The following is a 72,089-nucleotide window of genomic DNA, read 5'->3' as shown; positions in this document are numbered from 1 at the left end:
GGCCAAATGAAATTGGAGGGGATGTTTTCTGGGAGCTCTAAGAGAAGGATATGTGCATATGGGGTAACATTGCACACTTGGAGCTTATAAATGCTTAAAAACACACCTAACGCTTGAGAGGTATGTCCTGCTAATGCCACGGCAGCTAGGCTCTGCAGACAGGGCGGGTACACCTTACTGTCCTGGTGAGATGCTTTTAATGACCTCTGCCAACAAAGGTCCGTCTAGTCAAGGCTATGGTTTTTCCAGTGGTCATGTATGGATGTGAGAGTTGGACTATAAAGAAAGCTGAGCACAGAAGAATTGATGCTTTGAACTGTGGTGTTGGAGAAGACTCTTGAGAGTCCCTTGGACTGCAAGGAGATCCAACCAGTCCATTCTAAAGGAGATCAGTCCTGGGTATTCATTGGAAGGACTGATGCTGAGGCTGAAACTCCCCAATACTTTGGCCACCTGATGAACTGACTCATTTGAAAAGACCCTGATGCTGGGAAAGATTGAAGGCAGGAGGAGAAGGGAATGACAGAGGATGAGATGGTTGCATGGCATCACCAACTCAATGGGCACCAGTTTGAGTGAACTCCAGGAGTTGGTGATGGACAGGGAGGCCAGGGCGTGCTGCAGTCCCTGGGGTCGCAAAGAGTCGGACACGACTGAGCAACTGAACTGAACCTGAACTGAATGACCTCTCTGAACTGCTCCAGTTAGTTTGGCAGCTTGTCTGTCTTTGCCTATAGAGAGCAATCTTGGAACTTCCTTGGCAGTCCAGTGGTTAAGACTCTTCCTTCCAATGCAAGGGGTGCAGGTTTGATCCCTGGTCTAAGATCCAGCATCTGTGGAGGTGCAGCCAGAAGTAAACAGTTTTGTTTGTGTGGTTTTTTTTTGAAATGTACATGAATGGAACAACTTTGAACTAGAAGTTGTTAATCGCTGCAAGGGGCCAGGCTGCTCTGATCTGTATAATTAGTGAGATTAATTTGTCAGTTCAAACATAGTTGTTTTCCTGATCACAATTTCTTACCTGTGAAAGCGTAACTCAGTGACTGAACTTTAAAAAAAAAAACTGTGTGTGTGATGTCCTCATTGTCTGTCGTTTATTTTCACCAGCATCCTTTTCAAATATTTTCTTGTCAGGTTCCCCCTCTACTATGAGCTTAAGATTGCTTTTGTCATATGGCTACTCTCTCCTTATACCAGAGGAGCAAGTTTAATATACAGAAAATTCCTTCATCCACTACTTTCTTCAAAGGAAAGGGTAAGATGTATAAATTATTTCCACAAATCATTTGTTAGAAATGTGTTTCATCATCACCTGTTGCATGCTATAAAATGAGCGAAACTGTTAATATTTTGGGGGAAAGTCCTAGTTTTCAGCTTCTTGACATTCTTTTTAAATAAAATTAATATCTACGAACTTGATTTTTTTTTCCTCCAGGAAATTGATGATTATATTGTCCAAGCAAAAGAACGAGGCTATGAAACTATGGTAAACTTTGGGCGGCAAGGTTTAAATTTAGCAGCTACTGCTGCCGTCACTGCAGCAGTGAAGGTAATTTTTTATTTACCTTTTTTTTTAATCTAGTGTCACATTGCCAGTGAACAAAGCAGGGTGGCTTTTTATTTCAGGTCATTATAAATTTTGGCACAAATTTACCTTCTGTTTATTTTTGTAATATTAGAAAACAACAAGTAGACGATTTTAAAGATATTTTAACATGTCTTCTATAATTGTTGGATATTTTGAACTCTTAATTGATGACAGAATGAGAGATAGTAAATAAAACATACTGGAAAAATGTCATTTTGTCATAATCTTCCTACTTTATAACCTTAAAATAGTTTTGAGTAAATAACCTTTAGTAAAGATGACCATTCTTTCTTTCTCTGTCTTTGCTGTTTTTTTCCCTCTCTCTCTCCATGGCAATATCTTGGTAGGATTTCTGGCTTACTTCTGCACCCATACTTCAACCAATTTGAGGTAACTGATTATTCAAAATAAGGCATGAAAAATTTCTGTTCGTAAAACTTAAGATTTTACTTAGCCAATTACTAATGTCATGTGTTGTGTTTTGCAAGCCAAATTATCAAAGGAATGCCTTATGTGAAAATTCGCATTATGGCTTTTGGATTTCTTTGCATGTAGTAATTAGTGTGGTTGATTTTAAATCCCATGGCATTATTGGTTTTGGTGTGTAGTATGTGGAAAGAAAATAGGTTTCAGCTTCAGAAAGTTCTGAGTATGACTTTCCAAATAACCATCAGCCTTTACATAACTTCTGCTTGGGGAGGATGGCAGGGAGGAGAAAATGAGGCAGAGCAGAACTCAAGTCCTGGTCTGGTCTGCTGCATAAGAAAGTAGAGGTTTTAAAGCGGTTGCCTGCAGGGGGATGGAGAGAGAGGATCAAAGGTTTCTTGCTTTCTTTGTTATAAAATTTAGCATTATTTAGCATCACAAATCAAGTACATGTTATTTATTTACACCCCCAAGAAGATGCTTTCTGAATTTTCTGTACTTAAAAGCAACATTCAACTTGACTCTGTGGCGAAAAACTAAAAACTAAATTTCAACACAATTTTTGATGTTGAAATTTAGTTTTTAGACATTTTAGAGCACTGTTTTTAGGAAACATAGACGCACATAAATCTCATTTGCCCTCTTCACTTTAACACTTAAATATGGCTTATAATCCTACCTACTCTGTGAGACTCATAACTGTTTTGTGGGATATTTATCTTATTTTGACTTACTACTTCCAACCTCTACATGAGGAACCAGAGACCCCAACTGGCTTATCTTTCTTCATTCCTTCATTTATTTTTATTTTATACATACTTTGCTGCCATTGATATTTAACATCCTATATGTTTATTTAATAGATATTTAATGTATTGACCACCTAGGTTTGTATTTAATGCCTACTGTATGGTAGGTGCTTGGGATGTAGCAATGAACAAAACAGATACAGTCCCTACCCTTTCAGGCCACTACTGTCAAGCTGAATATCTGTATCCACTGACTGAAAATTTTATCTCATATTTGGTTGCTTAGAGCCTACCCTTTGCCCTCCACTATTAAAAAAAAAAGCATTATCTAGTAATTCCCTGGTGGTCCAGTGGTGAGGATTTCGTGCTTTCACTGCAAGGGCCAGAGTTCAATCCCTGGTCAGGAACCTAATATCCCAAAGCCTCAGGGTGCAGACAAAATAAATAAATAAAAAGTAAAATAAGCATTATCTTACTGAAACACCTTTTCGTAGAAAGACTATAAAAGTGATCCCATACCTATATTTCTCTAGCTTCTTTGTGATCTATTGCTTGTCTTTATTTATACATTTAACAAATTAAAAACACCTCCCCACTTCAAAGGCAGGAAACAGCATAAAAATTATCTAAGTTACCACTGCAAAACAAACCCACTGTAACTTGAATTCACTTTGGAACTCTCTCTTTTTGCTTGTGATCTTGTGATCCTTTTGTTATCGAGTTCACTGTGTATAGTGAACTTGATATGATGAGGCAACCCTCATCATTCTCCCGATGAGCAGAGGAATGTTGGCATCAACCATACTGGATTTTCTTCATTAGAAATGGTCATTAAATATGCTGAACACAGCATAATGTTAACACTATTTGCCTCAAGTTTTACTGTGCCTGCTTTAAGGTAGGGGAAATTAGTTTCATCTCTAGAGATGTCAAGGAAAGGCACTGACTGTGATGGAAGATTCACTGAACCAGACACTTCCTGCTGAAGAATAAATTGAAACCGAAATAGGAAATAGGTCAAGTTTAAGGAGAAACTGCAGGAAAGCTAATAGTAAGACTTGAGAATTATTAAACTTTTTTTTTTTTTTTTTTTTTACAATATATGGTTTGTTAAAAATATCTTTCAGACTAAAAATACTGAACTCTCAGTGTGACCTTTAAAGACTGGCAATACCCCTGGCTAGGTTTCCCAAGTTGAACCGCCTGAGCATGTTAAAGATGAAACCAGGAATCTAATCAGAACATTTATTACACCGTAAAGCAATTTTCTGAAAATGTTAGTTCTGTGACCTCATTACCCGGCATCTGTTCACAAGGTCAGTGTACAAGTTTATTTTGGCTGAGCAAAGCACAAACATATGAAGGAGCTTCAAGGATTTTGCTGAGGATGTTCAATGTCCCATAGCTTTCACATGAGAATTGCCGACGGCTTTTGTACAGACGAGCAACGCTCCTGCTGAATGAAGGGCAGATGAAGAAGAGAACTGTTAGTCGTATTAAGCACCTCTTAGGATTTTCTCTAGCAGCCTTTTCTTGGTGAATTCTTTAGCAGATATTATTTTTTAAAGAAATCAATTATCACAGAAATGAGAGCCTTACAGTTAAAATTTCTGAAATCTTATTGACTGTAAATAATGACGGTTAGGTCAGAAATCCTGACATCTTGCTGTCTGTTTTAACGGCTTTCTGTTTGTGAAAGAATTTGAGAAGATTCAGCTGCTTAGTATCATCTGTATAAAAAAAGAGAGCCCTTCTTCAGACAATGGAGAAGAAATATCTTTTTTTTTTCTCTGCAATCTAGGCAAGCACAATGTTATAATGAAAGTTGAATTCTGTAGCAGTTGAGTTGTCAGCATTTTTTAGCCCTGATTCTGTCACTAATTAGCCATGAGATTTAGGGCAGTCATCTGCACTGATCTCTCCAAGTATCCATGTTCTTACATGTAAAATGAAGGGGTAAAAACTGACTTAGAAAAACTCCTACTCGAAAATGATGGTTCTCAGCCGGGGGCAATTTTGGTAATGTCTGGAGAGGTTTTGGGTTGTCCCAACTGAGGCAGAGGTGCTGCTACCGGCATCTTAGGGAAAGGACAAGTATGCTGCTTACAGAATGGCTTCCCAACACACAAAAAAATTATCTAGACCAAAATCACACTAATGCTGAGGTCGAGAAACCCTGCTGTGAAAGTATGGTAAGTCAGAAAAGGCTTAAAGGATATGTAAATATGTACATGTAATTTGGGTGATGGGTTATAGATCATCTTTCTCTTTTACATTTTTCTCTGTTACAAACATTCTTCAATAAATATATATTGCTTTAATCTTAAAACCATGAAAATAGAGTACTCACTTAATGCAAATGCCGTCCATTCTTGGCTTGATCAGATTGTGTTAAATATCTATAAAGACAAGACATTTCCCTAAAAACTGCAGACTATCCTTATTCTCAGTTATAATGTAGTATGTCAAGGATCAATAAGAAATAAAGCTTAATGACTACTCATTATTGAACAGTGTCCTGAAAATTATTCCATAAAGAATTGCTGGTATGCTTATAAGATTACAAAGCACTGCTGATTATATTTTTTAATTCTTAATTTAAAAATTCTGAGGATAGGTTGAAGATTTTATACAAAGGTGATGATAAGCGCAGTAAATTCCTCCATGAGGCTTCCCTGGTGGCTCAGCGGTAAAGAATCCACCTGCAGTACTGGGGAGGCAGGTTCAATCCCTGGGTCAGGAAGATCCCCTGGAGTAGGAAATGGCAACCTACTCTAGTATACTTGCTTGGGAAATCCCATGGACAGAGGGGCCTAGCAGCCTATAGTCCATAGGGTTGCAAAAGTCCATGGACACAACTGAGTGGCTAAACAACAACATAGTAATTTTAATATAATGTTTAACCAGGAAACAAAATATTTAAACAAAGCAGATGGTTGGGTATAAAGAGGTTCGAATGAGTCATACATCATGGTCCGTTTTTACAGATGCCATCCATAGGCTTGGATACTTGAGTAGACATGCACATTTTCAGGTATCAGTGAGCTTCTGTGTGGGGCCAGCTGGGGAAGCTGCTTCTGGGCCAAAGCATTCTTTGCAGAGCTTGAACCCAGCCCTCCCACCCAGCCAACCTCACCACATTCTTAGTTTCTTAAATAGATGTTCTGGGCTCATCTAAATTCAAACCCTGAGACCTCTGAGCTCCCTGAAGACAGGAACGCTTCGTCTAATGATGTAAAATGTTACACAGAATACTTTTTAATTACTTTGACTTTTGTTTTCTCATCATAACCTTTCTGTTATTTTCTCTTTGATTTTTAGGACTAAATTTAACATACACTGTGTTTATACAATTCTGTAGAGAATAGGATCTAAATGCAGGATATAGAATTACCTTGTGGTTAGTAACTCCCTTCCAACTTACTAAGACTGCTGTTTCCACACATATTTTCCTCCACAGACTAGAACCTGTCTTCATTTTTCTTATACTTTTTAGCTTAAGAGTGTATAAACCAAATGCAAGAAAATAAATCAACCATTATTAATTTAAACAAAGTATAAGTATCTTTCAGTATTGTTTTTGATAAGTGGCTATAATTTCCTGCTTGTGCCCTCAAAATGTAGAAACAGATTTTCTTTTAATGATGGGAGTAAGGGATTTAGATACTGGAAAGATGATCAAGAAATAGGTCAGAAATTCTTATATTATGTTAACAATTAAAACTTCATTATACCCTCTGTGATGGCTTCTGGGATGGCGGGGTGGTAGAAGGGAGATTCAAGTTGGAGGGGATATATGTATACTTATAGCTGATTCACATTGTTGTACAGCAGAAATCAACACACCGTAAAGCAATTATCCTTCAATTAAGAAAATTTCACTATACCATCTATGACAAATTTTGTAATATAAAGAAATTTTTGAGAAAAATAGAAATCACTCATCTGCCTAGACGTTATACTGTTTTTTTTTTTAATATTTATCCCTGTCTGACTATAACCATACTGCACACTTGCACCCATATTTTGCATGATTTAGAATTCTGAGGTGGAGGGGAGGCATTTTCTCCTAACATTTTATTGCAAACATAATTCCCTTATTAATGGACTTTTTGTGCAGAATATATTAGAGGGAATAGCTCTGCCTTTAAATGCAATTATTTTATAGGGACACCTCTCCTTTAAAGTGGTCACATTGGATACTTATAATTTATGTAGTATTTTTGAAGTTCACAGTTGTATAATAGTTTCCTCCCATGTTATTTCTATTCTGGGGTCATTAGAAAACATACAGTGAAAAGAAATGATTTGAAATGATTTTTCAAAGTGATAATGGCTGTTGAAGTGCTGTGAGTCCTCAAGGAAGGTACACAGTCTCTTTTTACCTTTCCCTGTATGGTAGCTGGCCTTTTTTTTTTTTTTTGAGGATTGATAATACCAGGGCTAGAGGGCTGATTACTCAAGAGCTGCATTAAAATCTTGACTGTATATAGATCACACACATCTCAGTGTTGGTCCTGGCCCACCTTTCATGTAACCCTGAAGCAACATCCTAGTGAATGGTGTAATCTACCCCAGTAGATACCCATGACCATACTTGTGGTTTGGTACTGAACCTCTCTATATAAACTCCAGTGTTCATATTCAAACATGCTGCTATCTATAGAGAACTCTGTAACAGTCATGAGTAATGAAAAAAAAAAAGGCAAAAAAGAATAGTTTACTTATTACATATTCAGTATCAGCCCCGTACCAGGTATACTCAGAGAACAGAAGAAGCCTAAGATTTGTCCCACTCTTCTATTTTCTTAAAATCTTACCCCGAAGGCAAAATATATAAAGCACAGCCACAGAACTAACATTAATGTGAGTTCATTTGTGAGATACACCCTAAGTAATTAGTTGATGATAATCATTAAAGATACTGAAGTCTGTGGGTGATGTAAAGCTAGACTGATTCAACAGCACTTTGACTTATTTGCATGCTGAGATGTACTTTCTTGAGTGGGAGGGTTTGGGGGTTAAGAATATAGGATATTATGGATGTGTATTACCATCTGTTTGGCGATGGCAAAAAAAAGTCAAGAATTGCTGAGAGGACACAGAACTACAATGACTGGAACAGAGAAAATGACAGTTCTGCGAAAACGAGGCATGTGTTTCAGACGAGCACTGGTCACTTCCTTTCAGTGTGTGTCTGAAGTCCTTTGTCATCCTCTATTTAATAAATAAATGATGTCTGATAAAAAGAGAGTATAATAACTTAAACCTTGTCAAGAATGTTTAAAGATATGTGGAATCCAACTACTTTTATTGAGAATATAGATCCTTTCGGTGGCTCAGACAGTAAAGAATCCATCTGCAGTCAGGAGACCCTGGTTCAATCCCTGGGTCGGGAAGATCCCCTGGAGAAAGGAATGGCAGCCCTCTCCAGTATTCCAGTATTCGTGCCTGGAGAATTCCATGGACAGAGAAGCCTGGTGGGCTACAGTCCATGGTCGCAAAGAGTCACACATGACTGAGCGACTAACACTTTCACTTTTCACTAGACCCTTTAATTATGCTTTTTCATAATTCAAAGACTATGGTAGAAATTACAAAGCTTAAGTGGGGTATGGAAATGGTGTTCAGGTTTGACATAAGAGGATATCACTAAGAGAGCTAATCTAAGACTCATGAATCAAGACATTTTTCTTCAATGTAAAATACACATTAGCAGTAACATTAAGATGTTTGTAATGCCTTAGGCTTCGAAATTTAAAGATGAACCATTATGGATGAGTTTCTACAGTACCATTATAAGTAGAGGCAATCATAAATTCATATGTGTGGGAAGAAGAAATAATAAGTGTAAAAAAACCTTTAGAAGAATATTTTTAATCCATCTATAAATAAGAAATGAGTCATCTGTATGCTATGCAAATTTTCAAAGTGGGTAAATTTAGAAATTATTTTTTTCTCTTTACAAAGCTTTATACTTTGGGAGGAAATGTAGTTATGTCTGAAAAGTTCAGAAATGTTCCTTTCAAAGCTGTGCAATGATGAAAAGCATTGAGCATTCTGCAGTGATGGAGATGCTCTCTACCTGCGCCGTCACTAGCCACATGTGGCTGGTGAGCATTTGAAATGTAGCTCGTGCAATTAAGGAGCTAAATTTCTTCTTTCTCTCAATTTTAGTTAACTTTAAATACCCACTTGTGCCTAGTGTTAAGTGCCATATTGTTAAGGCTTTAAGTCAAATTTTGTAGTAGTAGATATGCTTTGCCAGATGGTGAATTAATTAACTGAATATCGTTTCATACTCAAGATTCTTTGGCTCTTAAATTTTTTGTGTGTGGTGTTCTAGGTAAAGCCATTACCATTCCTAACTTGACTTAGCTTTGAAACAGCATCTCTTTTACTTTAAAAAAGTTCTTATGAATCATAAATATAAGCCTCAAAGGAGAGAGCAATATTATGGATGATGTTTATAGTCAGGATAAGCTCATGCTATATATATATATATTTTTTTACATTTTCAAGTTAAATTTAAAGCAGAAATGTTTGGGAGTGAAATGTACTGATGTCTACAACTTGCTTTGAAATGCATTAGAAATTGATTGATGGTTGGATAGATGGTAAATTAGTGATAAACCAGATCCAGCAAAATATAAATGATATATGGGTATCCACTGTAGAAGTCTTTCAACTTCTCTGAAAGTTTCATTATGAAATGAATCAGCTTCATGATAAAATGTTGGGGGAAAGTTAAAATGCAAAAATATTAAGTATTTTAAAATGTACCTTTTTTCTTGGATCTATCGCTTCTCTGTTAAACAGAGCCAAGGAGCAATAACTGAACGTTTGCGAAGTTTCAGTATGCATGACCTAACAGCCATTCAAGGTGATGAGCCTGTGGGACAAAGACCGTACCAACCTCTCCCAGAAACAAAAAAGAAAAGTAAACCAGGCTCCGGTGAAGCAGCAGGTGTGCTGGTTTTGTTTTCACGTATTCTGTCATAATTGGGATCTTGAGTCAAGATGGGTACCAGCTGTCTGAATTTGGGTAAACTAAATTTATCTTTAGTTTGGCATCACCGACTCGATGGAAATGAGTTTGATTAAGCTCCGGGAGTCGGTGATGGACAGGGAAGCCTGGCGTGCTGCAGTCCATGGGGTTACAAAGAGTAAGACACGACTGAGCAACTGAACTGAACTAAAATTTATCTTTAAGCTTCTGTTATTGTTCTCTAAATAAGGCTAGTGCTTGCCTTTTGTTGACTCTGGAGAGAATCCCACTAAGAAAGTAGCAATAGCCCCACGTGCTGCCGTGGATTTCTAGACGCAGTGAATGTGGTCATCTACCACCATCAGCACTAGTCCTGACCTGTGCTCTCCACTCCTGTTACTCAAACTGTGTATCAACATCTGAAGAGTTTAAACCCTCTTTACTGTAAGTGCTGTGAACAAAGAAGGATATTGAACCATAAGATGAAAAGTTTTAAGCAGTGACAAAAGAGCAGTTTGAAAATAAGATTACTCCAATGGAAAAATGTCTTGAAATTATGAATTATAGACCAAAAACCCACTTTTTCTAATATAAATTAAAGCATGTCATGGTTGATATGTTCTAAAACTTTAATAAATTGTGATCTTAGAAACATGCACACAAACAAAAAGACATGGTTCTTGTAGTCTTTTTTTTTTTTTTCACATGTAAGAAAATTATAGTTCAAGGCTCCACTGAGAACTAAGATCTTCAGGACATTTCTTATTAGTGTCTTATTAGGTCCATAAAGTACAGGGCTACAGGATCTTTTTATTTTTTTCAAAGTAGAAGTTTTCTTTTGAAGTACACGAAAATCATTCTTTATAATTAAAACCAACTTGAAAAGAATAGTTCCTTCTTATAAAGAAAAACTAATGAAATTTCTTCTAAGTTCTCCCTACAATAACTTAAAAAAAATTGGTGGCTATTATCTAAAAAGTAATAATTAAGTACTGGCCATTGAGTAAGGTACTAATGCCTTTAAGAATGAGTAAACTTTGAACCTTGAATCATCATCCTTAATACTTTAATAATGTAAAAGTGGCTCCTAATATAAGGCATTTTCTTAATAGGCATTTAAAAAAATTAGGTATACTGACTTTGAATATGGGATCTGCTATATGTATTTTGCTGATTTGGACCAGTAATTAAGTCCTTTATCAGTAGTTGATTCATAATTATACCTTAAAATTGGTTAAGAATTATATTCCAATTATTTAAATGAAAACAGGATTATAAATTTGAAAATCTATGACACCATTTTTGTGGGATCCATCTATTAAATTTAAAATGCTGCGACTAAAATATTTTAAGATAACAAGGTGCTAATTAGTTCTTCTGTTAAATTTTAAACTGTGAATTAAAATAACAAGAAAGTTGGGAAACAAACACTCATACACTTTTTATGAATGTTTAATGTATAACAATCTTTTTGGATGACAGTCTAGTAACAGTTATCAAAATGTATTCTCTAACTCAGCAAGAAATTTCTAGGAATAGTCATAAAGAAATAATCAGGCAAGTGTTCAAAGACATAGGTACAAAGATATATGAATGTTCATTTTATTGATGTTTATAGTAACAAAATATTGGAACAAACCAAACTCCTAAGAGAATGGTTAAGCAAAGGCTATTAGCAGTGAAAAATAATAACTGTCAGTTTATATTGATACTTACTGACATGAAAACATCCAGATTGAGAGGGAAAAACAACAATAATGAAACTGTGTGTTTGTTATGATCCTGTACCATAGAGGCACAATAGACAGATGGATGAAATGGATTAATATATGTAAATTTATTTTTAAGATTTATGTATGTAAAAGACAGTCTGAAAAGGTATTATGAAAATGCTAACAGCATTTAGCTCTGAGTTGTGGGATTCTAGTGATTTTTAAAAAATTAACCCATTACTCTTAAAATCGGAAATAAAACAACTCTTCTTCTCCTTTAATTAAGGTATTCATTTTCTTATATCTTGAATTTTTTTCTATTTTATTTACTTCTAAAATTCCTCAAGAAAGAAGGCAAGTTGGTAAGTTTTTCAATGTGGGAATTACATTCACAATTATATTTACATAAGTCTGTTTACTAGTTCATGTAATCAATACATTTATCTCAGAACACAAGCAAATTCAGCTATTTGAAAAAGTAGTTCCCTCTTAAAAGCTAAATGGCTTGCTCTGAGCAGTTTGAGGTTGGCTGATCAAGAGAAGTCTCGCTTTGATGAAGTTATTCTAGTTCACATGTTGTCACTATGGGGAAAAGAGCTAACTCCAAATGCTTTTTTGTAAGAAAATAGACACCTTGAAAATGATGCTCCCTTCCTTAGAAAGAACACCACATTCTCATAAGTGGAAATATTTTTTCTGCAAAGAAGCTGCTGCTCTCATGTTAGTTAAAAGTGCTTCAGTATTCATTTTCAATATACCAGCACATAAAGGGAGTTGTTTTGTCTTGTTTTCAATGCTTTATATATTTGTTTAACCCTGAAGATGACTATGCAGGTTAAATATTTTTATCCTTATTTTGTAGATGAATAAACTGAGACCTAAGGAGATTAAATTACTTGTCAAAGACCACATACTCAATGACAGAAATGAAGTATCCAAGGTTTTTCATCTAAGCCTCTCTCTTTTTACTTTATAAAGAGACTACACTTAGTGAGACACTTGGGCTGGAACAAGGACTTCAAACAATCTAGCAGGAGGGGACCTTAGAAATGCTTTAGTCAAAGAAGGCCAGTAGATGACATCCCTTCGTGCCCATGGCAGACGTTGCTAACGGATTGCAGTACTTCCCATACTGGCTCAGAATCGCAGTCAACATAGCACCCCAGACAGCTCTAGTGGCTCAGGGTTGACATTCATGTATTAATAGTAACCTATTCATCTCCTGCCTGCCTCAACACCTCACCGCATAAGAAAACTGAGGCCCAGAGAGGCAAGACTCACTCAAGTTCTTACAGTAATAGGTAGCAAGGTGCTCACTCATTTCTCTTCTCGTGGATCCAGGGCTTCTTCCAGCACGATAGCTAAGGCTTCCTTCTCCCAAGTCAGACCTTCCATGCTTCTGCACTTACATTAATACGTGGAAACTGCTTCAAACATGCCTGGTCTTTGCTAAGTGCTGGATCAGTATTGGCTATTATTATTATAAAGGGGTGGGAGGGAGGAGAGACTTTAAATATACCAATTCTAAGATGTGCAAGCTATGAATAAAACCTGGTCAGTCTGCATAAGCATTTGCTCGTTTCCTAAAATGGTAACAGAGCACTGGGTTGAAGCTGGCCAAACAGCTGCAGCCTCAGGCCTCAGGGCCCCTGGCAACACAGACTTCTCATTCTTAGGTTCTTAGTCACTGCCCCTCAGGAATGTGCAAGGACAGCACCATTCTGAGGACCTGTCCAGTCTAGATTGATGATGGAAAACGGCTGACCTTAGCATCACCTTTGTTTGCCAGCAGCACCCCACCAGCTTCACCTTGCCTGGGCTTGGCAGACCTGCTCAGCCAGCTCGCTGGGTTCCTGTTCAGATAGGGCATCTAGATTTGAGCTTTCCTCATAATCTCGGGTCTTCTCCTCTCCCAAAGACTTTAAAATTCTTGGACAACTCTGATTAATACTATTTCCACCATGCACGTCAGAATTTTCATAATGCTTATTTTCAGGCTTTTAAGTGAAATAGAAAATGCATGTTTTTAGTGAAGATATTTGACTCCTTTTTTGGAGGATGCAGTTTAGTCTTAATAACTTGCTAAGTTAAGCTGGTCAACTTCAGTTCAGTTCAGTTCAGTTCATTTCAGTCGATCAGTCGTGTCCGACTGTTTGCGACCCCATGAATCGCAGCAAGCCAGGCCTCCCTGTCCATCACCAACTCCCGGAGTTCACTCAGAGTCGCGTCCATCGAGTCTGTGATGCCATCCAGTCATCTCATCCTCTGTTGTCCCCTTCTTCTCCTGCCCCCAATCCCTCCCAGCATCAGTCTTCTCCAATGAGTCAACTCGTTGCATGAGGTGGCCGAAGTACTGGAGTTTCAGGTTTAGCATCATTCCTTCCCAAGAAATCCCAGGGTTGATCTCCTTCAGAATGGACTGGTTGGATCTCCTTGCAGTCCAAGGGACTCCCAAGAGTCTTCTCCAACACCACCGTTCAAAAGCATCAATTCTTCGGTGCTCAGCCTTCTTCACAGTCCAACTCTCACATCCATACATGACCACAGGAAAAACCATAGCCTTGACTAGACGGACCTTAGTCGGCAAAGTAATGTCTCTGCTTTTGAATATACTGTCTAGGTTGGTCATAACTTTTCTTCCAAGGAGTAAGCGTCTTTTAATTTCATGGCTGCAATCACTATCTGCAGTGATTTTGGAGCCCCCCAAAATAGAGTCTGACACTGTTTCCACTGTTTCCCCATCTATTTCCCATGGAGTGTTGGGACTGGATGCCATGATCTTCATTTTCTGAATGTTGAGCTTTAAGCCAACTTTTTCACTCTCCTCTTTCACTTTCATCAAGAGGCTTTTTAGTTCCTCTTCACTTTCTGCCATAAGGGTGGTGTCATCTGCATATCTGAGGTTATCAATATTTCTCCCAGAAATCTTGATTCTAGCTTGTGTTTCTTCCAGTCCAGTGTTTCTCATGATGTACTCTGCATATAAGTTAAATAAGCAGGGTGACAATATACAGCCTTGATGTACTCCTTTTCCTATTTGGAACCAGTCTGTTGTTCCATGTCCAGTTCTAACTGTTGCTTCCTGGCCTACATACAGATTCCTCAAGAGGTAGGTTAGGTGGTCTGGTATTCCCATCTCTTTCAGGATTTCCCACAGTTTATTGTGATCCACACAGTCAAAGGCTTTGGCATAGTCAATAAAGCAGAAATAGATGTTTTTCTGGAACTCTCTTGCTTTTTCCATGATCCAGTGGATCTTGGCAATTTGATCTCTGGTTCCTCTGCCTTTTCTAAAACCAGCTTGAACATCAGGAAGTTCATGGTTCACATCTTGCTGAAGCCTGGCTTGGAGAATTTTGAGCATTACTTTACTAGTATGTGAGATGCGTGCAATTGTGCAGTAGTTTGAGCATTCTTTGGCATTGCCTTTCTTTGGGATTGGAATGAAAACTGACCTTTTCCAGTCCTGTGGCCACTGCTGAGTTTTCCAAATTTGTTCACCTCCTAACAAATCCCAAGCTTGGCTACTTCCTGCTCAATCCTTGGACTCCATCATTTCTGACTTTTTGTACTGCTTCCAGTCTTACCCACTTATGATTCATTCTCTAAAGTACAAGAAGACTCTTACAAAGAACCAAAACATAATCGTGTCACCCTCCTGCTTAGACTGCTTCAGTGCCCTCTCCCCTTTGTTCTCTGATGAAGTCCTAACTCAGCAGCACGTGATTATCAGCTCCCCAGCCTTGGCATCCCACTGCTTCCTGTGCTGGGTGTATAGAATCACGAGCCTTTCAGAATTCGGCTTGGCCACCACCTCCTACAAGCAGTCTTCTCTCACAACCCACTTCCGTCTGCTGTGTGCTCTTGGAGCACCTTGTCCTTGTCTTCTGTTTATAGCAGTCATTACAGTCAACTCTGTCTCCTCTACTGGACTGTGTATTTCTCAGGAGAGAAAAGGACAGTTACGTCTTTTTAACATTGTATCCCCCATAACTTAGTATACTGCCTCACACATAGTAGTATTTAAAAAATACTTGTGGGGACTTCCCTGGTGGTCTGTTGGCTAAGAATCTGCCTGCCAGTGCAGGGGACATGGGTTTGATCCTTGCTGTGGGAAGATTCCACAAGCCATGGGTCAACCAAGCTCATGTGCCACAGGAAGAGAAGCCACTGCAATGAGAAGCGCGTGCACCGCAACTAGAGATGAGCCCCCGCTCTGCTGCAGCCAGAGAAAGCAGTGAAGACCCAGCACAGCCAGAAATAAACAAGTTTAAATATAAAAATTATTTTTAAAACTTGTGCAATAATGAATCAATCTATCACTTTTCCTGAAACAATAATTAGAAAACTAAGATATTTTTAGTTGAAATTAGGAAACAATAAGATGTGTGTGTATGTATGTGTGTATATATATATATATATATATATAAAATTGTCATTTTGAGTGAAATTCCAATTCCTAATCATATAAAATGAGAGGTAATTAAAATCGCAAGGGCCATGTTTGCCTCATCTTTTACCTTAGAGAACTTTTTGATCACAGTCGTTTCCTTTCTGATTCTTTCCTTGATTCCTTATTCTGTGTTTTACCTTAGTTTTATTATATTGGGATTGGGAATATTATATAAGCAACAGCAATAGAGAAAAATCTAGAAATGGCAATCTAAAACAATTTTCTTCTGGTTTATATAGAAGTAATAAAATTTTTTAAATAAAAATTTGGCAATTTTTTTAAGAAAGAAAAAGTGAAATTTAAAATCGCTTAAAAGCTCACTTTCAACAGATATTATGGTTTCATTTTTGTTTTTCCTTCATTTCTACATTTACACTTTTTCCATTTAATACTGCAGCAGGGAGTTTTTCCCAGGACTACTGACCTACTTCCTCTCCTGGCCACACTGGCCTCCTCACAGCTCTTCCACAGAGTTATGCTTCCCCATGACCCAGGGCCTTTGCGTGCGCTACCGCTTGTGCCTAGCACACACTTCCTCCAGCTGCTGCAGGAAAGCAAAGGATCTTGGCCTGTGTAATGACTGATTCTGCTTTCAAATCCTTCCTGATTTCTAGACTAGAAGTCTGGCAGCATGAAATTGGACTTCCTTAATATATAATTATGGAGAAAGAAATGGCAACCCACCCCAGTATTCTTGCCTGGAGAATCCCAGGGACAGAGGAGCCTGGTGGGCTGCTCTTAATATATAATTAAAGATGTTTATCTTATTATGAGACCCAGAAGCTTAATCACAACTCTTCATAGTTTGCTTAGTGATGCTCAAGTTATTCATGTCCTGTGAGAGCAGATGCAAGAAGTCCATCTTTGCCCCCTCCTGAGCCTGATACCATCCAAAGAAGGTAGCTATGCTCCTTACCTTTCTTAAAGTAGAATTTGAAACATAATGGGGCCTTGTAAACTCAGTCCTGTCTTTTTTTCTTGTCTTTTGACTTCATCCAGTGGCTTATGGGATCTTAGTTCTCTGACCAGGGATGGAACCTGGGCCCTTGGCAGTGAAAGCCCAGAATCCTAACCATTGGACCACTAAGGAATTTCCTCACCCCAGTCTTTGTAATCTACTTACTATTCCCCAGTTGCCTTAGATTTAGGCCCCTCTCTTGCTCCATCCAAGCAGTGGTTCTCAAAGTGTAGGCCCCAAACTAGCACCGTAAGCATCACCCAGGAACTTGTTAGAAACGTCATTTCTCATCCCAACCCCAGGCCCAGCAATGTGTGTATCAGTGCTCTAATATGTGCTGGTAAGTTTGTGCATTAGCATAAGTTTATTGAAATTCTAATAAGCTTTGAGAACCACTGCTTCAGGAATGGGAGGGAGTATTCTTGTCCCTGCATCCCATTCTCAGGGTGCTCTCAGAATTCCTGACAATAACCAGCTTGGCTGCCTGGTTATTTGCCTGCTGGTCAATGTTAAGTCCTCTTCGCTACACATAGCATCCTGTTAGCACACCCACATGATCTCTTACTGACCTTCCTGGTGCTGACTGTTTTCTTTGAACTAACATCAGTCATCATAGCCTGTGGTGTTTCTAATTACTGTAGCCTGACTGGCTGGATTTTATCTTAGCAGCTGCAACTGTGTTAGTTTAACTTCTCTATCACCTGCCCCCAGTGAGTTTATCTTGCCCAAAGTTCTATTCCCTTTGGGTCTTATATGACTCCTTAAGTGCACTCTACCATGTCTGGTCTTGACAAAAGGACCCTACGTTCCTAATTAAAGTCAAAGGTACAAATGACAGACCAAAATACATTATTGCTTAGGTAGTTTAGAATTCACAAAAAGGAGAAAGGGCAGGAAGAGACTTTTCACTATGTATCTATTTATAGTCTTTGATTTTTGAGCAAGATAACTGTTAACCTATTCAAAAATATTGTTAATTATTCTGAAAAATGCATAGTAAGAATAGGAATTGCCAGGGGAAACTTCCTGGAAGAAATGAGCCTCATCTAGACTAGTGCAAGGGGGTGAAGATCAACGGCAAAGGGCAGGGAACTCATTCCAGATGAAAAAAAGGAAAGGAGTAAGCCGACAAACGCAGACTGCAGAGAACTGTGGACAGACAGGGTGAAGAGGCGGTGCTGACTGGTATCCTTTTACCAAAACATGCTGATTTTCACAACTCATCTAGGTTACGGAATTCCACTGAGAGACGGGGATGAGAAAACAGATGAAGAAGCAGAAGGGCCATATTCAGATGACGAGATGTTAACCCACAAAGGGCTACGAAGATCACAAAGCATGAAATCTGTGAAAACCGTGAAAGGCCGAAAAGAGGTGAGTCAAGGGCAGAGCTGTTTTCCTAGTGATTAGTGTTAAGAGAGTTCCCTGCTGCATGCTCATTTAGGATATTAATGATCCCTAAATGAAGGATTGGAATGATACAGCATGGGTTATATTTAAAAATATTTATTCCGGTCAGATGGGTTAAGATCCCTGGCAATTTAGAAAATGATAATAAATTCCTAGTCTTCCACTATAAATGGAAAATAGTATTCTCACGTAGCAAAATCAGACAATTAGTGGGAGTACCCAGTACCAGCCTTCACATATATACAAAGAAAGCAGCTGACAGTATCAAGTACATAGTTTTGTTTTAAACCGAATCTGTGTAGCATTTAAATAGTAAAAGTTTATTCATAATAATATATTGTCTTTGTGCCCAGAAAGCAGTGGAGGATTTCAATGAAGGCCTCAGATCACTGTGGGCAGTGTGCATGGACATGTACCAAATAAAGTATAAATAATAACAGTTTATGTTTTTATTTATCACTAGTGTTAATAGTCTGTGCATATATGTAACACAATACCAACTACATTTTGGAATATATAGATAGTGCTGTCTTTTGAGTGCACACTTAGAGGACAGTTGATTATGTCAGAAAAGTTTAAAAATTATTACTATGATGATGATTATGAAGTCCTATCTAGTTTCAAAATCTGATTCATAATGATAACACATTTCTCTTTTCAGGTGCGGTATGGGTCACTAAAATACAAAGTAAAGAAGAGACCACAAGTGTATTTTTAGCCATGTGTACGTCAAGTATCCCACGTCAAATTATGCTAATACATCAACTTGTTTTTCTAACATCATATATTCAGGATTTATCCATTAAAACCATTATTTAAATTATGGTGGTGATAGGGTTTACTTTCGTCAATTAAATAGTTTTTCTTTAACAACTACTTCCAAATCTTGACTACTAAAGGTAGTTATGCAAAAGTAGATAGATAGATAGATATATCAGAAATAAAAGAAAATTGTGTTATCTGTTGTCAGATTCTTCAAAACATTAAGTGCCTGGGATATAAGGTGAAACACAGATTCACAGTATACTTGAAAGATGGTTCAAGCGACATCAGCCTTTGTGATCTTGTATTGTGTTTACCTCCATTTCTGTTGTAACTATCACATGAGGATAGGATTTAATAGGCCTCTGATCCATCAGTGATAAACAAGGGTATAATATAAAATATGTTTTATATACTCCTCAAATTTTTACTTTGTTAATACTTCTAGTTTTTCCACCATCAACTGAAAGTTTTCAAGACAACTATTTGAAAACCAGGTATCTATATAGCACTTTCATTCCTGACTAGTTTTGCACACTTGAAAATTGTTTACTCATTTTACAACTATACATTTAAGTTTTATTAACACTGTCTTGACTGTCTTGACTGTCTTGTCTTTATTAACACTGTCTTGACTGTCTTGACTGTCATTTGTCATATTCTGACTTGTCAAATTTATGCCTTGAATTATATCATCTCTTTTCCTGTGGGTTTCATTAGTTATATTCATTTAATTTTAATAATAAAAAATAGAGCTCGGTGTTCATTTTCAACTATTTCTACATATCTTTCATACAGATAAGTTCTTTAAAATTTACCAGCTTCCCATATTTAGTTCTACATTGTAGCTGAACTTAGCATGTTTTTGTTAACAGTGGTTTCATTTTCAGCTTTTAAAAATGGGTAACTTTTGTGAAATGGAATCAGAGACCAGTATAGCAGGTAGATATCTTCTAATTCATGAAATTAACCAACAGCCAATCTATTCACAAGCTTGGCACTAACACAGGCTGCTGACTTATAAATCTGGCATTGACTCTACCCATTTGGATCATTTCAGTTCTGGCTGAGATAATTTCCTGAAGATCCATGCCAATGCAAAATACAAATGTGGTTAATCTTACATATTAGAAGTTATTAGAATAGATTTTAGAAAAATACCATGTTTTTAATCCAAGAGATTTTGAGTTACCAAACTTTGAAGCTTTTTAGGCATAGATAACTATGCATTATGAACCCCAAGTCAGTATATTTCTGATGATGGTTTTAGTAACCAGTAATCAAAATTGTATCATTATACAATTCTGTATGATTATACTCTTTCATATAATTTACTTGATTATTCTGTTTACCCAAAAGAAAAAAAACAGTGAGAGAGATTTGTGAGATCTTTGACCTTTCTGCCTTTCAAGAAATGAAGCCAGCTGGAAATGTATATTCAGGACCCACTCTGAGTGTTGGTAAAGAACAAAATGTTTACTCAGGAGTACCTTACTATAATTCATACATTTCTATTCATGCAAGTCTTAAAATGTCTTCCAGATTATCTCACATTCTCAATAAGTAATACCATGTAAAAACGTCATTAAATTTATTTTCCCCCAAAGTTTAATTCTATGAGTATCTTCATCTATTTTAACCTTGACTAATTCAAAATGCCTATGAATTCTGGTTGTAAACTCTGGAAGGGAGTTTAACATAGATTGCCTAGGAACACTTGACTTCCCAATATAAATGCTTCATGTGCCATGCTTGCCTTTCCTACACAAGGGCAGTGTCATCGCAAATTGCCCAACAAAGTCATGTAAGTGACTTTGTATCAGAAACATTACTTTTGGGGGCTGATTTGCACCACTTTATTTTATTTAAGTCTAATTTCAGTCTGTCTGCAATGCAGGAGACCCGGGTTCGATTCCTGGGTTGGGAAGATCCCCTGGAGAAGGGAATGGCAACCCACTTCAGTACTCTTGCCTGGAAAATCCCATGGACTGAGGAGCCTGGTGGAATATAGTCCACAGGGTCGCAAAGAGTCGGAAAGGACTAAGCGACTTCCCTTTCACTTTCACTTTTCAGTATTACGCCAATGCTTTAATTATCGTAAACTCACAAATACTGTCCTAAATTGGAGGAATTATTTATCCCTCTACGCTTCTAGAGTCAAAACGTTTAACCAAGAGCAACACTAGTTTCAAAGAGTGCAAATCTTTCTATTTAATCATATCTCAAGGCTTCTTCCTCTGATACATTTGTTATAACCTTATATACAGTCAATGTCATTTCACTGTTCTATCATTTCCTTTCTGTCCTTTCATTTCTTACATTTTGCTTCTTTTCTCTTCTGTGTGTTTTAGCATGCTTTCATTTGAATTTTGTATAATAAACTTGTACGTTTTTGTTTCTTTTAAGGTGGAACAGGTCATTTTTTTGTTTCTCTGCTTTTAAGTCTAATGCTTATAAAAGAGGTGTGTTTATCCCTAGACCACAGTGCCTTGCTCCCACCACCACCATTTGGTGTATGGGCATTAGATGCTGCACAAGCCTTTAGGGCACTATTTTGGTAGCTATTAAAGTTTATCCAGAAACTGTACCTGGTGTCTCAGTTTATTGTCATTCAACTTGTTCATGAATATTAACTATTTCCAGGGTTTGTTTAGAAGGAAGAATTGATCTGTTCTTTAGTTTACTACATTTTTTTTTTTCTGGTGTAAAAATGAGCCAGAAATAAGCCTTATTGCAAAGTAATTATTTAAACCCACATAATCCCTGCATAAGATTCCCTCCACACACTTCACTATATGTGTGTGGATTTGGATAGAAAATGATGTTGCCAGCATTACCAGTTTTAAATACTTGACTATACAGATTGATGGAATAAAATTATTAAAGTGTTTTCAGGGAACTTAATCCATATGTCACCACCAAAGATTTCTACAGTGTTATAAGGTATGTAAATATTCCAAATTTCTGTAAACATTGGTTAGATAAGAGTTTTTCTTTTTTTTTTTGGAATAACACAGTTTGTACTCTGGAATGCTTGAACTTTTGTGTTATTAAAAATAATACAACACTATCTTAAATATTAGTAATTTGTATTTTTAATTGGAATGGGCTAAATTTTTTATTTTCTTTTATCAGGAAAATAAATTAATATGTACTGAAAAGAAAGCAATTTCCTATGTTTTCTTCTGTGTAAGTTGATTCATTTACAAAGCAATTTGGTAAATTTTGAAAAGGTTATTGTGGTATGTAGTGTGTGTTTCTTAATAGACATCACTTAAGAATAAAGCTTTCTAAAAGGAAAGGACAACTTTTACTCTTTTAATGTTTTTAAGATTATTCTTTTGGTAGTTTCCTACAGATTTAATGTATATTAACCCTTTAAACATTGACCATGAATTAACATTTTCTCTTATAACACCTTTTAAATCTATGTATTTTAATAGTTAAGAGAAAGCAGTTTAGCAAGTTTTAATCTCTTTGTAAAAGCTATCTTTAGGCCCAGTATGAGGATAATTTTACAAATGTGTTTTTTGAAAACTTTTAATATAAATAAACTCATTTTACTAGTGATAGTGATAACTTGTATTTTTTTTCTGTGTCAAGTGTGTATGTTAGGTTCCATGAAATAATATTATTTATTACTCAGTGTGTCTTGATTAAATAATAGACAATATATGCACACACTTAAGATTACAAATCATAGAGCAAATTATACAAATCATATACATGCTTTGAAATATTGCCATTTGCAACAATATGGATGGATCTAGAGGAAAAGGGAAAAAGCTTTCAGGGAAAGCTGAGTAGTGTATGATATCACTCATAGGTGGAATCCAAAAAATAATACAAATAAGTCTATATTCAAAACAGAAGCAGACTCACAGACATAGAAAACAACTTTATGGTTCCCAAAGGGGAAAGGGGGGACATAAATTAGGAATATGGGATTAACAGATACAAACTACTATGCATAAAAGAGATAAGCAGAAGAACTTACTGTATGGTACAGAGAGCTATATTCAATATCTTGTAATAACTTACAGTAGAAAATCTAAAACTATATATGTGTGTCTAACTGAAAAAAAGCATACATTCTAGAATGTTCATCCATAGAATTACAAAAGAAATAACTAAAATTTGGATGTTAGAAAAAGAAGATGGGAAAAAACAACTAGTTCAGAAACCCTAGTCATGGATTTATATTGTTAGCTGTCTCAGACACAAAATATAACACAAAATTCAATTTTATGTATCCTGGAAATGTTCTGGGGTTCCATCTGTTTTAAAATCAGATGTCTGTCTGCCTCACATTTAAGCTTTAGAGAGAAAGCCTGTGTTTAAGAAAGTTTCTTTGTGTTACTTCATTATGATATATGATGTGTTCAAGTATTTCCAAATGGAGTTACATTTTCATTTTTATTAGAATATATATCCTTGTGATGATCCAAAGAAGTCAGAAATTTAAATAAAAATTCAAAGAACACAATGACTATATAAATTACAGCATTTTTGTCAGTGTTTTATTCTTTTTAGTAGTAGTTCACTGTTCTTGAGAAAGAGATTCATGGAACAAAATTCATGTCAGACTGATTCATTGTCCTCTGAAAAACATTCTGCCCTTTTACCTACCCATCAATATTTTATCCTTGAAACACTCTCCTTATGGTCTCTTTTTGGTAGTGCTTTTTAAATTGCTTTTTATAAGAAGATGCTTTGAATTGAAAATTTAAAGCACAAGATTGATAACTGTCCATAAGTGTAGGATAGATATTGTGTTCAAAAAAGCAGGAAAAGTATCCTATTTACTCTTACTTTACCTGGCAATCCCAGTTAAGGACAAGGGGAAAGAATAAAAATATATATGTGGTATTTTGGCACTTTGAGCAAATCAAATTTTAGCATAGTTTTTTTCATTCATAAATATTCTTTGAGTGTCTGTTGTGAATGGTAGCTCTGTTATGTTTCTGCACAATGCCTCATAACAGTTAATTTAAGGACAATAATTCTTGCTTTAAAAATAACAAATTCACTGTTACCAAATGTTTGGATTGAGTATTATTTATGATTTAATTTATCTTAGGCTATTGAGTACTTTGGTTTCTCTCGAAGCAGGTTTTGGTGTTTAGTTTTTGTTTTTTAAATTCTTGGTTCTCTTCTTTCCCATACCTCTTACATCTGACACATTAGTAAGTTATTTTGAGTCTCTCCAAAATACATATTGAATGTGACCATTAAACTCACCTCCCCTTCATTTTCCCTAGTTTAAGTCGTCATCATCTCTCACCTGGAGTACTCAGGGCATAACTTTTATTTAACGCAGCATTTCTTGAAACTTCACTACATTTTTTTGTAGCCTTGCGAATTTTTCAAGGTGACTTTTAACCTTGAGTTCCATAAACTGTCACAGTTCCGTATCTTTTCAACTGTATCTTTGAGAATTACAGAGAAGTCTGTGAAGAGAGAAGGAAGGTAAAGAGCAGGAACAGATAGTTTTGCACGTCAACCTTGGAAGAGAAGTTTTTCTCTTCTAAGCATTGTTTAATGCTGAAATTTAGAAAAGGTGAGTGAGAAAAGTCAGTGAAGTCAGGTTAGAGTATCTGACTGATTTATTATGTGTTTGACAGTGCTATCTCAATGTATTGTGAAAGAGTTTGAAATAAATGTGGAGATTTTTTTCTTTCTCAAAAATGTTAGACTTGTTACTTTAAATTTGAGTGCTGTAACAGATCATGGTGGTGCCAGGAGTCAACAGTTGGTATCTATTGATCAGAGTTCTCCAGAGAAATGAAACCAGTAGTGAACCGGAGCAGGAGGCTATGGTCCTTGCACCCCCCACCACATCCTCTGCCTGCCTTTTGTCTGTGGACAACTTTAATCAAAGAATAAGTTTAATCAGAGAAGTGAGAAATGTGGAAACAAAGGAAAACAGTCAAAGGAGACTAAATAGTAAGAATGTAGTCACTAAGCATGGCCAAGGACCTTTAGTTCTTTCTCAAGCGCTATAGATAATATTCTGAGCCATATCCTGTGAGCTGTCTTAGAGACACTGAAACCCCAGGTGGGAGAAGTTACCTACATGATGACTAGATTGTACCCAGGACATGAGCTGCCACAATTCCAAGAACTGGCCACAAAGAAATGGGAACAAGCAGACCCTGGAACTGAAGATTAACTACCTAAAACAAGCAAGACGATGCTGGTCAGACCAGCGATGACCAATCTGAAGATGACTGTTAGAGAAGACTGTGCTGTTTCTGCATGTAGCCTCCCCACCCCACCCACCCCACTCTATAAAAGCTCTCATCCCCTGCTTGTCAGGGAGAGATTGGGGGCAAAAGTGGGCCTCTGGACAAATGTCCACCACCCACCCCATTGCCCACATCTGAAATAAAGCGAACTTTCCTTTCCACCAGCCTGGCCTGTTTCCTGGCTTTCAGGCAGCAAGCAACGAGACCCCACAAACTCTTTCAGTAACAGTAATATGTGTGTGCATATCTATATGCATTGGGCTGGCCAAAAAGTTCCTTTGGGTTTTCCTGAACGATCTTACGGAAAAACCCAAATTAAAAAAAAATAATAAAAATAAAAAAAAAAAACAAATTAATTTGTTGGACAACCCCCCCAAAAAAAAGATTTTAAGGGATTGGCTCATGTAATTGCGGAGGTTGGCAAGCTCAAAATCTACAGGGCCAGATGGCTGACTAGAAACCAAAGAAAGAGTTGATGTTGCAGCTCCAGTCCAAAGGCATTCTGCAGGTAGAATTCTGTCTGAAGGCCTTCAGCTAGCTGGATGAGTGCCACCCACACTATGAAGGATTACATGCTTTACTTGAGGTCTACTGATTTAAGTGTTAATCTCATCTAAAAAATACCTTTGTTATGCCCAAATCGCGAAATCCCCCAAGGACCACCAGAGAGCCAATATCCGATGCAAAAGCAAGAGAGTTTTTGTTACCAAGCTCGAGCTGGGGCTCCTACCGCTACCGACACAGCGGCTATAAAGAGGAGCCCCAGGTTTTGGATTATATTGCTTATATAGGGAGTGTTCATGAAAAAAAGAATTTCTAGGTAGGGGGACGTCTGATTGTTCACTTTCTTTCGAAGAGTTGTGTGTTGGTTTCTGATTGGTCCCTATTACCTAGGTAGACCACAAGTTCCTGAACGTTAAGTCAGGAGATTCTGATCTGGGATCCGATTGGCTCGTGGGTGGTGGGGTGAGGTCAGGGGATTTCCAAAGGCTCTTTTCCCGGAACCTTACAAAATGGAGTTTTTCTTTTAACAAAATGGAGTAGCTTAGGTTCTTCAACCTTCACAGGAACATCTAGACCAATGCTTGAGCAAATGTCCAAGTGCAGTGATGTATCCATTGACACATAAAATTAACCATCATAGTATCCTTAAGTTCCAAAGGAAACTATTTACCCTAAAATATAAAGTTGTTTGTCAGAGTCAACATATAAAATTCCCAAGTCTTGCACTTTGTTAGTTTATCTTACAAAGAAAGGGAATGTTGCAGCACATGCTTATTTGAAAGAGGGAAATTATGTCTCATGAGGCTTGTGATGCCCTGTGTGTTAGATTGTGATAAATAAGATTTATATATCATTTGTTTCCATACTTCGACACAGAAGTATGTCTGTTTTACAGATAGGAAAACCAAGACTCAACAGTGATCAAACCCAAGCACAATAATTGTAGCTTCAGATTCTTGTGTTGTTAATTCCATTATACTTGGTTATCCTGGCTACCACAGAATACTTAAACAGCTAAGGTAGAAATGGTTCTTACCATTTCTGCATTAGATAAAAATTTCAGATTATCAGAAGATTAAAATGGATTGAAGTTTTTGAGTAACGTAGTTAATAGTAGATTTGGCTCTTAGGGTAACTTCGGCAAGGAGAGAAAAGACGCTTTTGAATTGAATAGGAAAAAGACCACATTTACTATCAATTATTGACTGAGACAAACAGGAAGAGATCTGAAGAGAGGATGTCGCTCAGCCTGGAGGAGTATCCACTCCGGAAGTGCCTTCCTTCCTCACCTTCCCACCAGCATTTGTTCTGCCACTTTCTCTCTTCAAGCCACACCTTGTAAAGCCTTTTATGTGCTCTGTTCACAACAAGAATTTTCGTGTTTTAACTAATAAACCTAGGTTTTCACTAATAAAACAGAAAAGGGCCAAATGACTTTTTACACAGGAGATGAACTTCATTCAGTCTTTTCAGTAGAAAGCAAGTACAGTGGGATATATAGCAGGCAACAGTTTCCCTATGTTCTAGGAAAGTGGAACTGAATTATTTTTAGTTTACAACACCTCCTATAAAATTAAAGCTTGCAGGGGGCCCCCAGGGAGGGAAATTAGACAAAGAAAGGAAGATTTGGGGAACTCTTCATTTTGCTATATTCTGAGAAGGGGTCACAAAGAGTCGAAGAGTCGGGCACGACTGAGCTGAACTGAGAAGATAACCCATTTAAAAAGCCAAAGTTTTTAAAGTGTAATTTAACATTAAGCAACGTACAGAAGAGGCTGTGGTTGTTTACCTTAGAATAACAAATCCTAAAATTAGAAAAGACTATTGAAGAGGGGGGGACCTTAATTTTGTAAACTTATTAGAATAAAATGGGTGATTCAGAAAAGCAAGCATACATAATCGTCTTTAAAAGGATATATATCTTCCCAAGTGCAAAGTAAAGTTATATGAGATCTGGTTGATATTTGACCTGACAGTCTCAAAGCACATTAGACTGCAGCAAGTAATAATTGCTTCCTCATTTAGGTTAGACAATGAGTTCTCTCTGCAAGCTGCTCTCCTCTAAATAGATTGTCGAGAGTAATTGAAACAAGTTATACTGGGAAGCGGAGTGACTGATTCCTCAAAGTGTGAGAGCAGAGCTATGGTAACCTCTTAAGCCTGGCCATCATCCTGTTCCTATTTAGGGAATCCGCAGGGCAGCCCGCGAGAGAGTGCAGTCTGCAGTTCGCCAGCTTTATTGTTTAGACTTGAAGGGAAGGTCATATGCCCTCTTTGACAGAGAGGTTTATGGTCTCTAATTAGCAGCACCCTCCACCAGACAGACTGTTGGCCATATTCCAAGAGCGGGGTTTGGTAGCTGCCACTGATGAAGGAGAAAACAAGGTTATTTACCCTGTGACTGTAATTCTTGGCACAAGTCCTCTCTTTAAACTCAGACACGTTTTCCTTTTGTTCCAACTTGCCTTTGGAATTCTGAGTAGGACCTGAAGGGAGGAAAATGCGACTCTATATCAATATTTGGTAGTGTAAGCAACCCGTATGTTGGCCTCGAATACTTTTTACTATTCTAGGGCTGCACGGTTCAATAACATCAATTACCACCACCACCACCCCCAAAAAGGCCACCCATTCAGAGCGTTGCTAGTAAACGTAAATGCTTGAGCACAGGCCCACACATAACCTCAGAAAAGGAAGTTTAATTTGCAACATCTATAAAATAACGACAGTTTTACATTAGGACACTTAAGAAATCCCAGAGGTAAAATGTGATTGGGTTTAGCTCTCACTGGAGTGTTAAAAAGAGTCCCGGGATTATATCTGGCTCGTTCTGTTCTGCCGGTTCCGACGGACGGTGGGTTAAGCTGATAGAAATGCTTTTTGGTTGATTTAAACCAGATACTCCGACTATTTTTGTCCGGTTTGCAGGCGTTGCAGCACTGCAGAAGGCAACACTGCCCCCCTCGGCCGTCCGCCAACTGAGGGCGCAGGAGCCTGGTCTCCACCAGCTTTACCCGCGGCCATAAAAACCTTTCAAGTCCCCCTTATTATTCCAGGCACATTCCAAGGGAGTTGAGTCACAGGGTTCACTTGGCTTTTCTTCTGCTCTGAACTGCTCGTACCAGGTGGAATACGACATTCAACTTCGGAAGTGGAATCCATAATCGGTCAAAGGGCGCTTTAGGGCAAACCCCAAATGCAAGCCTACTGTTAACTTCTTCCGCACCTGGAGTTCGCTGGCTGTGCACCTGGCGTCCCATGGCCAGACCAGGATCGCGTGGTCAATACATCAGGGGTTTTCTTTGGGGAATCCCATGCTGCTGCTGTTGCTAAGTCGCTTCAGTCGTGTCCGACTCTGTGCGACCCCGTAGACGGCAGCCCACCAGGCTCCTCTCTCCACGGGGGTAATCCCACAGAACTGCTCTATTTTCCTTGCCGGTTTGAGAAGCTCCGAAGGCTGCACGGCCGAGGGGCAGGGGCGGGGTTGGAAACTTTTCCTTTTGGCAGTACTTTTCGGGAGAGTTTGGAGGCCTAGGCGGGGAGCCCAGGGGGCTGAGGTTCCGACGGCTTTTAAGTCAGCTCCGAGGGAAAATTCCCAGGCCCTCCCACGCGTCCGCCCAGACTCGCCGGCCGCCAGGCCCGAGCGGCCCGCGGTGGGCGAGTGCGCACATCTGGCCGCCCGGAAGCCGCATCTGGAACATTAACTCCAGCACCCAGATGTTCAAGGAGCTGGGGTAGTCCAAAAGCCCAAAAGGCGGGGCTACCGCGGCTGCAGCTCCTCCCTGTAGCCCAGACAACTGGGGTCCAGACTCGGAAGACGCCCCCGGCGGGGGAGAGCAGGGCGCGCGGCGGAGGCTGGAGTTTGGGGGGGTGGCCAAGGCCGCAGGCTGGTCTCACGGTGCTGGAGCCGCGCTGAGGCGTTGGGGGAGGGGTGTTGGTGTGATGGAGGCAGGCTGGAGTTGGGACGCGGAGAGCGGCCAGTGCGCGGAGAGGTGGGGGGAGGAACTGCTGGGGCCGCGCCAGTGCCGCGCCCCGCCCCGTCACCGAGTCGGCCCCACTGCGTGGGATTTTACAACCCGAGTCCCCGGGAGGTGGCGGAGGAGGGCGGGGCCGGCGGGCGCGCTTCCGGGGGGGAGGGGCGCGCTGACCGTGCTGGGGACTGAGGGCGGCCTTCCCCCTCCTTCCCGCCTCACGTCCAACACTAAGACTGGCGTTTTCTCCTGCGGAGCGACTAGTCTCTACCTCGCCTGCACCCTCCCGGCACGGAGAGAGGCGTCATCACCGGAGAGGTTAGCCAGGAAGGTTGCTCCTCTTCCCCTCTCCCCTCACCCACCCCTAACCAGGAGAGGGAGGAGCTACACGTCCCTCTATAGCGTTTTTCCGAAACCAGAGCTTGCGACTAGTCCGCTGCATGCCGGCGGCTGAGCCCCTCTTGCGTTTGTTTGCACGCGGGAGTTTTGACGTCTCGCTAAGCAACGGTGTTTGCCAAGGAGTCCGGGCTGTTTCAGAGAGCTTGCGTCTGTTGGATGCTCCAGTTTGAACAAATCGTTTCCATTGATTTATTTAACCAAGGCGAGGGCAGGCCATGTTCTTTTTTAAAAATTGTCCTTCATCCAGGTTGTCCTTACATTTTGACCTAAGGGTGTCATAACACCCCAGGTCGTTGCGTAAATGTTTTGTGACAATTTTTAAAACCAGAGGAGGAAATATCCTAAAGGAAAAAAAAAAAAAATCACGACCTACAGGAAAATGATTTTTAAAAATGTTGGTCCTTTTCCACCTGTCATCCTCAGTCATTAAGTACTCGCTACCAAAATAATATGTCCATTCGCAGCCTTCAACCTGAGGCAAATCTCCCTCCCCCTATTTCGAGCAAAGTACGAAAACAGGTCTTCTGGTCCCACCTTAGTCACCAGCTGAAACTGAGTCAGCTCTAGCGTTTCCTCTCCCAAGAATTGCTGACTGAGAATAAACAAAAACATACAAAATATTAAGTGTTCAGGGTACAGTGCTCTTCCATTGCTTTGTGGCAAGTTCCTCTCCCTCACGGGCTTCCCTGATGGCTGAGCCGGTGAAGAATCCTGTAATACAGGAGACAGGGGTTCAGTCCCTGTGTGGGGAAGATAGCCGAGAGGAGGAAATGGCAACCCACTCCAATATTCCTACTTGAACAAGCCGGGCTACAGTCCATACGGTAGCAAAGAGTCGGACACAACAAAGTAATTTAATTACCCACGCACACTATCTCTTGGTGCCTGATGCCTCAGTTTCTCCATTCCTAAAATGTCACCTGTACCTATAGTATAGAGGTGGTGTAAAGATTTAGGGTTAATGAGTGCAAATCAAGTGCTTAACACAAAGCGCAACGCATAGGAAAAACTCCATGGTGACTGATATTAGTGTTAATAGGCTCTGTTTATCATAAAATAAGAGTTAGGCAATGGCAGTTGGATCGCTCCTTCAGTTAGTTTTTCCACAACCTGCAAAAAAGGCGGATTTTTCTTTCTCTGACCGTGACTGACCTGACTTCAACAGCCGACGGAACTGGCACAGAAGGGGCCCATGATTCTGACTGGATGAGAGAAGTGTGCCCTCTTGTGGGCCTCCTGTTATGTTAGCAGGGACGTCCCCCAAGAGAGGAGGAGGATGGTGGGCCTTGTGGTCAGGGCGCTAAACCCACTTTCCCTCAAAATGTCTCCCATGCAGTTTTCTGTCATCAACTTCCTTGAGAAATATTTTCCGAATAATAATGCAGCTCTCCTCCCCTCTCGTCGCCCTAGATTTCCTCTCCCTCACACTCTACATCCATCTCTCAGCCACTCCTGTCAGCCCTAATTTATAGATGTGGATACATCACAAACCCCATACCTTCTTACTACCTGCTATACTAGCAACAGTCCAGATATTATTTCTTAGCAAACCTACTGCAGTAAGCGCCTAACTCCTCTCCCCACTTCCACTGCTTTACCCTACATTTCATTTTTCACACAGGAACCAATCCTTTTAAAGTAAAAATGAAATATGCTCACTCTCCTCCTGCTCAAAATCTTCTAATTGTTTCCCATCACTCTTGGAATAAAAACAAACACCTAGCAATGGCCCACGTGATTGGGCTCTTGTCTGATTCTCTTACCTCATCCTCTGTCACTTTCTTTTTGTTCATTCCTTCTCCAATCACATCAGTCTTCTCACTGGTCCTCTGAAAATGTCAAACCTGCTTCTGCTTCAAGATCTTTGCATTTACTGTTTCCATTGTCTTCAACCCCAAATCTTAGCATGGCTTTTCTCCTTACCTCATTCAGGTGTCTGCTCAAATGTCACCTAAGAAAAGACCTCTTGATTATCCCATCTAGTATAGATGCAACACAGTCATAATTTTTCTCTAACCAATTACCCTAGTTTATTTTCCTTCATATCTCTTACCAAATCTCATAAATGATTGCCTGTTTACTTATTGTTTGTGTTATCTCTAGAGTGTATGATGCATGCAGATAGGGACTTGGTTGATGCTGTTCATAATACACTCAGATAATCTCCAATCTGAAAGAGTATGTCTTATAAAAGGCACCTAATAAAACACTTGTTAAATGGTTAGATAAAAAGAGTCTCATACCTGGAACAGCAGGGAGGCAATCAAGTGTCCCTCAGTTAGTATAAGCCTAAAAAAGTTTCATGCCTCCCTAACTTCATGACTTTATTCCTCAGTGGCTCCTGCTCCAGGATGAAACCTAACCAAGTGGACGTTAAACCTATATGCATATAAGTATGTGAATCAGACTATACTCACCCGGTGGAGGAGGGATGGAGAAAGAGAAAAAAAAAAAACAATGTAAATAGTGTGGTTAATTCTGTTTACTATTTAACTCAGCAAGTGCATGTACTGAAATAAACATGAGATGGAAGACATGAATCGTACTCTCAGTTCCTCTGTGCTCTTCATCATATGATCAATATGCTGTGCTAGATATTTAAGGGCTTCCCTGATAGTTCAGTTGGTAAAGAATCCACCAGCAATGCAGGAGACCCCTATTCAATTCCTGGATCCGGAAGATCCGCTGGAGAAGGGATAGGCTACCCACTCCAGTATTCTCGGGCTTCCCTTGTGGCTCAGCTGGTAAAGAACCCGCCTGTAATGCAGGAGACCTGGGTTCAATCCCTGAGTTGGGAAGATCCCCTGGAGAAGGGAAAGGCTACTCACTCCAGTATTCTGGTCTGGAGAATTCCATGAACTGTACAATCCATGTCACAAAGAGTTTGACGCTACTGAGCCACTTTCACTTTTTAGATATTTAAAGATAAGCTGATTGTATGAACTGCATGGCCCTCAAATGCAAGGCAGTTGGGAAAAGAGTTTGAATCCACCACAGTAGTGTGTGGCCTTGGGCAAATCACTCACCCTTTGGTGCCTCAGTTTCCCCGTCTGTGAAAGGAGCCAGTGATACTGCCTCCTGAATAGGATTGTTATAGGAATTAAATAATATTTGTAAATTCGTAGAGCAGTGCTTGGAATCTAGTTAGCTATATATGAATATTTTTTAAGAAAACGTCAAATGTTCGTACTTGATTTTCTTATTTCTCAATAACTTTATAATATAAGGTATTGCTCTACTCTGATTAGTACTGGAATTTTCATTATGGTTTTAGGCCAGTAATTTTCATTTTAGCACCAAGCACAGTAATTATTTTACAGCCATTTCTACTCTAGCATTTATGCTTAGCTATAAATTCCAATTAGGTCTAAATATCCCAAACTTTGCAAAAAAGAAATTGTACCTTCAGGGGTCACTCATTCTATTATAGTTGAATAAAAGATTTTCCTTACGTATTAGTTTTTTAAGCTTTTCTTGGCCATCTTTTCTATTTTTCTATAATATAATATTGTTATTTGGGAATTGAGTGTCAGTCAACTCTACAGAGAAACAAATACCAGTGCTTTTCCTAAATGTGTGTGCCAAGTCATCCCTGAACCAGGGAAACTGGGCCAGATAATCTCTAGAAGGCTTTTTAGCTCTTTTTTTCTGTGGTTTTCATGAAAATAGCTCAGAAATGAGAGGTTCAGGACTTAGCACTATGTTAACTGTGCCTGGTTGCTTTGTGAATCATGGACAACAGAGATGGTTTAAACTCTACTGTATTATTTGGAACAGGCTAGATTCATATTCAGATTCAACAAGAACAAAATCTGTTTGAATTGAAGACAGTATGTCAATACCTTTTCAGGCTCAACATTTTACCACTCTTTCCAAGGCCTCATTCACATATATCTGCATCAAGCCCTCTTAAGAAAGAACTGGGACTTCCCTGGTGGTCCAGTGGCTAAGACTCAACACTCCCAATGCAGGGGGCCCAGATTTCATCCCTCATCAGGAAACTTTATCCCACATGCTGCAGCTAAAGTTCAAATGCTACAACTAAAATATATATATATATATAAAATATCATATAATTATATATATTATTTATATAATTACATACATATATATTATCCTGCATGTTACAAGGAAGACTGAAGATCATGAGTGTCATAACTAAGACCAGGAACAGCCAAACAAATAAGTAAAGTATTATTTTTGAAAAAGATGGATTGGAAACCCCTCCTGCCAATGTTTGTTAAAATCTCCTTGAGATTACATATGATACATTACATAAGATATTACATACATATTACATTACATATGATTACATATGATATTACACACATATTACATTACATATGATACATGCCTTCTGTTGTCTATACCTTAGTAATAGTACCATCATTCATATATTCATTCCTTCAATAAATAGTGACTGAAGGCTTAATATATACTAGGAATTGTGCTAGGGCTGGCCACTTGATTATCCAAATTAGAAATCTAGGCGTTAACTTAAATACACTCCTGACCCTTGCTCCCAACATGTTAGATCAGCCACCAAACTTGTGTCAATACTACCCTCTAAATATCTCTTGAATTTTTGTTCACCTCTCTATTCACTCCCCCTGTGATGATGTTGGTAAAGCCCGGCTAAGCCCAGCTACTGTAGAAAGCAGAGCATAAGGTATTCTATCGAGGAGGGACTAGCCCTGCATGGTGGAGTGAGGGGGAAGAAGGGCTGAGGCTAGGGAAGTTGTAGTTTGATGAGATGCACGGTATTACCACACTGGTTACTGCTGTAACCACCAAAAATAACTCAGCAGGCACGGGACTTCTCCACAAGAGAAAGAGGAGGGGATTGTACCTGCTGCCATGTCTCCTGGCTCCACTTGCCATTAGTGAATGTTTACTTCTCAGAGAGCTAACTGCCCCCAGTTTCTAGGCTGTATCATCTGACCACATGGTGGCTTGTAGGAGGGCAGATCCCACGCTCAAGGTGTGATACTTCATCCAGTTTCAAAAGTAGAACAGCAACTTGGCACAGATGAGGCTCTTATCAGATAGAAGAGACAAAGGATTTGAGAAGGAACACAAGGTTTGTGTCTTAATATAAGCGAAGACTTCAGCATTTTTACTTCAAATTCTTGTAACTGCCCACTGAGTAGACTTTGCACCTACCTGTCACTTCTTCCCTTCTAATTCATTCTTCATGCGCTACCTAGACTCATCTTCCAGATCCAAATCTTTCATCAGCTCTCCCCAGTTTATACCACGGCATGTCAGGTTCCACTGTATCCCCTGGCCTGTTTACCAGTCTTCTTATTAAAGACAATTTTACCAAAAGAATCAGTCAGTCCTCTCAAGCTTTCGTTAGCATTTATTGGGTTTTTTTTTCTGACTCAAAAATTAAAACACTGATTTTGGAAAATAATAAAAGTCTAAAAAAAGAAATAAAAATCAATTACTTTTAAGGAGAAAACTTCTGTTAACATTTTGGAGTACTGTCTGGCCATGTTTTATCTTTGCATACATGTGCATTTTTTAAATTCTCAGGCATATATTAAATAAAGTTATACTTCATTAATTACTACGTTGAAGTTTATATTCAACCAAAAATATATGTCAAAACCACTCAAATTGTTCAACTTTACGGCAATTTTTCATTTCTTTGTTTTATTGTCCTGTTACTTAAGTATGCTTTGAAAATGTATGTTTACATTTCAGAAATAAAGCACATTAAAAAAGCCCTCTGGGGGAAAAAAACTCTTTGTAAACATACCTTCTTTCCACTATATTTTCCTGCTTTGTTTTGAATAAAATAGCTTAATAATAAATAATAAATAGATTAATCTAAAAATCATAATGTAACTAACTCTTAACATTTGTTCTGCTACGCTGAGAAAGATAATTTAAGGCAATTATAATATGCTGCTTTCCACATCATGGCCTAAAACTTTATACAAAATTTGCCCTATATTAAGGACTTAACAAAAAATTATTTTATGATTCTGTTGTGTGTGCTCATTCTCTCAATCGTGTCCGATGCTTTGCGACCCCATGGACTGTAGCCCACCAGGCTCCTCTGTCCATGGGATTTTTCAGACAAGAATATGGGAGCAGGTTGTCATTCCCTCCTCCAGGGGATCTTCACGACCCAGGGATCAAACCTCTGTTTCCTCCTTGGCAGGTGGATTCTTTACCACTGAGCCACCTGTGAAGCCCTTTATGATTCTATAAATACCAATAAAACACTTTTAACTTCTTTAATCAATAAATTGGTATATTAGCATCACAGATGACTGTTTTTTCCTAACCTGTCAAGTATGGACTGTCCATAGCAGTTGATGAAAGTGCGTGTGTTTTTTTTAAAAAATCACTGTCAAGCCTAGATCTTGAAAGCAATAGCAGAGAAAGTTAATCTTTAAAAATCATTAAGCTTCATTAAAACTGCATCAGCATATCCACACACACAAAAAGCTACTAAATAGTGAATGCTTGTATAATTTATTTAAATTTTAAAAGCCTAAAATTTAAGAAACTATCAAATCAAATTGAATCCGTGTTAGTAAGAAAACCCTTATATGAGGTTTATTAGAGCAACAGAAACAACACCATCCTAACTTTTCTAAAACTTATTTTAAACCGTCACTTCAACTGAATAATGCTTTTAGAATGCAAATAACATCACACAAAAATGATCTTAGAAAAGTGTAGTTATAATTTTGAATATTGGAACAGTTAACTATTTAGTCTTTATTTAATGACTGAAGTCTTTATTCCTTGAGAACATATTAATATATTTCTAAATGAAAGACATTTCTTGTCTAATGACTTGTTAGAGAACCATTCATGGTTCGTTAGATAAGTATTAGATTATTTTACTTCATTCAATTAGAAAAAAAAATCTGTGTGTTGGCCATGTTTCATTTCACACATGATATTATTTTCTTAACCCTTCAATTTAAGATAAATTATAATAAATTATAGAAAGCAAAGCATAACGTTCTCAACTAACGTTCCAATTATATTCAAATGACTCAAACTGTAAGTAATCATTTTTAAAATCTAAGTTTTCAAAAGTATATTAAAACAAAACATAATCTGATTCACATTAACTACCAGCTCATTTATACTAAAGAATCAAGTTTTTTTAGTTACAAAAGCAGATTAAAATTTTTCCCTGCTCTTAGAAACAGAGTTCTGATGTACATAATGAATCTAAGTCAGCATTCACAAAGGCTACCTGAAATTCTATCATCTTTCAGCCCAATGTCAGGTTAACCATAATTATGCAGAAACAATTCAAAATTAGAGTTTAAATGGAAGTGTCAGCAAGTCATAACAGATATCACCAAAGTCATAACTTTAGATATAATATCACAGATATTATACTGTTTCCCATCAAATACAACAGATGGCAATATACAACAGAGTTTCCAGAAAACTAAAGCTATCACAGCTATAAATAAGCAATGCATTATATACTGGAACACAGCAAGGCCAAAGCATTAATGCTATTAAAAAGAGAATAGGATGTGAAACAAATGTCTCTAAAATATAAAACATAAGAGATCACAAACCAAAACATGTCACTTTGCATTTATTTATAAATCTATGTTTTGATAATTATTTTTATAAAGAAAACATTTATTTCTACACTGTCTCAGGCAGTGATATTTTTTTTCTGCCTCCCTGAATACGATGTACTCTTCAAACCCTTTTCCTGACTGGCATTGTCACATCAAAATTTCTCCTTGCTGCCACCTCCATCTTGCTCCTGGCCCAGCTTTGGCGCTGGTTCCCTGCAGACCTGGTGCCGCCTTTGTGAAGCGGCTGCTGAGAAGACTCCAGCGCTAGCCGTGGCGGACGGAAAGGAAGGAGTCAAGACTGAGAACAACGATCTATTAATTTGAAGGTGGCGGGGCAGGATGGTTCTGTGGTGCAGTTTAAGATTAAGAGGCATACACCTCTCAGTAAACTAATGAAGGCCTATTGTGAAAGACAGGGTTTGTCAATGAGGCAGATCAGATTCCGATTTGACCGGCAGCCAATCAACGAAAAAGACACACCTGCACAGTTAGAGAAGGAAGATGAAGATACAGTTGATTCCAGCAGCAGACAGGCGGTGTCTACTAAAAAGGGAACCTGCTACTTTACTCCAGAACTCTGTTCCTCCAGACCAAGAAGACATTCTCAAATAGAAAACTACAATTTGGTTCCACCACGTACTGACTACTACAGTATAGTTTCTCTATTCTTTCATTTTCCCCTTCCCCATTCCTTTATTGTACATAAAGTAACTGGTGTATATGCACAAACATATTGCTTTTTTAAAAAAACTAAATTGCCAGTGGCATGTTTTGATTGACATCAAATGGAGATGGGTTGGGGAAATTACCGATTCTGTGAAAATACCCTCTTTTTTCCATTAGTGGCATGCTCATCAGCTCTTAATTTTTTTTCCAGTAAGTTATTTTACTCTCACTGTTTAACAAAAAAAGAACAACATAAAAATTCTTGCATACGTTGTTTGATTGGCGAATTTTAATTTTTAATTTATCATTGTAAAACCAAGGACAATTGTATAACTTTTTTGTATTTAGCTGTTACTTTTTGTAGTTTTTGTACGTAGCTGTTACATGTAGGCTGATCTATCTTTAAGTAGGGATAAATGGCTTCCTTTGTGACTAGGCTGGTAAAGAATCCACCTGCTATGCGGGAGACCTGGAATAGATTCCTGCGTTGGGAAGATTTCCCTGGAGAAGGGAAAGGCTACCTTCTCCAGTATTTTGGCCTGGAGAATTCCATCGACTGTATAGTCCCTGGGGTTGCAAAGAGTTGGACACGGCTGAGCAACTTTCACTTAAATTACTCTAAAAGAAATGAATCCTAGATAGTTTTCCTTTCAAGTCAATCGTCTTGTTGTTTAAATAAGCTTCTTGTTTAAAATGAAGAAAACAAACAAAAAAGATTTCTCCTTAAGAAACATTTAGCAGGCTCTTGAGTTCCTTCTTCCTCTGCCCAACTCAGGGCTTCTGCTAGCCTGTTTCTATCCTCAGGGGCCTGTGCTCGTAGGGATGAAGCGGTGGGGGAGTGCGGGGACTTGAGCTTCTGTGTTGCCTGTTTGCCACCAGCCACAGGCAGGCCTTGAGGTATGGGGCTGTTTCTGCTAATGCTTCTAAGCCATACAAAACTAATGGCATTCCACCTTAGTTTTCTCTTAGTGTAGGAGAAGTCCTACACTTCTTGCTGCCTATTCCCAGAGGAGGCAACCACAAACCCCCACTGTTCTCAGTCTAGCCTGAATCTATCTGGATGTTTCTATCACCTCCTCACACAGACTCCACCCCAAAAGGGGTAGAGTATGGGCACCTGCATCCAACTTCCTTCTCCTAATCCCTCCTTTCATCTCCCCTCCCTAAACTGAAGCTTTCCCTAAACTTCCCTTTTGGACTGGAAGGCTCTGCTCTTACATCACTTCTTACTTCTGTGCAAGGTGACCTTTGCCCTTTCTCTTCCCTAGGGCCACAATGGTGGATTGGCTGCAAAGGAACACAATTTATGGGAGGAATAAAAAAAAAAATACACATCAGTTCAGCATGTTCTAGATAATCCTCATTATGCTATGGTAAATGTTATCCAACATTGCTGATAACTACACAGTTTTCAAAGCACTTTCTTATCTGTTATCTCATTACCGTCATGTTACAACAGGATGGTTGGGTTCCCAGAAAACAGACTCTGAGACAGAAATTTACATGCAGGAAGTTTCTGGGGGCGAGGGCTCTCAGCAACAGCATCACAGGGGATTAAAGGAAACAAAACTAGGCAGATAAAGAGGTTGGACTGTGATGCGTGGAACAGAGGGCTTGGCCACTCTCACACAGAGCTCTGGAGTTGGGATAGCACTTCATATTTTTACCAAATTGAGGCAAGAAGGCTTGTCCTTTACAGTCCTGAAATTACAGTCATTGCATATGAGCTGCTTCCTGGGAAGAGGATGTGACCTTGGGTAGGGCAGCTGCTTTTAGCTACAAGCAATCCTCTAGAGGGACTAAGATGAGAACTGTTAGCCCACAAGCCCCAGGCGGCTGGAGCATGAGTGCTGCAGCGCTGAAGCGGGGCTTGGGGAATCATCAGGGCATCCACTATATTTTACCAAAAGTGAACCTGCTTCTTGCCCCTTCTCCATATTTTATGCATGGGAACCTGGGACACTGGGAGCATAACAAGATCAAGTTCTCAGAGCCAGTAACTTGCTGTGCTAGTGGCTCAGTCATGTCCAACTTTTTGTGACACCATGGACTGCAGCCCACCAGGCTCCGCTGTCCATGGAATTCTCCATGGATACTGAGTGAGTTGAATTCCAGTATCTTGCTGGTTGAGTTCCAGCAAGAATACTGGAGTGGGCTGCCATTTCCTTCTCCAGGGGATCTTCCTGACTCAGAAATTGAACCCCCGTCTCCTGCATTATAGGCAGATTCTTTACCATCTGAGCCACAAAGAAAGCCCAGCAAGTAACTGATATATTTTATTTGGCCTGCAAAATAATTCTATCAGGTGTATCTTGTTAACCTCCCTTTTGCTGGCTCTCTGTGCACCAATGTCAAACAAAAATATGGAGACAGAGTTATGGAGAAGAAGGAAAGACTGACTTTATTTCTTTGCCAGGTAAAGGGGGAACACAGTAGGCTAGAGCCTCAGGAACTATGCCCCCTGCCCCACTCCTGGGGAGTGTGTGTGTGTGTGCGCACGTGCATACCCACGCACACACTCAGTTGCATCTGACTCTTTGCGACCCCATGGACTCGAGCTCATGAGGCTCCTCTGTCCATGGGATTCTCCAGGCAAGAATACTGGAGTGGGTTGCCATTCTCTTCTCCAGGGGATCTTCCCGACCCGGGGATCAAGTATGTGTCTCCTGCACTGCAGGTGATGTCTTTACTACTGGGCCACCTGGGAAGCCCACCCCTGGGGAATAGTCTCCCTATGTAGTCAAGCCTTCTTATACCGTTCATAAGTTTCCAGATGAACCAAGAACTTCCAGATGTACAAGCTGGATTTAGAAAAGGCAGAGGAACCAGAGATCAAGTTACCAATATTCACTGGATCATAGAGAAAGCAAGGGCATTCCAGAAAAACATCTACTTCTGCTCCACTGACTATGCTAAAGCCTTTGACTCTACGGATCACAAAAACTGGAAAATTCTTAAAGTGATGGGAATACCAAACCACCTTACCTGCCTCCTGAGAAATCTATATGCAGGTCAAGAAGCAACAGTTAGAACCGGACATGGAGCAAAGGACTAGTTCCAAATTGGGAAAGGAGCGCAACAAGGCTGTATACTGTCACTATGTTTATTTAACTTCTGGGAAGAGTACATTATGTGAAATGCTGGGCCGGATGAAGCAGAAGCTGGAATCAAGATTGCTGGGAGAAATATCAACAACCTCAGATATGCAAATGATACCACTCTAATGGCAGGAAGTGAAGAAGAACTAAAGAGCTTCTTGATGAGGGTGATAGAGGAGAATGAAAAAGCTGGCTTAAAACTCAACATTCAAAAAACTAAAATCATGACATACGGTTCCATCACTTCATGGCAAATAAAAGGGATAAAGTGGAAGCAGTGACAGATTTTATTTTCTTGGGCTCCAAAATTTGTGTAGACAGTAACTGCACCCAGGAAATTAAAAGATGCTTGCTCCTTGGAAGAAAAGCTATGATCTACCTAGACAGCCTATTAAAAAGCAGAGATATTACTTTCCCAACAAGATCTATGGAGTCAAAGCTATGGTTTTTCCACTAGTCATGTATGGATATGAGAGTTGGACCATAAAGAAGGCTGAACACTGAAAAATTGATGCTTTCAACCTGCAGGTTAGAGAAGACTTTTGAGAGTCCCTTGGACTGCAAGGAGATCAAACCAGTCAATCCTAAAGGAAATCAGTCCTAAATATTCTTTGGAAGGACTGATGCTGAAGCTGAAACTCCAATATTTTGGCCACCAGATTGAAGGACTGACTCATTGGAAAAGACCCTGATGCTGGGAAAGATTGAAGGCAGGAGGAGAAGGAGACGACAGAGGATGAGATGGTTGGATGGCATCACCGACTCAATAGACATGAGTTTGAGCAAACTCTGGGAGATGCTGGACAAGGAAGCCTGGTGTGCTGCACTCCATGGGTTACAGAGTTGGACACCACTCAGTGGAGAAGGCAATGGCACCCCACTCCAGTTCTCTTGCCTGGAAGATCCCATGAACGGGGGAGCCTGGTAGGCTTCAGTCCATGGGGTCACTGAGAGTCGGGCACTACTGAGCTATTTCACTTTCACTTTTTACTTTCAGGCGTTGGAGAAGGAAATGGCAACCCACTCCAGTGTTCTTGCCTGGAGAATCCCAGGGACGGGGGAGCCTGGTGGGCTGCCGTCTATGGGGTCACACAGAATTGGACATGACTGAAGCGACTTAGCAGCAGCAGCAGCAGCAGTGACTCAGTTCAGTCCGACTCTTTGCGACCCCATGAATCACAGCATGCCAGGCCTCCCTGTCCATCACCATCTCCCGGAGTTCATTCAGACTCACGTCCATCGAGTCCATGATGCCATCCAGCCATCTCATCCTTGGTCGTCCCCTTCTCCTCCTGCCCCCAATCTCTCCCAGCATCAGAGTCTTTTCCAATGAGTCGACTCCTTGCATGAGGTGTCCAAAGTACTGGAGCTTCAGCTTTAGCATCATTCCTTCCAAAGAAATCCCAGGGCTGATCTCTTTCAGAATGGACTGGTTGGATCTCCTTGAAGTCCAAGGGACCCTCAAGAGTCTTCTCCAACACCACAGTTCAAAAGCATCAATTCTTCGGCGCTCAGCCTTCTTCACAGTCCAACTCTCACATCCATACATGACCACTGGAAAAACCATAGCCTTGACTAGACGGACCCTAGTCAGCAAAGTAATGTCTCTGCTTTTGAATATACCATCTAGGTTGGTCATAACTTTTCTTCCAAGGAGTAAGTGTCTTTTAATTGGACTTCCCTGGTGGCTCAGACGGTAAAGTGTCTGTCTACACTGTGGGAGACCTGGGTTCGATCCCTGGGTCGGGAAGATCTGCTGGAGAAGGAAATGGCAATCCACTCCAGTACTATTGTGACTGAACAACAGCAATGTGTAGTCAGGCAGGCTATGTGATAAGGATCAAGGCAGTAACAGTCCTACATTCTTCTTTCTTGGCAATTTCAAAAGGGTGGGGTTGCTGACAAGATTAGTGTGTTCAGAGTCTCAGGCGGTGTGTCTCCTAATCTTTTTTCTTTTTTATTATTTATTTATTTGGCTGCATCAGGTCTTAGTTGTGGGCATATGGGATATTTAGTTGTGCAATGTGGGATCTACTTCCCTGACCAGGGATCAAACCTGGCCCCCCCATGAATTGAAAGCAGAGTCTTAGCTGCCGGATCACCAGGAAGTCACCAGTCTCCTACTTTTGACCAGCTTCTCTGGTCCCTTTAATCTTCTCTCAGGCTGTTCTAACCTTGATTAGCAACTGTTCCAATCTGCTCTTTGGAACTCAGGGAAGATCATGGAGGCCAGAGTCTTGCCTACAAGAAATGGCAGGCAAAAGATGCTACCATGCCTGGGGGCCCCACAAGGCCCCACTCAGCATCATGCTTATGTACAAGGCCACTGAGATTCAGAAGTTTAAATGATTCCTTCAAGTATTCAAGGCCAGCAAATCATAGCACAAAAATCCAGATCATCTAACTCCATGTTTGTGCTTTCTGTATCTCACATACTGACTTGTTCATGCCAAAGTTGCTGCGGATAAAGTAATTTTAGAACTGGAGGATACTTTAGAAAGCAGTCTGACCCACTCATTTCTCAGAGAAGTAATTTGGTAAATAGTTCAAGGAAATGAGCTAGTAAATAACCTCAGTTTTCTTATCTGTTAAATGCGATAAGCTGCCCACTTAAAACTGAGTGATTTAAAGATTCAGATAAGATAATGGATGAAAAAGAAACTAGAAACTGATTAAAATGGTACAGGAGTGTCAGTGTTTAGCCATTTAAACACTATGTTGGGGGTAAGAAGGGACACCGAGCTATTAACAGCAGAGCCAGGGCAGTACAACAGAGTGTAACATTTTAAGTTTGGAGTATGTTTGCACAGAAAATGAGTTTATGATTTAATAAATTCTGCTAGTTCAGATTCCTGTTAAAGCTGGACAAGTCTCCAAAAAAAAAAAAAAAAAAAACCACTTTCTGGCAGGTTTTAATTAGAAGGGACATCCTAGGACGTATTTGCTGTGAATAATTCTGATTGATATTCAGAATTCAAAATTGCGAAACTTCCTATTCTCAGATAAATAAAATAGCACAGCTTAGTTTGCTTTGGTGTAAAGGAAACACCAAAGTTCCTTCCTCTTAACTTTGGAACTGTTTGTGACATAAAAACAAAAGATCCAAAATATTTTTGTGCTTTGTTGTGTTACGCAGGCTAGGTTCCTAAAACATCACAATTAAACAAATTTAGGTTATTTATCCACGAACAATCACAACTTCTGTTGTATTGGTTCTTAGCATGGAGCTTGGAATTTAAGAGTTTGTGAGTTGATTGTTTTTTTCTCTTCTGGAAAACTTACAGGTGAATTAATTTTCCATGTTTTTAACATCACAAAATAGGAAGTTCTAGTCATAAGGGTGCTCAAAACAACAATAAGAACTCTATCTTTTTAAAGGACAAAACGGATATTATCTATTACTGCATAACAAGTCACTCCGAAACTTAAAACAATAGTTGTGTGTTATCTTTCACAATTTCTCTAGGTCAGGGAATCTTAAACGGTTTGGACGTGTGGTTCTGGCCTGCCGTATCTCTCAAGAGGTTGTACTGGGATGTCAGCCGAAGTCTTGAGAAGGCTTGTCTGAGGATGCGGGACCCACCTCCAAATGGCTGGTAAGGTGGTGCTTGTTGTTGGTGGGAGACCTCATTTCCTTTCCCAGTAAACTCTCCAGGGTCACTTAAGTGTTCTCAGAGTATGACAACTGGCTCCCCCAGAGTGAGAAACCCAAGAGAACAAGGTGGAAGCTTCAATGCCATCATGACCTAGCTCTAGAAATCACTCATCTTTGCCTACTGGTAACGTGGATCAGCCTGCATTCAGCGTGGGAGGAAACTACCCAAAGATGTAAATTCAAGGAGGTGAGGCTCATTAGAGACGATCTTGGAGAAGTTGATGGCTGATGTGTGAATTCCAGTCATTTACATTGTCATAAATCAAACATGGGCTGTGAGAGAGGTTTGACAGCTCTCTTCACCTTTCTCCAGAGGAAGAGAAATGCCATGATAGTTCAGAGAGATCTGACATGGAAAATCCAAATCCTCCTAGGCTGTTTACACTGAGAGTTCCAGTCAGAGAGAGCTGAATGACCCATTCAGGGGCTTCCCAGATGGTCAATGTAGGAGACGCAAGAGACAAGAGTTCGATCCCTGAGTAGGAAACGGCAACCCACTCCAGTATTCTAGCCTGAAAAATTCCATGGACAGAGGAGCCTGGTGGGCTATAGTCCAGGGGTTCACAACAGAGTTTGAGTGACTGATCACGCACCCCAGACACACGCGAATGATTCGTCCGGTTGCCGTCTCCACCCTCTGAAATGGAGCTGATCCACCCTCAGAATTCCAAGCCAAGTGTTAAAATGGTTGTATGATTTAAAGGCATGTAGGCTCAGCAGGCAAAGGGAAATATCAACTGTGGTGTCTATACTCAAGCACTCATGTAAGAGAAAAGGTTCTCTCCTATCTGAGAGCTCAGCTCTGCTAGGGCCGTCTTACCATTGGTACCTCTTATGTCAAAAGCATTGAGTGGGTGCTGAGAGGACTACATGCTCAGAATATCTGACTCCCCAGACCCAAATTCCAACTCTAATCTCCAATTGGAAGGCAAATAGGTATCTTGATTATGTCATGTCTGAAACCGAGCTCATAATATCCACCCCTCTAATACTCAAATCCTATTACTCTCCTCTTAATGCTACCCCACCATCACCATCCATTCGGCAGGTCAGGCAAATAACCTGAAGAATGTCCTTGAATCCTCCCTTTCCTCAATCCCTAAATCCAATTTTTCAGTACATTTTATGAGTTCTTCTCCAAAATCTATCTCAAATTCTTCCACTCTTTTCCATCTCCACCACCATCATCACCATGAGCACTACAACTCTAAACAAAGTCATCTTTAATGGAACGAAACGTGAGTATTCTAACTGGGGACCTCATTCTCACTCTTGGGCGCTTCTTTCCATTTTCCACTCTCCCAATAGTGTGGTATGCTAGGAAGCCATCAGTCAAACACCGTGTCACTGAGCAACTGATGTCTGAGATCAGAGAGAGCCTGCCTCCTTCCCAGTTTTAACCATAGAGCTCTGAAAGATGTACCACCAATATCTACATCACCTTTTCCCTTGTACTCTCAGTTAGACTTGGAAATGGGCATATAGTCTCATTCTGTTTAGTTAGGATCACTGTAAGGCAAACCAGTGATCTTGGAGCACTGAAGTGGGTTTAATTATATTTAATTATAGTCACATTACAATATTCATCTTAGTTTTTTATTGTGGAGTTTGGTGAGAAGTCATGTATGGATGTGTTTTGCAGGGCATTAACCTTTTAAACAAACTAAGCCTTAACCCCCAGGGGATAGAAACCGCTGGTAGAGTGAGCCATGTGAGTCAGGGTGGGAGTCAATCTGTAACATTTTAAGTAAAAAAAAGAAAGACAGCTCTGAGTGTGTATGACAAATAAAAAACCACATGAAAATGATGGTAAATCTAGACGTTACGTCAAACATAAACATGTGTTCTTTAAAGAAAAAGATTTAAGGGCATGTGACTTTATGCTTATTGTTTTGGGGGCTGCAGGGTCAGAGGGTCATCTTGACCAAGAAGACAGTGACATGAGTCATGAAAAATTCAAGTATGTCCACATTGCGGAGAAAATGACATGTGTAGTCACTGAACTGCTGCTGCTGCTGCTAAGTCACTTCAGTCATGTCCAACTCTGTGCGACTCAATGAACTGCAGCCCACCAGGCTCTTCTGTCCTTGGGATTCTCCAGGCAAGAATACTGGAGTGGGTTGCCATGTCCTCCTCCAGTGGATTTTCCCAACTCAGAAATCAAACCTGTGTTTCTTATGTCTCCTATATTGGCAGGAGGGTTCTTTACCACTAGCTTCTTTACCACTATGAGCCTGGGAAACCTCATAGTAACTGAGAGAGGAACCTAAAAGCTTCTGGTGAAATATGAATTTCTCAGGCCTTTCTTATCTCACTCTTTATATGGAGTTCAAAGAAGATATTGATGGTTGAATTATCTCTCCATGGATTATATATACAATTAGAGGTTATAGTTTTCTTATAACTAAAAATATGAGGATCATTTTCTGTTTTTTATAAACAGAAAAAGCCTGAAGCTAGGACCAGCTCTTTTGACCATATTAATAATGAAACTTCCCTTGGGTGGAATAAATGTAAACCAAACTTACACTAAATGAGTCATTGGAATGCTCTTACATTTTTCCTTCCAAATTTTGAATTTTCCTGTGTGAGTGTTAAGAAAGGCCAATAAAGTTGTTACCAAAGACTTATCCAAATCAGAGTATGATTCAGGGTTGCTGAAAATAATTTTTTTTTTCTGTTTGTGGTCCTTATTTATCCATTGATCTAAGTAAGATGTATAGTATAGTTTACTTTTAAACTCTCCTTTAAATTTTAAAGTTTTACTTTTAAACTCTCCTTTAAATTCAGTGTGTATTCTGCTATTCCAAAATGAAGGGATGATTATTTACCATAAACCCATAATGATGCCATGCTTCAATGATGCCAATGCCCAAAGCTAAATCAACATCAGTGATCTTCCATCCTAGTTCAAAACACTGTGAATATTATCTAGAACTACTTCCAGATATATTTTAAAATTCTAAAACAACAACAAAAAAGACTTCTCAAGTAATTCAACTTTACTTTAATCTTGGAGCTCAAAAAAGTTTTTTTTGGTTGCGCTGGATCTTCATTGCTGCGTGTGAGCTTTCTTTTGTTGCATTGAGTGGGGGCTATTCTTTAGCTGTGGTGCACAGAGTACTCATTTGCGGTGGCTTCTCTTGTTGCAGCGTGTGAGCTCTAGAGCGAGAGGGCTTCAATAGTTGTGGCACATGACCTTAGATGCCCCATGCATGTGGGATCGTAGTTCCTGGACCAGGAATTGAACCGATGTTCCCTGCATTGGCAGGCAGATTCTTAACCACTGGACCACCAGGGAAGTCCCAAGAGAGTATTTGCTCAAGTAAATAGTATAATAACACTATCTGAACTTGTAAAAAAAACTGGGGCCTCACAGAGCCGTGAGGTGAAAGGGCAGGAACCCTGTTTATTGCTTTTTGGCCTTGGTTGATTCAACTGGGAGATTTAGAAGGCCCAAAGATAGTTTCTGCCAGCCCTAGACAAGTTTCTGCTGCTTTCCCACTGGGTGCCCTATATATATTACAACACACTGACCACCGCTAAGTTTCATTTTGTCTTTTCAAAGCGGAAATGATACCACCAACCTCCCACAGTTGCTCTGAGACTTAAGCAAACCAACGACTGTGACAGCACTCTGTACTGTGCAAATGTAAGCCATCATTAAACTCTTCATGTGAAGACGAGTATTTTGGTGTAGGTGCTGCCTGTTAAATAAAATATATCACTGTATTTAAAAAAACAAATACATTCTCGAAAATGTTTTTTCAGTCCTTAAATTTTAGGTTGAGTGGTTAGACAGGTGACCTCTTTTTGAAGAATTATAAAAGGAAAATGGGGGCAGGCGTTGTCCCAGAGGGAGGACATATAAGTATCCATACAGCTGATTCACTTCATTGTACAGTAGAAGCTAACACATTTAAAGCAATTATACTCAAATTAAAAAATGAAAAGAAAAAAGGAAAGCGTAATGAAAAATTCAAGGAAAAGAGGCATCTTAGGACAGATTAAATTATTAGAGAACATAAAGAATCTTGAGTCTCAAAATGTAAATCAAGAAGTATCTGAGCATTATGTGAATTGGTACATCTTGAAATGTCTTATTAGATGAAAGGAAAAGTGACAACCATACCTGATTTTTAGGAGCTTTGACATTATGTTTATATTTTGATTATTTACTACTTATGATTTGGGTATGACAGTCTGAACACTGTCAATGCTTTCCTCAGCAATGCAGGCAACAAATCACCTTGACTTAATACATGTAAAAAGAGAGCTCTACCCCAGGACTGGGCGGCCACTCTGCCAGGTGTTTTTTGCTAGCTGCAGCTTTTGCTCTACCTCATCCAACACAATACTTCTCTTAGGAGTGAGCCATGTCATTGCAGACTAGTCCAAGCCAGTTTTTTATTTTTCCCCCTCAATGTACTCTCCACTCATTCCAACACTGTTTCACACACATGTGTATGGTGTGTTATTATAGGTGTGGTTTATGCTGACAGACAACATATACTGGTAAAGATCATCAAAGGATCCATGTCCCCAGCCTTGCATTTGCTCAGAAGATTGGTTGATGAATGTCAATGCATATGTTTTAAGTTAAAATAAAATGCTTAATGTATGTATCTTTTCAAAACTTGACCTCTTGCTTCAAATGACTTTTTTTAATTGATTTTTTTGGTCATGCTGTACAACATGTTGAATCTTGGTTCCCCAACTAGGGATTGAACCTGAATCCAGTCTTAACCACTGGACCACCAGCGAAGTCCCCAAATGATTTTTTTGTTGTTGTTAATTAGATCAGTCCTGAGTATTCATTGGAAGGACTGATGCTAAAGCTGAAACTCCAATACTTTGGCCACCTCATGCGAAGAGTTGACTCATTGGAAAAGACTCAGATGCTGGGAGGGATTGGGGGCAGGAGGAGAAGGGGATGACCGAGGATGAGATGGCTGGATGGCCATCACTGATTTGATGGACGTGAGTCTGAGTGAACTCCGGGAGTTGGTGATGGACAGGGAGGCCTGGCGTGCTGCGATTCATAGGGTCACAAAGAGTCGGATACAACTGAGCGACTGAACTGAACTGAACTGATGCAACTACCAGTCCCAATTGTGTCAAAAAAAAGAAGGCTGCTGTGTGTTTTCCCCAGGGGCCAAATCTAGGACTGATAATCTCAACCATAGAGAGAGAGATGCTGATTCCATATAGATAAGGAATTTCTAATGGTCAAAACTGTCCCCAAAAATGCTTGGTTGGTTGATAATCCTGAGAGTGGAAGGTTTTCATCAGCAGCTGATACAATGTTTCTTAATACAAGTTCATAATCCTCTCACCTGTTCATTGATCTATTCATCAAAAAACGGATTAAGCACCCACTACATGCTCAATATCTGTTTGATACAGTGGGGTATTCCCTGGTGAGATCCCCAAGGATATACAGCTTAACTCAGAGGACTCCAGGTTGGACGATAAAGGGGATGGGATAAAGAGAAGCTGAACACACTAACTTGATTTTCTACTCAGAGTGTAAAGGTCCATTTGAGGGCTTATTGGAAATGCAAACTTTCATGCCCCACTTTAATCAAAATCTTCATTTTAACAAGATCTCAGGGTGATCTTTGTTTGAAAAACACTGTTCTAGGTTTCTTTCTAACTCTGAGATGATATGTTTCTGTGACTCTACAGCCTTCTATGCCAGTAATGAAAGATCTTTGGAAGAGTGACTTCATAAGGTTTGGAGCCATGGCGTGGCTTTCCGCTATGGCAATGTGCTTTAATGATGTCACCCATGTTCATTTCCAGGGCAGTCTGGAAAAGACCTAGGTCCAAATGCCTTTTTCCTAGATCGGTCTAGTGGAAGCGTCTGTGCTACCTCTCTATTCTCATTCAGTAGTAGCACAGCATCTGCCTGACTTTGGGATTCCACATGTTGTTACGGATTAAATCAAATGAAGAAAGAAATCTTATTTACATGTGATTCATACTAATGTTGATGATGCTCTGATACTTTACACTTATTGTGGGAAACCTAGATTTTTCTTAGTAAAAGATGGAATCAGTGGGACTTCCCTAGTGGGTCCGGTGGCTAAGACTCTGAGCTCTCAATGCAGGGGGCCTGGGTTTGATCCCTGGTCAGGGAACAAGTTCCCTTATGCTGCAACTGAGACTAGGCACAGTCAAAAATAAAAACATTTTTTTCTTAAAAAATATGAAATCAAGTATATGAATGTATGCAATAAACATACCTCAGAAAGTGTCATCTTCCGCTAAACACCTCTCATCTGTCATCAGAAAAAAAAAATTCACATGCCTTCCATGGCCAACAGCTCTAAAAGTGACATACCTCAGTTCAGTTCAGTTCAGTCACTCAGTCATGTGCAACTCTTTGCGACCCCATGAATTGCAGCACGCCAGGCCTTCCTGTCCATCATCAACTCCTGGAGTTCACCCAAACTCATGTCCATCGAGTTGGTGATGCCATCCAGCCATCTCATCCTCTGTCGTCCCCTTCTCTTCCTTCCTCCAATCCCTCCCAGCATCAGAGTCTTATCCAGTGAGTCAACTCTTCGCATGAGGTGGCCAAAGGACTGGAGTTTCAGCTTTAGCATCATTCCTTCCAAAGAAATCCCAGGGCTGATCTCCTTCAGAATGGACTGGTTGGAGCTCCCTGCAGTCCAAGGGACTCTCAAGAGTGTTCTCCAACACCACAGTTCAAAAGTTCAAAAATCACTTCATGGGAAATAGATGGGGAAACAGTGGAAACAGTGTCAGACTTTATTTTTTTGGGCTCCAAAATCACTGCAGATGGTGAGTGCAGCCATGAAATTAAAAGATGCTTACTCCTTGGAAGAAAAGTTATGACCAACCTAGATAGCATATTAAAAAGCCGAGACATTACTTTGCCAACAAAGGTCCATCTAGTCAAGGCTATGGTTTTTCCAGTAGTTCTGTATGGATCTGAGAGTTGGACTGTGAAGAAAGCTGAGCGCCGAAAAATTGACATACCTCAACCATTCTTCACTCTCATGCCATTGTCTCCCTCACGTCTTCATGCTATTCATCTGCCCTTCTGTTAGTTACTAGAGCTTTATTCTGCATTAGGATCTTTGCGTGTGTAGTTCTCTCTGCATAAATCTTTTCCTGGGTTTCAATGAGACTTGCTGTTCATCCTTTGGGTTTCAGTTCAGGTATTACATTTTCAAAAAGTACTTCCCCAATTCCTCCACCTGCAGAAGGTCCCCACATTATTCCCTCTCACAGTCCATAAGTACTTTCTTTGCTGTACTTCATTAATAATCTCTGTTTTTATTAGGTTTTTGACTTGTTTATTATCCCTTTCCCCCTACTGGATTGGGAGGTCTGTGAGGGCAGAAACTCTGTTTTGCTTTTCATAGCATAGTGCAGCTCATAGTAGGCTTGCAATCAATATTTGTTAAATGAATTAATGAACACAGTAAAGTAACTTTTTTTTTTTTGCTGTGCTGGGTCATCCATGTGACATGCAGGCTTCTCTATTTTGCGGCACCCCGTGGCCTGTGGGATCCTACCTTTGACCAGGGATCAAACCTTTGTCTCCTGCATTGGAAGGCAGATTCTTAATTACCAGACCACCAGGGAAGTCCTCAAAAGTCTCTGTTTTATTTTAAAGTTTCATCTGCCTCAAATGAAGCTGTAGGTAGTTATAATCACTTGCAGAAAAATGTCACAAACACAAAATAGAATAGCTTCAAACTTTGATCAAAAAAGTAAGGTAATTATGAAAGATTAATACGATGAATTTTCTTTTTTAGGTTGGAATATCTCTTTTGTCATCTGTAACCTTGATATTACTCCAGCTATGTTATAGTGTAATTTTTTCTATAAGCAGATGACATCATTTTTATCCAATTTTTAAAATTCTTTAAATCTCTCACAGTGCTATTAATCAAACACAAAGCCTATAAAATTAGCCTGGTGTTGTTTTGTCCTTTGCTGATTTCCTGATTGTAATGTTTACCCTTGGCCCATGAGCACACTCATTTGGCAGAAAATCAGTTTATTTGATGGGTAAGAGCATCAAAATATTTCTTTTTCTTGGTTAAATCAGTTCCCCTTCTGCAGAGATACAGTATAAATGGAGCTGATATGTCAAATAAACCTGTAGATACTATTTCTCTGAATTCTTCAAATGCTGCCTAGTTCATTTCCGAAAAATAGAGTGGGTAACATGGAGGAGACAAATGTCAAATACAGATTCAATACAGAGTTGATCAGCCTGGTACATCCCTTGGCTGGCAGGGCTCATCTTTCCCTTCCTCTTCACTAAGTTATACATTTTTTGAGGCTTAAGATGTTGTCCTCTTCCAGGGCAATTTTGCACACATACATGCTGACTGGTGATTGATTTATAATATTAATAATTATGTGGCCTTCCCTGGTGGTCCAGTGATTAAGACACTGAGCTTCCACCGCATGGGGCATGGGCTCCATCCTTGGTCGGAGAACTAAGATTCCACATGCCGCATGGCCAATATATATGTATTACTCATTATACACATGAAGTGGTTTGAACTCCATGGAAGAGTGTTCCACATAATACAAACTATTTAGGATCCAAACACAATTAACAATTCCTCTCCAAGCAGAAAACTTCCATTCCATCTGCTTCACTGAGCAACATTAAGTAATGTATAATGGTTGCAACTAATACCCTATGTTGAGTGCATAATATATGCTAGGCATTGATCCATATGAGTCACACATATTATCTTATATAATACACTATTATAGCAGGCTAGCCTTGAAAGATCAAATGTAGAGAATGGGTCGTTATATAGAACTCTGTTGTTTGTTTTTTCCCTAGCTTTATTGAAATATAATTGACCTATAACATTGTGTTAGTTTAAAGTGATGAGCTGATACACATATATATTGCAAAATGTTTATCACAGTAAGGTTAGTTAACCCATCCTTTACCTCACAAACATTTTGCTGTTGTTATAGTGAGAACTATATTTCTATAGTGAGAACTACATAGCACCTGATAGTTCTATATGTGAGAACTACATAGAACTGTGATGAGCACATCAAAGTTCTACTCTCAAAGCAGTTTTCAAATATATGGCACATATTTTTAACTGTAGTCATCATTCTATACATTAGATGCCTGGAAATTGTTCTAACATGAAGTTTCACCCTTTGACAAACATTTCCCTATTTTCTCCAACCCCCCAGCCTCGGGCAACCACCATTCTACTCTGTTTTTGAGTTCAATGCTTTGAATTCACATATAAGTGAGATCATATAGTACTTGTCTTTCTCTGACTTGTTTCAGGTTGCATAGTGCCCTTGAGGTTTATCTGTGTTGTCGCAAATGGCAGGACTGTCTCTTTTTTATATAGCTGAATAATATCCCACTGGAGAAGGAAATGGCAACTCACTCCAGTTTTCTTGCCTGGAGAATCCCCACAGATAACGGAGTTAGCGGGCCACAGTCCATGGGGTCACAAAGAGTCAGACATGACCGAATGACTAAGCACAATATCGCATTGTCTATACAGATCACATTTTCTTTATTCATTCATCCTTCACATAGGTTGTTTTCATGTCTTGGTTATTGTAAATACTGTTGCAGTTAACACATGAGCATAGATATCTTTTTGAGATAATAATTTCATCTTATTTGGACATACACCCAAAAGAAAGATTGTTGAGTCAAATGGTATTTCTATTTTAACTTTTTAAGGAACTTTCATGCTGTTTTCCACAGTGGCTGCACCTGTTTGCATTCCTGCATGCACCAGGGTCTCCTTTTCTCCACTTTCTCTTCAGCATTCGTTATCTCTTTGTCTTTTTGACAAAAGCCATTCTGACAGATGTGAGGTGATACTTCATTAGGGCTTTAATTTTCATTTCCCTCATGATTAATGATGCTGAGCACTTTTTCATGCACCTGTTGGTCATTTGCCTGTCTTATCTAAAAAAGTGTCCACTAAGGTCCTATGCCCATTTTTAAACTGGATTTTCTTTTGCCGTTATATAAATTCCATATATATCATTAGATATGTATATGGTTTGACTTTTGTTAACACATTTAACAAAAACGTATGGATTTATCCTCCTTTCCTTAGGTCTTAGTGTTGGAAAACAACTAATGCCATGTGAGCAGGCGAGAAATTTGCCTTTACTCGTTTTCTACCTCGTGCTATTATATTATAATGTCTATAATTTCCTGATAAGAAGCTGAGGTTCAGAAATGTTTAGGTCTCTCGGCTGGTGAATGTTAAAGTCAGGCTTAGGCTGTGGTTTATCTGATTTGGGAGTCCACAGTCTTCACAAATATTCTATAAACTCCCTCTAATGTTTATTTACATTTCTGGTAATTAGTTGTGGTTTCTTTTATTAGTCTCCAAAAGTAATGTTTACTTCCTAAAAAATAAAATCAAGGAAATATCTGAATGAACATTAGGATGAGAATCTAGGGACATGTGTTGTAACCAGTACTATCCTAAACGGACAAATGGGCTACAGTCCATGGGGTTGCAAAGAGTTGGATACCTTCACCTTCAGTGAAAAATAGAAAGGTCAACTTGTGGCTCTGTTATATTTCATCCATACAAATACCTATATTTCTTACTTGTTGTAAACACTATGTAGATGTTATTTTACCTTTGCTAAGTAATTGTAATTTTCTAAACCAATAATTTCAGAGAATAGTAATTTAGAATAAATTATCATAAAGGAAATATTTTACAAATGTACCCTTCACTCTTTTTTTTTTTTCCCTTCACTCTTTATTGTTCATATCAATTATAAATAGTGCAGTATCATACATCTAGATAAGTAACCTAGATCAGGAGTTTTTAACCTGATTGCATACTGGAAATATCTGGATATGGAATGAAGGGTAGGAATACTTTTGAAAAAAACATGATCTTAGAGTTAGAGCCTCAATAGACCAATTATATCAGAATCTCTGGGGTAGGGCCTTGGTGTCAATATTTTTTAAATGCCTCCTCCTCCATGATTTTAATGTATAGCTGGAATTTACAACTGCTGATGTAGAATAAATCATTGTTTGCTGCACTACAGTATCTGATCATTGCTCAACTGCTTTGTCAAGAGCCAACTAATCCGGTAATACAATGGTTTAATGTACAATCAACTTAATTCAAAAATAACGTTTCCTTATTCTAATAGTATCATTTGAACTCACAGAAGTTTTTCATCAGCAATCTTCAATTAGTCATTATAGTTTTTTATGGCTATATTCATCTTTGGATCCTTAATAATTATAGAAGTAGAACTGCTCCCTATCTAGGTACTTGATATATTATAAGGTGAAAGGAAGACGTGCATTTGGCTGCATGAAAAAAAGAAGTTGTGGATTTGGGATTTGAGTTTTGAAGTTCCCTTTTGAATTCTAATAAGCTGTCTTATTTTGAAATCTCTATTTTAAAATTAAAACGATAATATAACTATATTTTTCTCCCCAATTCTTCAACAATTCTTAAATGTCAGCGTTTATTTCCACAGTGAATTAAATGGGACTCAGAGGTTTTTGTTAATTTCTCTCCAGAAAATTCAGTAATAAAACTTAAAATTTATATTCACTGATACTGAAAATCTCTTATCACCAAAGGACTCTGAAAATCATGATGAAACATAGCTAGTTCTAGATCAGGACACAAAGGAGACTCAACTCTTTGGATGGCTGATTAAAGGAATTATCTCAAATTCTACAGTCATAACATTGGAACAGTTTTGGTTGTAATTTATTTATTTACATAGCCATCTGCTCTCAAGCACTGGAGGAAAGAAGGTTATTATATAATGCACACATGAATCTGCAATTCTTTGCACTAATACATTTGAAAGGCTTATTTAGGCCCTACCTTGCTGCCCACTCTCTGTGTGCAGAGCCACTGGTCCTGGGCCGTTGGTAGAGGCCAATCTCAGAGCCATCCACTGAGGCCTCTTTTTTTCCCCTAAAGAGTGGGAAACAAGGAAAAGGCTTCTCTAACCCTCCTTCAACCATGAACCACCTGCCAGAACACATAGAGAACCCTCTCAGTGAGAGCCACAGCACTCAAGCATGGGGCAGTATCCATTACATCTACCCTATAAAATTCAAGGCCAGGACAGAGTCTTAGGAAGGAAAGGAAAAGACAGGTGTAACCAGTGTTGCATAAGTCCTGCTGCTGCTTTTCATCCTTGACCTCTTATTTGCAAACTTACTGTGGATTACAGAATTAAATGTAAATCAAAACATCACCTCTTTGGACTTCACTGGTGGTCCAGTGGTTAAGAATCCACCTGCCAATGAAAGGGATGCAGGTTCAATTCCTGCTGTGGGAAGATTCCACATGCCAAGGGGCAACGAAGCCTGTATGCCACAACTACTGAGGCTGCAGGCTTCAGCTACTGAAGCCTGCAAGCCTAGAGCCCACACACTACAACAAAGAGTAGCTCCCACTCTCAGCAACTAGAGAAAGCCCATATCCAAGCAACAAAGACCCAGCACAGTTAGAAATAAAATTAATTAATACTTAATTAATGAAAATCTTAGAAAAAAATCTCCTTCTTCAAGAAGGAGGCGATGCCATCCAGTTCTGACTCTTCCTATATTGATGTGCTGTGCTGAGTTGCTCAGTTGTGTCTGACTCTGCCACTCCATGGGACTATAGCCCGCCAGGCTCCTCAGTTGGTGGAATTCTTCAGGCGAGAAGACTGGAGTGGGTTGCCATGCCCTTCTCCATCTATTAGGTATGTATGTGTGTGTGTGTGTATGTATATATATATATATAGGCTCTGTGCTGCCCATCATTCCTTTGTTATGTGCCTGTATTGAGACATGGTTCCTAGATTTCAAAGTGTTCCCAGGAGAGGCAGCAAAAAGATTTCTTCTGCAGTTCAGGGTGCTGCTGAGGGGGAGCATTCCTGTAATCCAGTGGTCTTTTTCATGGTCAGTTTTTTTCTCCACTTGAATCTGAAGTAAGCTCTGATTAGAAAGCTGATCAAAATCAGGATGGTGAAAAGCCACTTCTGGAACTACAAGGGTACTTTTGTTAAATGTGAAAAGTCTTCATTGAAGGTCAGTGGAAGGGGGAAAAGGCGGTCTCCTCATTGAAAGCGGTAACGACGACAGCCACTGCTGATTTTGTTTGACTGCTAATAATGAATTTGCTTATTATAATACTTCACAGACACTGTACTGAATTCATATACATGTATTAGCCTGCTTGTGGCAGGTGAGATAATGTGATTGTCTTTTCTATATTCAGGGGGACTGAACCTGATCTTTTAATGAATAGATACAAGAATCTTGTGCTGTATTTCTATTCAAAGGAAATCTAAGTATATTGACTCAGATAATTGTTTTTGTTTCATGCATCAGATGTATTTTATATTTATTTTTTTAACAACATATATTTTTCTTGTTTTTTAGAATCATGCAAGAGGATTTTCTATACAATTTTAAAGGGGCAACAAAGGCCAATATATTTTTTAAATTCTTATTTAATCCAGTTTCTTAGTGTTTCTGAAGAGCTTGCTTTTTAAACATGCTTTTATAAATTTGCATACTTTCTTTTTGGCAGTCGTATCCTTCAAAGCAAGGACTATGTCACGAATGTCTTTTTTACCCTAGTAGTATTTTGGCACAATGGCATACACATAATAAGTTCACAATTAATATTTATTGGTTAATTTTATGTTCCATACAAGACATAATTTATTATAATACTGAGTTTTCATGCTTCCAGACCCTAGCAAACTTTTTGAAAAGAGTAGTTTTCTTTCTGTCTCAATTTTCCCACCTGTATTCACTCTGCATCCACTGAAAGGTAGTTCCTATCCTCATCAATCCACTGAAAAAGACTTTGATAAGATCCCTAGTGACTACCTATTTGAAAATCCCAGTAGTTACTTTAAAAAAAAATTAATTTATTTATTTTAATTAGAGGATAATTACTTTACAATATTGTGATGGTTTTTGCCATACATCAACATGAATTGGCCAGCAATGGCACCCCACTGCAGTACTCTTGCCTGGAAAATCCCATGGACGGAGGAGCCCGGTAGGCTGCAGTCTGGGGGGTCACTAAGAGTCAGACATAACTGAGCGACTTCACTTTCTCTTTTCACCTTCATGCATTGGAGAAAGAAATGGCAACCCACTCCAGTGTTCTTGCCCGGAGAATCCCAGGGACGGGGGAGCCTGGTGGGCTGCCGTCTATGGGGTCACACAGAGTCGGACACGACTGAAGCGACTTAGCAGCAGCATACACGTGTAAGCAAGGTGAAAAGACAGCCCTCAGAATGGAAGAAAATAATAGCAAATGAAACAACTATTGAACTATGAACGACTATTATAACTATGAACTATGAACAACTATGAAACAACAAAAGAATTATTCTTCAAGGTACACAAGCAGCTCATGCAGCTCAACACCAGAAAAGTGAACAACCCATTCAAAAAATGGGCAAAAGACCTAAACAGACATTTCTCCAAAGAAGACATACAGATGGCTAATAAACACATGACAAGAGGCTCAACATCACGCATTACTGAAAGTGAAGTCGCTCAGTCATGTCCGACTCTTTGCGACCCCACGGGCTGTAGCCTCTCAGGCTCCTCTGTCCATGGGATTTTCCAGGCAATAGTCCTGGAGCGGATTGCCATTTCCTTCTCCAGGGGATCTTCCCAACCCAGGGATCGAACCCGGGTCTCCTGCATTGTAGACAGACGCTTTACCATCTGAGCCACCAGGGAAGTTGAGGTAGCATCTCACACCAGTCAGAATGACCCTCATCAAAAAGTCTACGAACAATACATGTTGGAGCAGGTGTGGAGAAAAGGGAACCCTCTTACACTGTTGGTGGAAATGCAAACTGGTATAGCTACTATGGAGAACAGTGTGGAGATTCTTTAAATAACTGGGAATAGAACTGCCATATGACCCAGCAATCCCACTGCTGGGCATTACACGCCAAGGAAACCAGAACTGAAAGAGATGCATGTACCCCCAGCATTCATTGCAGCACTATTTACAGCAGCCAGGACATGGAAGTGACCTAGATGCCCATTGGCAGATGAATGGATAAGGAGGTTGTGGTACATTTACACAATGGAATATTACTCAGCTATTAAAAAAGAATGCATTTGAGTCAGTTCTAATGAGATGGATGAACCTGGAGCCTATTATACAGAGTAAAATAAGTTAGAAAAATACAAATACTGTATATTTATGCATATATATGGAAATTATAAAGACAGTACCGAAGATCCTACGTGTAGGGCAGCAAAGGGGATGCAAATGTAAAGAACAGACTTTCGGCCTCAGTGGGAGAAGGCGAGGGTGGAATGATTTGAGAGAATAGCAATGACACACATACATTACCGTATATAACACAGATGACCAGTGCAAGGTCAATGCGTGAAGCAGGGCTCCCAAAGCTGGTGCTCTGGGACAACTTGGAGGCGGGGTTGGGGCGGTTGGCTATTTTTCAGTTGATAGTTTCCTAGACCTCTCTGTGCATTCAGCAACTCTCTCATCAGTTGGTTCCATGTTATTTCATACTTCTCTGTTCCTTCTCAGTGTCCCTTGTAGATTTCACTTTCTTTGCAGGAATACTGAGGTAGATTCATCTTAGTGCCACTTCTTTTCTTATTCTACCCTTCTTCAGTGGGCACTAGCAGGACTTCAGTGTTATATGCTGGTGAATCTTAAATTTACCTATCCAAACAGACAAGGTTTTTCTGAGCTCTTAAGTCTGCTGCATTAGCAGGCAGAGTCTTTAACACTAGCACCACCTGGCAAGTCCCTATAACAACCAGTACTAGCAACCAATTCATTATTTTAAAAACTAGTAATAGAAAGAAAGAATTAAGTGTTTGTCCTGCCTCTGCTTTATGAACTGTACTTCTGGGAATCTATACAGTAAATGAGGGAAACTTGTTTATTTTGGCTAATAAATGAAGGACCAATAGAATTATAATATCATCATTATACAATCCTTAATGATTTAATGAATCTACTTACTGATCGCCAATATCTACTCACACGATAAAACAAGAGATAAACAGTCATTAGTGTCTCCTAAGGGAAACACATCCCGTTCATCAAAACCCCTTGCCAAAGATAATCTAATCTGAATAATTTTTAAACCTGTTAGACTCAACTTCCCTGGTGGCTCAGAGGGTAAAGCATCTGCCTTCAGTGTGGGAGACCTGGGTTCGATCCCTGGGTCAGGAAGATCATCTGGAGAAGGAGATGGCACCCACTCCAGTACTGTTAACTGGGAAATCCCATGGACGGAGGAGCCTGGTAGGCTACAATCCATGGAGTCGCAAAGAGTCGGAGACTACTGAGCGACTTCACTTCACTTTAAACTCAACTATCAATTTATAAACAGAGAATGGAAGAACGTGTTAAACAATACCATAGGGTTACAATAAACAAAATTCAATCTGTGTCTACAGGACAAATGACTTGGTTTCTTCAACAAATACATTATAAACCAAAGGGAGAAAAAAGAGATAGAGGGAAAGCCTAGAAAAAAATTTAAAAGACATAAGAAACATGTAGCGAATTATAATGAGTGAAATCTATATGGATCTTGATTCAAACAAACTATTGAAAATTATTATGAGGCAGTTGGAATGTTGAACACTGTATATTTGATAGTATTAAATAATTATTATCAAATGTTTCAGGTATTAGAGAAGGAAATGGCAATCTACTCCAACATTCTTGCCTGGAGAATCCCAAGGGCAGAGGAGCTTGGCAGGCTACAGTCCATAGGGTCGCAAAGAATGGGTCATGACAGAGTGAGCATGTATGCATGTGTTAGGTGTGATAATGTTATTTCAGTTATGTCTTTTTAGAAGACACATCTTTTAGAGATACATACTGAAATATTTTATAGATGAAATGGTATGATGTCTGGAATTTGCTTCAAAATTATATGGAAGGAAGGAATTCAGTGGGATGTAGTTGAAATAAGATAGGTTATGATTTAAAGATTCTTGAAGCTGACTGATTGGGTAAAAGGATTCATGTAAATGTCCCATTATATAAAAGTTTTCCTTTTTTGAGAGCCTTGAGTCTCTGACTCTAGTACAGCGCTCTTTCCACCACTCCATTACACTGATCATGGAAAAATCAAGAACAATTCCAGAATTTTCTACATTTCTTTTTTAATTCAAAAGAGGTTCCCAAAACAAGAAGTAAGGACAGTGGTTAAAAATGTCAGTCCTTAGAGTTCATGTACCCTGTTTTCTCATCTGACTTTGCCAAGAAATTCCTATGTGGTCTTTGGTAAGATTAGATTTTCTGTCTTGATTTGGTTACCCTCCAAAAGTGGTCAGATGCCAAGGTCCACATTATGACTTATCGGCAGCCCTTCCAGCCTAGGAAGGCTCTGCCACTTCATAAAGATGATGCATAAAGGGAGCCTATTTTAGGAGAAAAATTTGATTTTAAATAATTATTAATACAATGAGTTAGGTGAAAATGTAAAATGAAAAACCAGAGGGAAAGAAAAGATGCTTTATATGAAAGCCTGTTATGTTATATGAAAGACTGTTACAGCTTTATAATTAACAACTGTTTTTCACTGTAATATAAGACCTTATGATCGAGGTCCTCCATAACCATTTTTTCCTACATGTAGTTGTTCTTTCTGCTTGTCATTTGAAAGATAGCAATATGAATGCATTCTACAGTGGTTCTAATCTGTGGTTAACATTAATTTTGTGTGTAAAGGCTGCTTGTACTTATATTTTGAGATGTTTTCAATGCCAATATCCACATACAGCTTTGCAAACAAATGAAAAATGATGTTCATTTGATGCCGATTTTTTTTTTTTTTTGGTCTCTCTTGCCTCCTGCCCTAAATAAATGAGGTGGTAAAATAAATGAAATAAACTTTCTCTTTCACCCACCTGGCATCAATTGTTTCCAGTTCCAATCATCTAGTCAGGGATCATTTGTCAGCCAAAGAGGTTGAGGGTCATCCCAGAATTCTCAGTTGCTTATGTAACAACCAGACAAAACCCTTCTGTATAGCTGTTCTTTCTTCATACCAACCTCTCCCATACATTTGGACAGACATGCTTTCTCAACCACAAACATATGCATCCTCTAATTTTCTTTCTCATATCTGTAAGTTATTTTGCCCAAGATATACTTATTCATCTGTTTCATATTTAGATTGCCTCCTGTAATATAATCTTTAAAATGCTGCCATAACTATTGAAAATTTTTTTTAATAAAGAGAAGATTACTTGCTGGGTAATTATATAACAGGGCTGTTACATAGTCTACAGGAGGGAGGAGAAAAGGGAGGGAGAGATTTGAAAACAAAATGGATTTACCAGAAAGTTTTGAAACATTCACAGCTCACAAAAATTAATGGTGAATCTTGGGTTGAAATTTCTTGCTCTGGAATATTTATAGGAAAGGTTGGCAGCTAAACAAGATGCAAATGATTTTCGGACTGAAAATTAGAATGTGAAGAAAAAGCGCAATGAGAATGTATGTGTATGTGGAGGGGATACCTCAGAAATGTTCAAAACCAGCTGTTAAGATTTTCTACTGGGTCTACCATAAATGTGCAGAGACATACAGTATTAGAATGGACCCGGGATTATAAATGTCAGAAGTTCATAAATAAAATTTGAAATTTAAAGCCCAAACATTCTTCATATTGTTCTCTATCATACAGCTTTTTCAAAAATAGACTCACACAAGTCATATCATAAGAATGAGGGCTTAGCTACCCTCCAAACTCTAGGGTCAAATGGTTAACTTAGCCAACCTGAACTTTGAATATTTATTTTTTAATTCACACAGTACCAGAGAGCCTTGTATTTCAAAAAAGTTTTACTGAGAATCTTAGCTATTCCAATAAGAACATTCAAACATTTACTGCGGTTTTAAATAAAATATCTTAGGAACTACACTGTAAGACATGCTTTAAAAACTTTAGGAAGTTGTATGATTTTAATTAAGATAGAGGCAGATTCCGGATTAGTAGTTACTGAGTGGCAGAAATGGGCCGGATGCTCAACAGCCTCCTTTCCCCTTCCTGAATAAATAAGAAGACTCATGTCCCAATTCTGCTTGCAGTTGAGTTGGTTTTATTTGACTAGATCCTGGCCAATGGAAAGTGAAGGAAAGCAAATATACAGTTCTTCCAAACTTATCTTTAAAACATCCTGGTTGACTCTCCTTACTTTCTCTCTTTACTTAATGGTTGAATAGATGGTCCAGCAGAGGAGTCCATGGAGGGACTAGGAAATAGCAGAGCCAAAATGCAGAAGTATCCTAGGTTTTGAGACCCTGTCTGGAAGACAGCCTCCAAGGAGAGCTGTCCAATCTGTATTGTACTGGGCAGGGATGTAAGAAAGAAATTTTTTAACTATTATAGATTGTGGAAATACTTTCACAATGTGAAGGATGGTACGTCAAATCACCATGACATACGCTTTAAATATCTTACAATTTTGTCAATTGAGGGCAATTGAGGACTGAGCCCTGAACCAGTAAGATCTGACACTATCTTCAGGTAGATAGTATTAGAATTGAGAAAAATAGAAATTTTTATTATTAAGCCACTGAGACTTGGGAGAGACGCATATCATTAGTTTCTAATATTGATTACCTTGAGGAACATTGCATGTTGGCATTTGGTATACAATTTTCTTATTTACCAAGAGCCACTGTGCTCTTGGATACTAGAATTTCCTCTCAGTATTTCAGAGCAGTGAATTTTAACCCCATGATTTACCATTAATTTTAGGTTGTGGAAGTTCTGAAGCTTTCCAGTGTTTTCACTTTGCTTGCACTTATCCCTCTCATGAAGTGTGTAAGTAGCTCTATTTTATAATTACCAGGTGTGGATTTTTCTCTTTAGGGAAAGTTTCCATGTTAGGAAAAACCCAGTTCTTCTGTACTTCTCCTTTACTCTCACACTGCTAACCATACTCACACCACTTCTGACACCAGATGTGTGGGGTTTTCTTCCCCACACCAAACAATTCTATTAACACAAAGCACCAAATCAGCTAGGTGTCCTACACTTGAGCTCAATTTTAACACCATCTACATGAAGATAGTGTCAGATCCTACTGGTTCAGGGTTCAGTCCTTAATTGCCCCCAGAAGGGAATGGCAACCCACTTTAGTATTTTTGCCTGAGAACTCCCATGGACTGAAGAGCCTGGTGGGCTGCAGTCCATGGGGTCGCAAAGAGCTGGACACCACTGAGCAGCTCAGACTTTCTCTGCACCTGAAATGCCAATTTGTTTTGGTTGTTACCTGTGCTTCTAACCAATTGGCTCTAAGTTGGAGATTCCCACAACCTCTTTGTTGGGTTCAACTGATTTGCTACAGAGGCTCATAGAATTGAGGAAAACAATCAAACCAGTTTATTATAAAAGGATTTGATAAAGGATACAGATGAACACCCAGAAGTAAGAAATGCATAGGGCAAGGTGAGCAGGAAGGGTCTCAGAGCTTTTATGCTCACTCCAGGTACACCATTCTTCCAGCATCTTCAGCTGTCCAAACCCTGTACTTTGGGGATTTTGATGAAGGTTTCTTCATGTAGGCATGATGGATCATTAACTCCATTTTCTGCCCCTCTCCCCTTTCTTGTGAATGGATTCTAATCATGGCTTGGTCTTTCTGGTGATTGGTCTCTATTCAGGAGCCTGCCAAGAGTTGACTTTTTAGAACAAAAGACACTGCTGTCGACCAGGAAATTTCAAGGGATATAGGAACTTTGTGTTAGGAACCAGGGTCACAGATCAAATATTTGAACAAAAGAGACTCCTGGTGCTTTTATCACTTAGGAAATTACAAGAGTTTTAGTTTCCTGTGTCAGTAATCAGGAACAGAGACCTATATATATATATACATTTTTTTTCTATCATCTCACAGTTTCTAATAACTATAACAGCATCTTGTATCTACTCCTCCATTCTCAGCAAAGAGGGTTCAGGATTCATCAGCTCTCTAACGCCTGTTCAGCACAGACTGTTTAAAGAACAGGTCCTGTAGCATGTGCTTGGAAATCCCAAGGCTGTCATCTGTTTCATCTACCATTACAAAACCTTAACAACAGAATCTCTGGGCTCTTCACTATTCCCACCGTCGTCAATCTGTTGGCAAACCTACCTACAAATTCTTTTGTCCTTGAAACTGCTCTGTGTTGAACCAGTCTTTCTCAAACCAAATTCCTCAGCAATTCAAAATCAATCTATTTTCCATGCTCCTCAATTGTCCTTACCCATGAATGTTGCCATTTAGCTTGAATGCACAGTCTTGACCTTACCCAAAACCTTCTGGTTCTAGGGCAGACTCCACCCTAGTAGAGTAATTAGAGTAACTTCGACAAGAAGAGGCATTCTTCCAGGGCTCAGTTCAGTTCAGTTCAGTCGCTCAGTCATGTCCGACTCTTTGCGACCCCATGAATTGCAGCATGCCAGGCCTCCCTGTCGATCATCAGCTCCTGGAGTTTACTCAAACTCATGTCCATCGAGTCGGTGATGCCATCCAGCCATCTCATCCTCTGTCGTCCCCTTCTCCTCCTGCCCCCAATCCTTCCCAGCATCAGAGTCTTTTCCAATGAGTCAACTCTTCACATGAGGTGGCCAAAGTACTGGAGTTGCAGCTTTAGCATCAGTCCTTCCAATGAACATCCAGGACTGATCTCCTTTAGAATGGACTGGTTGGACCTCCCTGCAGTCCAAGGGATTCCTAAGAGTCTTCTCCAACACCACAGTGCAAAAGTATCAATTCTTTGGCACTCAGCTTTCTTCACAGTTCAAATCTCACATCCATACATGACCACTGGAAAAACCATAGCCTTGACTAGACGGACCTTTGTTGGCAAAGTAATGTCTCTGCTTTTGAATATGCTATCTAGGTTGGTCATAACTTTCCTTCCGAGGAGTAAGTGTCTTTTAATTTCATGGCTGCAGTCACCATCTGCAGTGATTTTGGAGCCCAAAAAATAAAGTCTGACACTGTTTCCACTGTTATCCCATCTATTTGCCATGAAGTGATGGGACCAGATGCCATGATCTTCGTTTTCTGAATGCTGAGCTTTAAGCCAACTTTTTCACTCTCTTCTTTCCCAGGGCTCAAACCTAACCCAAATCTCAGACCTGCCCTGGATCCTGGCAAAAGTCTAAAACAGAGATTCCCAAAGTTTAGAATGCATTAGAATTACCTAGTGGATACTTGTTTAAAGCAGATTCCTGAACCTAATAGCTTCAGAATTTTAATGCATAAGGTTTTGGGTAGGCCTTAGGAATCTATATTTCTATGATACCCTTCAGGTTTAACTGTTCCTAATGATCTAAGGACCATACTTTGAGAAATGTAGATGGGGTGATGTTAGATATCAAGTGACATATTTAAGAGACCCTGGGAAAAATGTTACTTTGTGTCAAAACAAAATCTACTAAAATAGATTTATGATCCTCTCAGGATTTTGATGTTTGCTCCCTCCTTTCCTTACAACTCTGAATCTCCTACCTCGCTGACTCTTGACCTTGGCTTAAGATCTCTGAGCCATGACTCATGCCTTTTGTTATGTGTCCTTAGCTTTGCCTTTCAATGTTATTTCAGTCCTTAAGGTTGTGCAAGGAGATCACCCAAAGTTCAGATTATTGAGGTGTGGGGTAAAAATCTTTCTCTCCCAGGCACAACTGACACAGCGTTTCTCAAGTTCCTTGTGGATGGAAGGAGCCATGGGATTCATTCTGGCTAATGAAATGGGGGCAGAAATGTTAATAACATATGTGGGATTCTTCAGTCTCTCCCACTTCTTCCACCGCTTCTTTCTGGCCACGTTTCAGACGGTGCAGCTATAAGCTGGTGGAGTTTTCGTCTGCTCAAGTCCTTCAGGGATTATGTGGGGCAGAGCCTTTGATTCATATGGAACATGAGGTATGAGCAAGAAATAAACTCGTGTTGGGTTAATCCGCTGAGATTTGGGGGTGGTTTGTTATCACAGAGAAAACAAATCTGTTCTGACTAATTCTGACTAATTTGAAGCTATGTTGTGCTGGAACAGAGTTTGCCCAAGGCCACCTCTGTGCTTGCTTACTTAGTTGACAGCTGCTGACTGCATTAGAGAATTAAACACACACTGAGGCTGGCAATGTAATAAGTTGTCTTTATTTTGTGATAATGGTTCGATGAGCACCTAATAAATATGGTTAAGTAAATAAATCTTTAGTTTGAGATAGAAATATTCAGGGGAATTTTCTCAGCTCTTTGAATCTCACTGGTACAGAGCTGATGAATTATTTATCATTTATCTTTTTTGGAGGGGGGGGGCTATACTATGCAACAGCTTGGAGAATCTCATTTCCCCTACCAAGAATCAAACCTGGGCCCACGGCAGTAAAAGTGCTGACTCCTACCCCTAAGCTCTGGACCAAGAGGGAATTCCCAAGCATTTTATCTTCTTTCTTTTTTTTGTAGCATTTATTTTTTTTACTGTATTTCAAGCATTCAAATACGAAGCTCATTTGTACTGACTTTAATCTGAACAGAGTTTTCTACATTTCTTCTGGGTCTTTGCTATTATGTAGATGCATAACCTTAATGTATTTTATAAGTTCAGAAAAACATTACAATTTGTCCCAATAAAATACATTAAAACGACTGAGTCATACATTTTAAAATTTAACTCCACTGAAAGAAAGAAAGAGAAGTCACTCAGTCGTGTCCAACTCTTTGCAACCCCATGGACTGTAGCCTACCAGGGTTCTCTGTCCATGGGATTTTCCAGGCAAGGGTACTGGAGTGGGTTGCTATTTCCTTCTCTAAACTGAAGGTAGCATGAAATACAGAGGTAGACACAGTTCTGAAGAGGCATGTAAATTTGTGCAGTGGATTTGTATTCTATGTGTCCTCTATAAAAACTTTCATTGTCCATATAAAGCAAGTTAGGTTGTCTAGAGAGTCCTTGTTTTACCTTTGCAAACACTTAAGTTGTGTACTTAAAAGAATGCCCTCTACATAGATCCTGCTGTAGTGATTCTGATTCTTGGCCCCAGTTCAGTTCAGTTCAGTTGCTCAGTCATGTCCAACTCTTTGCAACCCTATGGACTGTAGCACACCAGGCTTCCCTGTCCATCACCAACTCCTCAAGCCTACTCAAACTCATGTCCATCATGTTGGTGATGCCATCCAACCATCTCATCCTCAGTCGTCCCCTTTTCTTCCCACCTTCAATCTTTCCCTGCATCAGGGTTTTTTCAAATGAGTCCATTCTTCACATCAGGTGGCCAAAGTGTTGGAGTTTCAGCTTCAGCGTCAGTCCTTCCAATGAATATTCAGGACTGATTTCCTTTAGGATGGACTGGTTGGATCTCCTTGCAATCTTGGCCCCAGAGCAAGATGCAAAAACTGGCCTTTTTCTTTTATTTTCTCTAGCCCTTCTCCATTCCAAATGATTAGTTGCTTTTAAAGGTTTTTGTTTTTTTTTTTTTGTTGTTGTTGTTTTTTGTTTCTGGCCTAGTTGTAGGCACTCCTAGTCTGGCTGACATTCTGGGCTCTGATCCAGTTGAGTTTAATATTGTTTACTGTCAGAGTCTTCTTGGGAGATTGGTATTTTAATTAACAACATATTGATTTTAGATACTAGAAAATGTCATTTGACCCAAAATGTTTCTCCATTCTAAACCTTCTCAGCAGACTTCTTACTAAATCCTAGTCTCTCCCAAAAAATGATGCCGATATATTTGGGGCATATTTACATTGTGGCTCAGATGGTAAAGCATCTGACTACAATGCGGGAGACTCAGGTTTGGTCCCTGGGTTGGGAAGATCCTCTGGAGAAAGAGATGGCAACCCACTCCAGTATTCTTGCCTGGAAAATCCCATGGACGGAGGGAGGAGCATGGTAGGCTACAGTCCATGGGATCTCAAAGAGTCAGACTTGACTGTGCGACTTCACTTCACTTACATTGTTGAATGTAGTTTTTCTTATACAACTCAATCAATATATTTAGTTCAACTTGGCTAAAATATTCCTTACCATATTTGCTAGTTTTTCCCCTTTTCCTATGTTTTAATTCACTTATGTCACCAAGAAAATCTTTAGCTCCATATAAAGATGGGATAATTGCTTTGAACATAATAGTTATTGTTAATAACCTGTAATGTTTTAAATCTTAACATGTTTATTAAGATAATCTGGTGGTAACTGTAATTATTCATTAAGCTCCTGCATTGTGATCTCTCAGGGGTGCCCTTTGTAAATATCCCCTCCTTCTTAATATTTAGAATAGACAATTCTAACTCCAATAAATATCAAAATGGGGGAAAATGCATGGATGATCAGATCATTGACTAAATCGGAGAAGAAAAGGCTCATATTGTCTGGGTTGGGTTCCCCAGTCCAGAAGAAGAACCTGAGATGAAGATTCAAGTTCAAAAAAAAAAAAAAGATTCAAGTTCAAGCAGTTAATTCAGGAGATGATCCTAGAAAACACTGAGTGGAAGAGGAGAAGTGAGACCGGAAAGGGAAAGATGCCAACAAAATGTAAGTTAGGAAGCAATTTCTTCTGTGGGTAACTGGGCTCCGTCCCACTGGGGAACTCTGGGAAGGAATGGGGAACATTCTCCTGAGTTCTCCCACCTAAGAGATGCAATTGAGGTGTTTGTCCCTCAAGCTGGTTGAGGTTGCTCCTAGGGGTATTAAATCTCTGGCACTTTCGACTTGTCCTGCACAGCTTTCCACTGCTATGCAACCAAAGGAACACTCTCAGTGATGGTGTAAGCAACCAGAGGCTGTAGAAGTGGATCCTGAGAGATGTGGGAGGGCCTCCGTGTCTGCTACTTGTAAGGAAAGGAGATCAGTTTCACTAATAATCAAATACACACAAATTAAAATAACAATGAAACACTATTTTGACATACTTTTGATATATTAGAATAAAAAGATTTTTTATTTTCCTCAAAGCAGAAGATATTAGAAAGCTGGCACTCCCAGGCTACTGGTGAGGGTAAAAGTTACTATCATATTACTGTGAGGGCGATTTGGGATATGGATCAAAAGCCTTAAAAATGTGCTTCTCTTTGATCCCAGGAACTCTGCTTCTAAGAATATATTCTGAGAGGATAATTACAGAAGTATGCAGTCTTCACTGAATCATTGGTTATAAAAATGAAATAACCAGAGAAATCTAAATGTCTAATAGTAAGTTATTGGTTGATCCCTAATTCATCCATCTAATCCATCCATCAGATGGAATACAGTGGAGTTCTGTGAACTGATGAAGTAGAAATGATTACCTGGAAATAATTTCACAATATACTTATAAGTGTTTAAATCAAATTCTCCTATTTGCTAGAATATGTATGAGTGTGTTGTGTGCACATAAAAATTCTGGTGCATATAAAAGCACCTATTGCTGATTAGTAGGAATATAGGTTTTAATTTTTTTTCTCTTTTAAATATAGTTTTTGTAACTTCAGAGTTATTTATAATGGTATTATAATATCTTATAACAAAACTAAAATTAAAAGTGGACACATATGTAGTTAATGAAATTATTATATAAAACCCCTTGGATTATAATAAGTAATACATTAAAAATGCCAGCTGTATAAAATAGATGTAGAACAGTAATTTATAAGGGAAAGCTACTTCTGTGACCTAAAAAACATAAGATATATATCAGTCTAATTTTAGAGAAATTTTTTTTTTTTGGTAAAATTGCAATCACCTGATTCTTTCCTAGAAAAATTCCACAGTACTATCTCTTTTCTTTATACAAAAATATGGGCCATAGTAGTTTTGTCTTGAGTAGAGTGGTAGCTCATTTAATTTCATAACTTGGAGGAAAAACGTATCATAGAAGAAACCAAAATTGTAAGTAGCCTATATTTAAAAGTTCATGTATATCCTGTAGCTA

General features: G+C 39.2%; 1 protein-coding gene, 1 long non-coding RNA gene and 1 pseudogene across 4 annotated transcripts in view; 2 read left to right on the top strand and 1 right to left on the bottom strand.

The window, feature by feature from the left end:
- The window catches only part of REEP3 (receptor accessory protein 3), a 100,468-nt gene extending 77,854 nt beyond the window's left edge, over positions 1-22,614 (top strand). For 2 of the 3 annotated variants that reach the window (XM_040242289.1, XM_040242290.1), the window contains exons 4-8: positions 1,135-1,255; positions 1,436-1,549; positions 9,583-9,730; positions 18,103-18,248; positions 18,946-22,123. In XM_040242289.1, the coding sequence (XP_040098223.1) occupies positions 1,135-1,255; positions 1,436-1,549; positions 9,583-9,730; positions 18,103-18,248; positions 18,946-19,002 (586 nt within the window). In that variant the 3' untranslated portion in view covers positions 19,003-22,123. Of the gene's footprint in view, positions 1-1,134; positions 1,256-1,435; positions 1,550-9,582; positions 9,731-18,102; positions 18,249-18,945 lie in introns of all 3 variants that reach the window. The other variant, XM_040242291.1, reaches the window with a different exon arrangement.
- On the bottom strand, positions 3,995-13,002 carry LOC120865226. The gene is made up of 2 exons (XR_005721333.1): positions 12,781-13,002; positions 3,995-4,219 (listed from the first exon to the last, which is right to left on the bottom strand). It is a non-coding gene; the product is annotated as an uncharacterized LOC120865226 (long non-coding RNA).
- Positions 22,615-30,209: 7,595 nt separating the features above from the next.
- Positions 30,210-38,512, top strand: LOC120865341 (annotated as a pseudogene).
- The last annotated feature ends 33,577 nt before the right edge of the window (positions 38,513-72,089 follow it).

The sequence above is a fragment of the Oryx dammah genome, unplaced genomic scaffold, assembly GCF_014754425.2.
Source record: "Oryx dammah isolate SB20612 unplaced genomic scaffold, SCBI_Odam_1.1 HiC_scaffold_6, whole genome shotgun sequence".
NCBI classification, from domain to species: domain Eukaryota; kingdom Metazoa; phylum Chordata; class Mammalia; order Artiodactyla; family Bovidae; genus Oryx; species Oryx dammah.
Note: the sequence above shows the minus strand (reverse complement) of the source record. Positions and strands in the feature narration are given on the sequence as shown.